A 69,030-nucleotide genomic window follows, 5' to 3' on the forward strand; every position below is an offset into this window, starting at 1 on the left:
TGTGACGAAGCCTTCTGTCGCCACCACAAAGGAGAAGGACGAGAGGGTTGTGACAAAGCCTTCTATCACCGCAAGATTGATTATAACACCCCCGAACCGTCCTATGACCACGCAGGCCAACAGACAGCCACGGAACGCTTCTGTGGGAACTGCACTGGGGTGGTCCAGCCGAGGGACAGAAGCTGCAGCTTCTCGACCGGTCCTCCCTAGATGCAATTCCGCCCGCGACCGAGATTGCTTAGGCTTTGCAACCCTCGCAGCCTGGTGCGTTGTGTTGGCCCGGACAAGACTAGTACCACTCGAACCCACACAAACATAAATAAAAAAACCAACTTCCATACTTTAATTACTTAACGAAATAAGTTCACAAAACATTTACAACATTTTTGGTACCAGGATCTAGAGCCAAAACGCGATTGTTCTACAACAACACAACATCTTGCAAAGGCAATATAACACTACACCGGCAGGCCTAACGTCATGTGCACCCCTCTAAGGCTTTCCCCACTAAGGTTACCTGCAAAACAAATTATGGAGTCTTGAGTGCTAATCACTCAGTGAGTTCGGGAACCTAACAAGAAACCAAACCCAACCCCAACCCCAGCAGGCAACACACAACATGCAAACTAAACAAGCTACCACTACATGCAACACTCAAATGCAACATGAAAGCTACATGCAAGAAAAAAAAAGCAAAAAAATATGCAAGTTAGTCATGCAACAAAGTATACTATCAAAGTATACGCATGCGGAAGCTAACAACTCTTTTTCATCTTCAAGGTCCCTTCACTCCTTCACTCCATCACTTCATCACTTCATCACTTCCCCCATACCCGTGAACACCTATACTCACAGCCACAAAGGCACGCGAGTATAGAACATCACCTGCGAGTCCCTCTCTTCAGGCGCACTCGACTACACCATCGTGTAATACTCGGCCCTAGGCTGCCATCCCGTCTCTCCGAGTCTTATCCACCCTGATTACAGCCTTTGGGAAGTCTTCTACTGCAAAACCTCAACACACAACCAAGCAAACATGCAAGGTACACCAGCTACATGCAACAACAACAACATGAAATGCACACAAAGCAACATGCAACAACAAACAAGCAACATGCAAGCCTAAGAATCTAGAGAAAATCTAGAGACTAAAGCTAGACACAACCTCACACCAACATGCAAACAAGCAATAAACGAGACTTAACTTCCTAGAACTCAATCTAGAAGAAAAGAAACAAATCTACCCAATAATGCCTAGATTTAACACAAAAATCCTTAGCAAACTCAACACTACCCAACAAACCTAAACGCATAAGTCTATCACACAAAACTTAAGGAAAAACACCTAACAACCCAACCTATCATGTACCATATCACATGCTTCGAGACTCACCTGGTCTTGGATCTACTCGGAATCCTAATGCTAACTAGCAAGAACTGGACGCGTACAGATCCTACGGCGACACACGGATACGGACGCGAAATGCGGCCTTGGTTGACGCTAGACAGACGCAGCTAAGGACGCGCGGGACAGAAAAACTCTACCCGGAACTCTCTCTCTTTCTCACTCTTTAACTTCTCTCTAACTCTTTTCTAAGCGTGGATGGCAAACGAAAACGTCTTCCTAAAGGGCTCTATTTTTAGCGGAGAGTGTGAGTTTTGGTCTTGCTCTTCCTTCACTCTTTTTTCTTTCCTTTCTCCCTTTCTCTCCTTTCCCTCTTTTCTCTTCTTTCTTCTTTACTTTGCGAAAATGAGAAGGAGAGGGCTTCTTTATATAGAGAAGTTGGGTGGTGGCACTCGCCAATGCATGTGGAAAAATTGCCTTCTCTCCTTTCTCCTTGGGTGGGCAAATGGCAAGAGAGAAAACTTGCATGCTGAACACTTGGAGAAATCGAGCAAGATTTATTGATGATGAAGAAAAACGTGCGATATTACTGACTTTGCAACCCACTACGTCTCTTGAAAAGTTGAAGGTGATGGTTTCAGAAGACTATGAAATAGAGCAAAGTATGTTTGATGTTGGATGTCACCGATGTTTGAAAGGGGAGAAACAAAAAAAGGATTTTGATGGTTGTTGAAGTCTCTCAATCAATTAGAGGTTTAGGTTTCCTATATTATTATCTTATTTTTGGAAATAAACACACTTTCAAAATATATTTATATTTTTCTTATTTTGATTTTTTAAAAATGAGGGTAAAACTGGGTAAAAAGCATATTAAACCCTATATAATCAAACCTACAAAAATAAAGTGTAGATGGACAAAGATTTGGAAAAAGATCATTTATTTCCAATTTTCCCTTTATTTTATCATCATTTCATATACATTCCTATTGTATACTTTGGTCTTCTGTGTGTAGTGTTTCCTTTGCCGCACCCAAACTCATGAGAAGACGACCAAAGTTTCAAGAATATTGTTGATAACATACAATTCAATTTGGGCTAACCATCACCATTCTTGAATTTACGAAGATTGTTCTCATACTTATTCTTCAAATGCCTAAGCTTTTCCATAAATTGAACTTTACTACATTCAAACCCTCTTCACATCCCTTGACACTCCTTTGTCTGACTCACGACACAAGAGTCTTTAGATTCGTTTACAACTTCTTCTTTTTTTTTAATTGACCTAACTACGAATTCATTAGATTTATTCTCGGAAGAGTTTCACCAAATATATATATTTAATTGCATTTCCAAATTTTGCAAAAAATAACCGAGTACTCTAGAAAAGATTATGTGTTAAATTTTACAATTACATTGCACACATTAACTGTCAGTGGGAGTAAATTGAAACATAGATTTTAGAAGCTAGAAGATTATGTAGAATATAATAAATTTTGGATTTTAGGAGACTAAAGTGAGTTTTTGGATTTTTTTGGTGAAACTGATATTTTATTTTATTTTATTTTATTTTAAAAAAAAGCAGTTTGTGATTTTGTGAGATTTTAAAGAATAATACTATTGATTGTAGAAGATTTTTAAAACAAAATATTACAAGACAAGTCACATTAAAAAAAAGTTCTCCAATAACTCTAATGAAAGATCCTATATATAACAACATTAAATATGAGAAATACCAACAAGTACAATGCACTAGCTAGTACAATGTTACAATGTTTTTTTTAACATCCCTAAACTCAGTTGTGGGCCATTTTGAAAATTGCAGCTCATTAGGGCCCAATAACTTGCAAAATGAAAAGGGTTTATGGTTAGTGGGTTACTTTTGCAAATGCAATTGAAAAATATATATATTTAGTGAAACTTAACCTAATTGAAAAATATATATTTGGTGAAACTAAACCTAAAGAATGTCGTTAGGTCAATTGAATTAAAAAAAAAAAAAAAGTTGTAAAGCCGTAAAGCAAAATCTCAAAAGGCACTTGTGAGTGAGAGAGAGTCGTGTAAACACTTAATCTCACGATGTCAAGGAAACGAGAAGATGAACTACCGACGGTTTTTGTAAGCGGCGAAAAAGTTTCTTCGTCGGAGGAAGAGAATGAAGTGTCTTCTAAAGAACCATCAGCCGTAATGAAGCTTGTTCTGGCCGCCGCAATGGATAAGTATATTAAAACATAAATTTGAGAAGCTAGAAGATTATGTAGAATATAATAAATTTTGGAATTTAGGAGATTAAAGTGAGTTTTTGGATTTTTTTGGGAAACTGATATTTTAGTTTATTTTATTTTTGTAAAAAAAAAAGCAGTTTGTGATTTTGTGAGATTTTAAAGAATAATACTAGTGATTGTAGAAGATTTTTAAAACAAAATATTACGAGACAAGTCACATTACAAAAAAAATCTCCAATAACTCTGATAAAAAATCCTATATATAACAACAATAAAGATGAGAAATACCAACAAGTAGAATGCACTAGCTATGTATAATGTTTTTTTGTAACATTCCTAAACTCAAGTGTGCACCATTTTGAAAATTGCATTAGGACCCAATAACTTGCAAAATTAAAAGGGTTTATGGTTTATGTGTGCAGGACTGGCCCACAGGGAAAGCCAACGATTTGGGCCTCTAATTTTGAAGGCATCTTTAACTAATATATATGTAAAAGTCCTTTTTTTATTGTATATAAGATATGTATAAGGGCTTTTATATTTATATGTAAAAGGCTTTTCTTTGTTGGATATGTAAAAAAAAAAAAGCTTTTAAAATTGTGGCCTCTATATAAAACCTAAAACTTTAAAACACTGGTGCACAAAAAAAAAAATAGGACGACGTTACGGCTTCTGACTTTTTTTTTTTTTTTTTTTTTTTTTTTTACGGCTTCTGACTTTTGTTGCTAGCACATATGTGAGCGAATTTGTAAACGTTTTCTTTTTGTAATATCTGAAAATGGCACATTTTTTAATTTTTGCGTAGGGTACTCGTGCAATGTATAATGTATGTACGCATACATACCGCCGTCTTGTTAACAAAACTACAGGAGAGGAGACTTTGTGAACCCTAAGTCCCTAAGAGAAGTCAACCATGTAGATACTTGAGTCTCTTGTTGTTGATGCCATTCGTTCGTAAAAGAAGCAAAAGAGGTCGTGATGTTGTTGTGGTGATGAGTCTCGTGGAGGAGAAACGTACCGTACGGACCCGTGGTTCTCACTGGTCACCGTCGATCACCGCCATTGGTCAATCAGCCACCGTGTGTCACTGGAGATGTCACCCGCTGACACCGGAGCAGCCGTAACCCATCGTCGAGGCCATTATAGGTAAGGAAACTTAGATTTGTTTTATAACTTGGCTGGAAATTACCGACTGTTGTAGACCTAATCCTTCATCTGTTGCTTGCTTGTGATGTATGTTGCTGCGCCATGGGGAAGTAGCCACCGTGTGACTAAACCGCCACGTTGAGTCGTCGAGTAGACCCGCCGAGAAAAGTTGCAGAGATCTCAGTGTGTGTTTCAGTGTTTGTGTTGTGTTGTTTTGTTGATTATTAAACCGATAGCTTAAACCAAGCTAAACCAAGAGATCTCATGTTTAATTAAACCACAGTAGATTGGTAACGTGATAATACACGTACGGGATTATGGAGTTGTGCGATTAGTATGAATTGGGTTTGTGGAATTGATTAAAATCGGTTATGTAGTTACGGAGATAAATTGGGATTGCAAAACCGGAACGTATTATATCATAGTTGTGGGAATGAAATTGTGGTGTATTAAATTATTGGATTTCGGTCTAATTAATTTAATAGGGAAACATCAATTAACAATTAAACTGGATTTTGGTTATTAGATTAAACCATAGATTATTATTGGAATATAATCTTTGATCGATTAATCTAAACCATGCTGATTAAGAAGTGTTGTTGAACCGTATTTGCGTTGTTGTTATTTCTAAACCGAGGATTTGACCCGTTTGGCTAAGGTGAGAACTAGTTGGATAGTTACTTACTCTAGAGTTAAGTTGAGCATACCTACAAGTTGCATATATTATGAATAACTGTATTTTTTTGTTGAGTATATTAATATTTATTAGTATATAAATATATTTTTATAAAGTATAAGAAAAAGAATTACTATCTTAGAGTTGAATATTGAACTGAAATGGATATTTTATGTGTGTTGATTGATGATGGCGTCATTACGGAAATGCATATTTGTTTGTGGTAAAATAAGTGTTTGTATGTGAGGAGATAGGTGCCAAGGGCACGTAAATGCGGTGAGCCGCAGAGAGTCATGCAAGGAGAGATCCTTGTAGTTGTGTGGTGGTCTACGGGCACAGAATGCGGGTAGATCAGGATTGGCTGACGAGTGTGTTGTGCGTGGAAGAAGTGCAAGAAGCAAGAGGAATCCGGATACGCAAGCGAAAATGTGCAGGAAGAAGTGCGAAAGCATGAAGAATCCAGTAACGCACGGGTTGGCGTGTCATGACACGTGTTATCATGGGATGTAATTCTATTTGTGTGATGTGTGCGTATGTTTGTGTGTCACAGGATTTAGGACACAGTGATTGATGCTTGTCTGTTTAGACTTTGGGGTTGTTTAAACGTACTTGGATGTGGAGACTTCGGGAGCCTTGAGGCTTTCCCTCACTGAGTAATTATCAATTGCTAATCTCTCTCTTTCTTTTGCAGGTTTGTTAAGTCAAGTGTTTGTTTTGTATCATTAGTCGGTGGATTTGCAATTAAAGAGTGTTTTTAGGTCGGGCTATGAAGTCAACCTTTTGACCAGCTCCGGATACTGAGTTCGGGTATTACAATTTTCCTAGAGCTTCATAAGAAACTACCTTTAACGAACGATCCAGAGTTAACATGTAAACAATGAAGAACTTATTCATTTGATGCTTTCAAAAAAAACGTCAAGAAAAGTTATGAACCCACTGAAGTTATGGACATATAAATCCTTAATCCAATTCCAAAAAAAAAAAAAAAAATCTCAATTCTTATTATCTTTTTGCTCATTTTTTTTTTGCAACAAACAATAAAAATGGAGGATTTTGGATAAAAAAAATAAGGAAAATACACAATAAGAATATGAGAGAAGATTATGTGGAATTTTTAGATTATGGGAGATTTAAATGAGTTTTTACAATATTTGGTGGAAATGCTAGATTTTTTATAGTAAAAAAAGAAAAACAATTTGTTATTTTGTGAGATTTTTTAAAGAATAATAATAGTGTTTGTAGAAGATCTTTAAAACAAAATATTACAAGACAAGTCACTCTACAAAAAGTTTCTCCAATAACTCTTATGAAAGATCTCATATATAACAACATTAAGAATGAGACATACCAACAAGTATACTGCACAGGTCTCTCTCTGTACAATGTTTTTCCTGGAGCTTCATAAGAAACTACCATTAACAAAAGCTACAGAGCCAACATGTAAACAATCAAGGACTTATTCATTTGATGCTTTCAAAAAAACGTCAAAAAGTTATGAACTTCATGAACGCATTGAAGTTATGGACATATAAATCCTTAATCCAATTCCAAGAAACAAAAAAAAATCCCAATTGTATTATCTTTTTGATTTTTTCTTTTAGTAAACAAAAACAATGGAGGATTTTTGGATAAAAATATGGAAAATACACAATTGATTGAGAGTCAGGAATCTGGATTCAATATATGAAATGGAAAAGTAGAATCTTCATTTAAACCCAGTAACGTTTTGAAATTGAAGAACAAGAGACATATTAGAATAAGAACAAGAGAGATATGACTATGTAGAAAAGAACGACAATTTTTTTTCTTGTGTGATTTTTAGTTTATTTTTGTTATTAATAACAAATCCTATGAAATAACCGTTTTATTGGTAAAATATGCTCTTTTCAAGTACACAAGTTTTCAAAGTCTCATAACATATGTACTTGAAAGGAGAAAATCTCACCTATCAAAATGTTATTTCATAGGATTTTATTTATTAATAAAAATAGAATAATACTAAAAAATCAAAAAAAAAATTATTATTCTTTTCTACGTAGTATCTCTTCTGTAGGGGAAAATAATTAGAAAACATAAACTAATATCTATATTAGTATCTTATTATATAAAGCTTGATGTCAAAATTACTAATTAACGAGATCATGACACGTGTCAATTGTATCATTCAGATATTGACATGTGTCAACTACAGATTTATTAGCTTGATATCAAAATTACTAATTAATGAGATCGTGACACGTGTCAATTGTATCATTCAGATATTGACATGTCTCAACTACAGATTTATTAAAAATTTAAAATGTAAAAATTCAAAACTTACCATAAAAGATGTTTTATATAAAATTAAAATAGATAAAGAAAATCTAATTTTATTTTAAAAAATTAAAAAGAAAAAAACTTTTGTAAACTTCCAAATATAAAACAAAAGTTTTTTTAACAGTTTTAAAAATATTAACAGATTTAAAATTTAGAATGATCATTATATAAAAATTATATATATATCATAAAATTCGAAATTATAATAATATTTATTTATTTTAGTTTTAAGTTGCTAAATTCACAAAAATTACTTTTTATATAAGATAAGAAAAATGATTGTGAAAATTATAATTACTAATTAACGAGATCGTGACACGTGTCAATTGTATCATTCAGATATTGACATGTGTCAACTACAGATTTATTAGCTTGATGTCAAAATTATTAATTAACGAGATCGTGACACGTGTCAATTGTATTATTCAGATATTGACATGTGTCAACTACAGATTTATTAAAAATTTAAAATGTAAATATTCAAACTTACCATGAAAGATGTTTTATATAAAAGTAAAATAGATAAAGAAAATCTAATTTTATTTAAAAAATTTTAAAGAAAAATACTTTTGTAAACTTCCAAATATAAAATAAAAGTTTTTTTTAACAGTTTTAAAAATATTAACAGATTTAAAATTTAGAATGATCATTATAAAAAAATTATATATATATATATATATCATAAAATTCGAAATTATAATAATATTTATTTATTTTAGTTTTAAGTTGCTAAATTCACAAAATTACTTTTTATATAAGATAAGAAAAATGATTCTGAAAATTATAATTACTAGTTAACGAGATCGTGACATGTGTCAATTGTATCATTCAGATATTGACATGTGTCAACTACAGATTTATTAGCTTGATGTCAAAATTACTAATTAACAAGATCGTGACACATGTCAATTGTATTATTCCGATATTGACATGTGTCAACTACAGATTTATTAAAAATTTAAAATGTAAAAATTCAAAACTTACCATAAAAGATGTTTTATATAAAAGTAAAATAGATAAAGAAAATCTAATTTAATTTAAAAAATTTTAAAGAAAAAAACTTTTGTAAACTTCCAAATATAAAACAAAAGTTTTTTGTAACAGTTTTAAAAATATTAACAGATTTAAAATTTAGAATGATCATTATAAAAAAATTATATATATATATATATCACAAAATTTGAAATTATAATAATATTTATTTGTTTTAGTTTTAAGTTGCTAAATTCACAAAATTACTTTCTATATAAGATAAGAAAAATGATTGTGAAAATTATAAAATTAATTATTGCTTCTAAAATAAATGTAAATACTCACCTTTACATAAAGAAAAAGATTGTTGAAGTAAAAAAAAAAATCGTCTCATATTTTTTCACCAATCAAATAATTTATTTAAAAAAATTGCTATTGTAACATATAAGTTAGAAGTATGTAAGATTAGCATATGCGTTTAACTATAAAAATGTTAAAGTGATGTAGATAGTAGATTTGTAAATGAATATACATTTGTGTATTATAACAAAAAAAAAATAACTATTTTCTATAACTAAAATTTTATCTCTTTACTTTTATATATTGTTTATACTCACAAAAATAATTAAATATATATTCTTTGTTAAATTTAATATGTTCATAAAGACAATTTGTTGGTAGTAGTCACTAAAGAGTATATTTTATCAGTAAAATATATTTGTGTATACAAATACACTTTTAATGGTAATGTAGATAGTGGTGTATTATAGCAAAAAAAACTATTTTCTATAACTAAAAGTTTATATCTTTACTTTTATACATTGTTTATACTTACAAAAAGAATTAAATATATATTCTTTGTTAAATTTTATTTTATTTTGACTTTGAATTCATCTACAACTATTTTCTTTAACTAAATTACTTGGTTAGTTGCCCAAGCTGGAGAGAAGGGTTTACAAAAGAAACTTCAGAGATAAGAGAACACGAAGCACGGGGAAGACAATCTGCCTTCGTATTTGATGCATGCAGATCCAAGAGATGGAGAATAGTAGGAAGGACTCCAGCGAGTTAAACTCATCGAGCAGGTTGGAGAAAGACGACCAATCTTCAGGGGACTGCACCATAGTAAGTAACTCAGCACAATCAGTCTCGAAATATTGACAAGCGATCCCTGCAGCATGTATCCGCTCCATGGCCCACAACAACGCTTCTAACTCCGAATGTAGGGGGAGGGACTCCGTGTTAGACACTTGGCCCCCACCAGCCCAATCTTTAATGCACATTGGTTTCTTTCCAAGAACCATCAATCTGACAACCAGATGAATAAATCTGGACATCTGAAGACGGAGATGGAGCTGACATGACCACCGTAAAAGAGAACGCCTATTCTCAGGCTAACTTATCACCCGAAGCTTGAGCAATTATATCATTCGCCTCGATCTCTAAACCTTAGAAAAACTCTTTAATTGATGGCCTTACAAATTACCCATAAAATCTATGGTAATTGAATAAGGCAGGATCCCCCTATTGAGAGGCACCCCTCCAGAAAACAAAATCCAAATTCGAGTAAACCGAATCATATGGAAAATCTTCTGACGAGAACAGAGTTGGAGATAAATTCCAAACTTCACATGAGCGAGGGCATTCAAAGAAAACATGATTAATAGTCTCAACCGCAGAGTCCTACTTTTTACACCAAATATCACATTGGATACCTCAGTGTGTCTATTTAATTTTATCTATAATTTTTACTTATTAAAAATATTTATTTTATATTATTTGTTAAACTTAATTTTATTTTAAAAACTCTAAACTCGCACATTGGACGGGTCCTAATCTAGTTTTTGAAATAAATTCTCATTTCAAAAAAATTACAAATAATATCATTAACTTTAATATTTTTTAATCAAAACTTCAAAATCAATTATAGGTAAGATTATCAAAACTTAAAATCAATTATTTATTTAACAACATATTACAGGGCAGGATAACAACATAAAATCAATCGTCTGTTATTGAATGTGAATATAACCCCGCTGCGGAGGTCGAAAAAAAAACCATCTATGATCATGAGGAGAGTCTCGTCGGAGCCGAAACTCTGATCGGATCATCTCTACCGTCGCTCTCCATGTCTCACCCACCTCCGCAGCGGCGCCGGTCAAAACCTTCAGTTTACCATATACACAGTCATGTACATATAAGCTTTCTCATCATCATCTTTTGAAATGATCACTTGGAGGAGCTTGTAAAAGGTGATGGCAACTGAAACAAGAGATCTGCTTCTTTCCATAAAACATCCAATACGACATTCGAAGTTGCTCTTTTTAAAAAAATATATATCAAAATCACTTAAAATTCAATAATCAAATCTTAACAAATTCTAAAATTCAAATCTCACCAAATGCTAAAATCACAAATTCAATAACCAAATCTCCTACAATTACACTCAAATCTCTCAATTTTTTAAAATATTAAAATCACATCAAATCTCCTAAAATATTTGTCGACTAATTAAAGAAAACATTATTTAACGAAAGATGAAACCTATGGAAAACTGGAGGAAACACCCTGTGATATCTTAGGGTTTATATAATAAAGATAGTGAGTAATGGTGTTTTGAGCCAAGAAAGTAAAAAAAGAAGATCAAAAGAAATGAATTTGAGATTACATCTTGGAGAGATGAAAGAAACATTTGATATGGAGAAAGCAGTGTGTAACCATGGTTTCTTCATGATGGCTCCAAACGTGTGGAACCCTTCATCAAAGTCACTACATCGACCGTTAACCCTTTCGGATTCTTCTTCCACGGATGTGACCATTTCTCATCCCTCCGGACTCTCAATTCTTGTAATCCAAGTCCACGGCATCAATAATGTTTCGAGAGTGGACGAATCACTCATCTTGCAACAAGTGGGGAGGATGCTGAGGTTGTCAGACAAGGACGAACGTGACATTGTTGAGTTTCAACAAGCCCATGAGGCCGCAAGGAAGAGTGGTTTCGGTAGGATTTTCCGCTCTCCGTCTCTCTTTGAAGATATGGTCAAATCTATTTTGTTGTGTAATTCCGATTGGGGTAAGACACTACTCATGGCTTCTCGTCTCTGCAAATTGCAATCAAAGCTAGCTGACGGCACAGTTAGGCCTCTTAGCGTATCAAAAAAGAGAAAACTAAACCCAAAACCCTGGAAGGCAGCTAATGGAAACTTCCCGAGTGCCAAGGAAATAGCAAGCCTTGATAAAGATGTGATAAATGAGCACTGTAAACTTGGATACAGAGCAAATCAAATAGTAAACTTAGCAAAGAAGGTTGAAAATGGTTCACTGAATCTTGAAAAGATGGAAATGGGAGAGATGGAAGTGGATGAAGTGGTTGGGAAACTGAAAAAGTTAAAGGGCTTTGGTCCTTTTGCTAGTGCTACAGTGCTTATGTGTATGGGTTATTACCATCTTGTTCCATCTGATACCGAAACCTTAAGACTCTTACGTGAGGTATATACTTAACTCCCTTTACATTTATCACTAATCTAATTTTAATTTGTGTCATTTAATGTTTGGAGGTGCATGAAAAGGAGGAGTGTTCGAAAGAAACGCTTGAGAAAGCAGCACAATCATTTTACGACCGATTCTCTCCATTCCAGTGCTTAGCCTACTGGTTAGTTTCTAGTCTTTTATATTTTTATTTCCTAAGCATAGTTTTTGAATCTTTTATATGGCTTCTCTTCTTGCAAATATATATATACATATATATATAGGTTTGACTTGATCCAAAACTATGAAACAAAACTTGGGAAGCTTAGCAAATTGAGTCCCAGTGACTACAACAGTGTTAGCGGATGCTGCCACATGAAGCAGCTTAAGGCAAACTGAATGATTATCTTACTTCTTCTATTGATTACATTATATTAAAGTTTTGTTTTGGGACTTTTTTTAATTATTATTCGTCTCTCTTGCATGGTGTGTTCGTTGAGGTTACCATCTTAATAAATTAAAAATCCATCATCTGTTTTCCAACCCAAGAAAGTTCTTTGGATTTCCTAATTAATCATATTATGCATGTTGGTTAATGTGATTTGATTCAGTCTAAATGACGTCACCGATACAAATTACTTTTGCTTTAAAAATTTGAAAAAAAAAAACAAACAGAGACGCAAAGCTTTGACATGGTCTACTACCCAAATTCTGTATCAAAAGTCTGCTTGTGTTGAATCATGAAGCAGCACTTTAAGCTCCTCTCCTGCATCTGCATACATCCCAAAACACGATCAAAAACAGAAAATCAGATCAGATCAGGTCTTCAAATGTTCATGCACACACAGTTTTTTGTACCTCTAACTCGGTAATCATTCTCATAAGATCATGGCATTGCTCCAGCATCAGTTTCTCCTGTGCAGCCACTTCCGCAAGTTGGGAGGCCAGTGGAACAATACCACCCTCCATCTGCTAATGAAAAGTTTTAGTTTATTACACTGGTTAGATACTATTGAATCTTGTCACACTTCTCCGCAGAGCCGCAAAAACTTACCGTGGGAGCATAACTATTTAAAGTTGAAATAATAGCATCAGTGACTGTTTCTGCGGTCTTAAACATAGTTACAGCTGATTCAATGTTCATCTGAAAACCGCAGGAGTTGTTGGAAAAGAAAAGAGACAATAAACAAACTTGTTTTGAGTTCAAAACATACCAGAGGAACATGATTTTGTATCTTGATTTACCTTTGCACCTTCTTTGAGGGGAAGCCTGGAAAGAACAGAATGCAGGGATTCTCTAGTCATAGACAGAGCTGAAATGTGTTCTCTTTCCATGTCCTCCCAAGCTTCAAGATGCTTAACCTGTTTCATATATATTGTATCAATCCGGTTTAAACTCGCTTACCCCTCATGGCTTGGAATTTAAAGTAAATGGAGTTGGATACGTACTTGAGAAAGCAGCACATAATTCAGCTTCATCTCCAGGTTTTTCTTCTGCAGTTTGATTCTCTCTTGCAGAAACAAATGTTTTAACTTGGTCAGAGCATCCCACGCACAGAGTAGCTGGTTCTGCAATGAAGAAAACCATGGAGTAGAGGTGATGATGACTGTATATTGCTGCATGGAGTAGAAAAACATTACCTTTTCTTGGGAGGCTACGCTATTGTTTGCAGCACAGGCTCTAGCATTGACAAACCTCCACTGAACCAACCGGTTATTCATAAGCTTCAGCTTATGAACAGATTCTGCGTCACATGTCTTTGGTTTTAGTGGTGAAGACTTGTTCTTGCTCCTAAAGAAATCGAAGCCAAGGTTGATTAGTTTACCCACGCCTTTGCCTCTCGGAGGCTTAAGTTTTGAACTTGGAACTGTCACTGCCTGAATGTCCAATGACCTTCCTGGTGAAAGCGCCCACTGAGACATGGAACTTCCGTACCTTGCCACTGAATTATTCCTCTTCATCCTATTCTCAATGCCCCTAAAGCTATTGGCTCTCTGCAAGTCTTCTTGTGACCTTGGTTTGGTCTCATTGTTGTTCCCTTTGCTTGGTCTAGCTGTTAAATCACGCAGATATTTAGAAGAGACCTTGATACCAGGTTTATGGTTCCGGGACGAACGGTTAGTACTAACACTTGAAGAATAGGATACATCGCTCAACTCTGAATCTGATTCATCGTTTAAGGACTCATATAGTAGAGAGCATGAGTTCGTCGTTGATGATGCTCTGTACAATGCACATCCATCAACGGAGAATCTGCCAGGGAGTATGACGCTGCCCTCATCATCGATCCGCGGTGAAGGCCTACGGTTTTCTTTTGTGTCAACTTCTATGCTACTTTGGTTAGGTAACCCGAGACAAACTTGTGTGCCAATTGACATCCTATCATGCTTTTTCATACCGTTGTTGTTCTGATCATCTCTCTTTGTAGATAAATTAGAAGTGGAGTTTCTGCGGTTGGGAGAAGAAGAAGACGCGGACGGAGAGGAGAGAAAACGTGAACTAACCTCGCGGGACTTTCCTCTTCTTGCTTTGAGTTGCTGTTCATGCTCACAGCCCTTCATTGTTACTCTGCTTCCTGAGTGAGAGAGAAGAACGCTTGTCAACTTTTTTGTTTTAAGAAGATACATAGAATCTTTTTGAACTTTCAAAAAAAAAAAAAAAAAAAAAAAAAGCAGGATTTTCGAAGTTGCGGCTCAATAGACGAGTTGGTTGCCAACATTATAGCAGTTGAAGTTTGAAGCAAAATAAAAATAAAATAATAATAATAGGAGTGAATAGCTGATGATGCTTCATTGAATTTGAATATCACATTCACAAGATACAGTAAGTGATGGTGCTAGAGCATACAAAACTCTTTTAGCAAGTGTGTCTCTCTGTAACCAAAAGTGGAAGAGTATATGTAGCTGACTAAGAAGAAGTGGAAGTAAAAAAAAACTAAAGACCCTAAGGAATCAATGAAAATTGCATTGTTGCATAAAAGGGTGACTGTAATCAACGTATTTCTCCCACAGTGGTTTGTACTTTTCTAAGCCGATCTTCAACCACGGCTTTAAGTTGCCATTGAAGTGAAGAACAGCTCCTTTCTCTATGACACGAGCATCGACATTGGTGTATCCTAATCCCAGGATATGCCAGGACGCGTCCAGTGCCTCTGTTAAGCCGTAAAAGGTGAGAAGCCCTGGAGGTAGTGTGCCAAGTTTCCATAGGGTGCGGTCCACATTCTTTTCTTGCCAGTAGTGGTATATGCCGGTCACATTTCTCTTCCTCCATTCAACTAAATCAAAGACGTTCATCCCAAACGCCCAGCCACACGCATCTGGATCAAAGTGAGAGCGGATGAGGGGATGGGAATAGTTCAAGTACTTGTGGTAGCGGTGGAAGGTCTCCATGCATGTCTCAACAGCCCCGTTGACATTTTTGTTTAAATCGATGGAAAAGAGAGCGGAAAGATCCTTCTGAACAACAACATCATCATCAAGAAAGACCACCTTCTTGAGCGCAGGGAACACTTGCGGGATGTAGAACCTAAGATGGTTGAGCATGGAAAGATACTTGGGGTTTCTGAACTTGATTGGCGTGCGGCCATCGTCGTTGTGCCCAGAGAAGTAGTAGCTCTGCGTATCAGAATCTTGGAGCTGCTTGAGGACAGGGACATAGGAAGCATTGAGCCAAGAGAAATCCTCGAATTTCTGAACCTCCACGGTGACTCCTCTGAGGTTGTCCATGCTCATGGCGAACCAAGCCTTCATTGCAGCGTAGTTGATCTCGTTGGTGACAAGATGAAACACGACTTTCTCAGGGGACTTGGAATTGAGAGCAGTGGAGTTAACCACAACAGAGGTAGCAATGATGTTGTCAGAGAAGACACAGAAATGGTAGAGCGAGTTATCGGTGAGCTTGTTGGAATCATCAGCCTTGAGGCTTCTCTCCTTAGTCTGTAGGTTCTGAAACCATTCGGTAGTGAGACGAACACCAAGACAGTAGAGACTCTTGGGGACTTCCTCGGCAGCAATCTGTCCGTACTTGGAACTCTTGTCAGCAAGGGAACTCATCTGCTCTTCAAGAGACTGGATGGAGGCCTTGAGCCTCATAATCATGGTGGCACTATCGTAGTGAAGCAGCTGCTGGGCTTGGTATAAGAGAAGAGCCATGTCACGAATAGTAGGCTCGGACTCCAAGACAGTCAAGGGCCTTCTACTAGTGGCAGCAGAGGACAAGAGCAGCTGAGAGTTACGGATCTGAGCACTCAAGTCCCAAGCAAACTGAAGATTCTTACTTTCTTTAGCAATGACAACGAAGGCTTTAGCAAGAGCGATCTGGTCATTAACTTGACGAGCAACGGAAGTAGGACTCAACATTTCCTCAGTCATGTTCATACCCTCTACAAATTTGTCATTACGGTAGCGTCGCTGCCCCAGATTTTTTAACAAAAATCAAACAAAAGGAGAAATCCAAATTTGAGTCCGAATTGAATGAAATCCACAGAAACAAACAAACAAAAAAAAAAAAGAAAGAAGAGGGTGGTGGTACCTTGGGAATGGAGGGTCTGGGTTCAATATGACGAGCTTTGGAGACAAGGAGGAAGAAGAGCAAGAGGACAAAAGCAGAGAGTACCCACCAGACTACATTCGAGATCTTCCGACGGCCAGCTCTCCTGAAACTATCTCCTCGCCTCCTCATACTATTACACTACTACGCTCTATGTAAAACCCAGATAGATCTTATAAATCGAATGAAGAACTCCTATTCGGGATCTGGGGATTTTTTTCTTTTTTTCTTGGTCGAGAGAAGCTAACCAAAAAAAAAAATTAATTCCACCGACCGACCGACCGACCGACCGACCGACGACCATCTTCTTTCGCTTCGCTGCATAAAGACATATTTACCCTCCTTTTATTTTTGTTTAGTTTTTGGTGGTGAAAGAGAGAAAAGAAAGAGAAAGACCGTTCTTAAGAATTTTTGTGAGTTTTTTTGTGTCTTTTCTTGAAAGATCTCGTCTGTAGGGTGGAGATCTGTGGTTGGAATCATGGTAGGAGTTTGCTACGAGACTTTTTCGTGAGTTTAAATCCAGTTTTTATCATTCTCAAAGGTAAGTGCGGGACTTCTAAGCGAATTGATGGTTGATTTGTGTGGATTTTCGTTGTTAATTTCTTGTTTAATTTCGAAGAACCTAGACGGCGGCGAAGGCTTGTTCACCAGCGAAGCCAGAAGAAGGTGGAGACTGGCGACCTCCACCCTCTGGGGCACTATCCCAGCCTTTTTGCCGGCAGATTCAGAGTCCTCCTGCTCTTCTATGTTTCAATATGGACTGCGTTTTGCCTCTGGAGAACCCTCTCCTTCCTCGTCAACTAAGTTCTGCGTGGCGGAGACGAAGACGATGGCTAGTGATGAACCCTTCAGAGACGCGATTATCCTCCGTTATTGGACTCTCGCTTCAACGTCGTGTCACCTTTTGAGCTTGGCAGAACCAAAGCTGCTTCCATCAGAGAGGCTGAAGCTTCATGCTTTCTCTCCGGTTAGCCACTGCACAATTCATCTTCCCGAGCCATTCACAGCAGCCTCTGGATCTTTGTGGATGAATCTCATACCTGTTTTCAGCTTGCTAGCACCTCATGGTTTCCTGCCCAATTTCCAAACGCCCAGGTCCTTTCTATCTACCCTATTGTTGCCTATTAGACATTGCCTAGGTTCATTGGTTAATCTAGATGTTCGAAGACTGCATCTAAGACTCCGGTTACCTAGAATGTTTGGGATTTACATAGGCTATGCTAGAATCCTGGTTAATGCTCCCTTTGTGTCATTGTTTGCGACTTCTTACAACTGGAAAAAACAAGGTTTTCTCAACTATTTACCACTAGCATTTCCAGTTCTCAACCAAAACCCCTCAACCGAATCTTGATAGTAGTATCCCCAACCGATCTGACCAACCCTGAAGTTTATCGACTATTAGCAAACTGGCTACATGCTTTGTGTGGATTTCTTAATCTCTTTGGTAAAGGGCGCCATATGAGAGAGAACCCACCTATACTGTTACGGTTTGTCTTACATTTGTGGCTTGGTCCACCTCCTTTTTCCCTGGTATGGTGTGTTGATAAAGGTTTGCAGCTCTATGGTCTTGTGCCCTGGACCTCAATGTTCTCATCTGACGAAGCTAAGCAACCTGCTTTCAGCAAGTCATCCACCAACCGAACCCTATCTATGTCATCACCAACCCGATTTGTAACCCACCAAATCAGTCCAAAGGCTTTGTCTTTACACCTTAATCCGGTGAGACTCTTGGCTCTGTTTCTTTCTTCAACGTCGAAGTGTCCTATGACCAAGACTATTATGCCATTCGTTGACTCTCTTGAGGATGAGCAATCAAGTAACCGTGACCTCACATGTTTCAAGCTGCCTTTGTGTGCTTGTATCACAGCTCTCATGGATCTTTACTTGATGTTGTATGTTTTCATATCTTTGTTTAAGGCTTTGGGGAAAGCCATCCTTTGTACTCTTTTAAAACTTTGGGATTCTGCTCCCTATCTTGTATTAGTTTGATTTGAATGAATGAAGCCATGGTTTGACAAAAAAAAAAAAAAAAAAAAACTGTAGAAACATAGCCGAAATGAGAGTATAATGTACTATTTTGTAATTATCATCACAAATTTTTTCAAAAATATAACCAAAGAGTCAAAATAATAAAGAAAGAACAAAATTACTTACAATTTACATTTGGAATGGTGGCGACTATGACTTGCAGCTGAATATAGAACGATGTAAACGATGGTGAGAGGACACATTAGTCTTGAGCATTCGATTTAATCAGGTTATTCGGTTCGATATTGGTTTTTTTTAATTTCGGTTATCTAAAAATCTTGCTGAAATAACCCAAATTAAATTTCGATTCGGATTATTTGGTAGTCGGGTTAGTCGGGTCGGTTTTTGAGTTTTAAATCAATTCTGAATTGAACCGATATTTTTTCTATTTCGGTTAATATTAACCGAATTACAGCAAAATAATGTTAATGAGCTCAAAAAAAACAAATCTAATTACAAACTAATTAAAAACCCGATTAACAAAAATTTACAAAAAAACAAAATAACAGGCCCAACCCATTAACAATTAGGGTTTTCGATACATTGCTCATGGTGAGCAAGCGGCAGGAACGGCGATGCCAACCACGACGGCGGCGATTAACTTCCCTCTCTCTCTCTTCGAGATGAGAGATCCACTTGTTGGACTGGAAGGACTAGGTCATGCTTAGAGATGTTGTGGTGGGTAAAAAAACCCAGTCCGGCCCAAACTTGAAAAAAACCCGCCCAAAAAAAACCCGAATTCATAAAACCCGAATGGGTTTTAAGTCTTCTGGGTAAACCCGAACGGGCTTTTAGTTTTGTGGGTAAACTCATGGGTACCCGAATGTTTTTAGTGTTATGAGATGTAATTTGTATTTTGCATTATGTATTTTTGTGTGTTTTAGCTTTTTGGTACCAAATATGATTTATATTATGTATTTTATTTATTTTATGACAATTTTCAAAAATTTATAATCTTATATCATATAGATAAAGTATACCAAATACATTTAAGAGTTTTGTTAAGAGAGATAATATTTGTTTGTGTATTTGTTTGTATTGTTCTTTCACCAAATATGACTAAAGTCAAATTAAATCTTAAAGTCGTATGATACAATCATATTTTGCCACTTTGGGATTTTAGTTTTAGGGTTAACTAAAACTAAGTGTCGGCCAAAAAATAAAAACGACATCGTTTTGTCACATGTGATTTTTTATTTTTAAAATCTCGTGGGTACCCATAACCCAATAAGATAAACCCGAATGAGACTTTCCAATTTGGGTACCCAAACCATTTAAAGCCCACAAAAATTTAACACAAAAAGGCAGATTTTTGGGTTTCTTATTTTTTATGGGTCCCGGGTACCTATTGGGTTAAAACCCACTATTAACATCCCTAGTCATGCTATAGTCCAAAGGCGCAAACTATAGATCTACGAAAGAAAAAGAGAAGTACATCACAAACTGAATCAATAAATCACGAACTGAATCAATAAATGGCACAATAAGAGAGGGACAAGAAGAGATGCATACCTTGGGTTGGATGTGAGTCTTCTCGATATCCATTTGCGGTACAAGAAGAACAAAGAAGAAGGACTGAAACGATGGCTTCAAGTGGTAAGAAGAACGAAGACGAAGAAAGTAAAAGGAGGAAGAAGAAGAGGGTTTCTTTGTGAGGAGAAGCGGAAGACGGAAGAGATTAGAAAACATAGTTGCATTAAGAAAATAGGGTTTTGTCTTTTATATGGTGTTCCCTTTAACCGAGAAAACCAATCGGTTATCGTCTACCGAACCGATAACCGAACTCTAATTATAAATCCGCCGATTGGTTTATAACAGTAAATCGGTTCGGTACCAAAAACCGAAATCGTCGGTTTATTCGGTTCAGTTTAAACGGTTTTGGCCGATTGCCCAGGACTAGAACACATAATATGAACTTTGACCATCTTTTCCTTTGTACTTGACGATTTTTTATTATATATTTCTTCAACCAAAGACACATTGTTCCACGCTTTAAACACTAAACTTAAGTATCAAAAACTTAAATTAGATTTTTTTAACAATTAGTAAAAAGAAACAAAAAGATGGCCAAGTGCTATAAAAATAACTTCTATGAGTTCAGAATGTGTATTTGATTCTTATATTTATAGGAAAAGCATGTCACTTTCAGAATATGCTTCGAAAATCCTAATATATGCTTGATTGTTATAAATGTAAATGATACCAATATATTTTCCGAATAAAAATTTTCCATAAAGATTTGGTTAAGTAGCTATATTTTTGATGCTTTGAGTAATTAGTTAGTAAAAACAGAAAAAAAATTTAAATTTTCAAAGTAGGTAATTAGGTAAATATGAGGTTAACGTAATAGAAGAAGCAATCTAGGTAATATTGAAAGATATTTGTGATTTTAACTTAATGATTAGCATTTAATCGATTTTAAATATGGTTACTTTCAAAATCATATTATTCTCACAAAGATTTAGTGATTAAATATTTTTTAGGTGTTATCACAATTATAGTCAGTACTAAATATGCAGAAATTAGTCGGCTGGAAAAATTCTTATGTTGTTATTAAAATATATATATATATATATATATATTCAAAACTCATGAAATTAAGGGGGTGTATTCAACTTCACATTTTAAGTGATTTGTGTCGAATTTACAAATTTTATGTTATTCAATCATGAATTAAAAAAGTCTATTTAATCCACTGTTATTGAAGTGATGATTTAAAATTTTATTTTAAAATCTACTGTTATTCAAAACAGTTTGTGGAATGAAATTTTAATAAGTTTTAAAGATTCTGGAGGATTTGAGAGGATTTGTTTAGTTAAAAAATACAGAAATCAAAATCTCATGGTTTTAGGTGGGATTTGAAACAATTTTACCATAAATCATATCAACTTCCCACAAATCTATCAAAATTCCAAATTTACTAAATCCCATAAAATCCTCCAAAATCATGATTTAATACACCCCCATAAATTTAAAATAATCCTGAACTTGAGATAATTGCGGGATCAATATCTCAAATATTTGGTTATCAAGACAAACATTAATGTAGACGATTAAATCAATTAAATTACATATTCAAAATTTATGAAAACTGCAATATTTGTAATTTTAACAAACTTTGACACCAAATTTTTAAAAATTTATCTTATTATCACAATTGATGTTTTTATTAAAATTTATGGAAACTATTATATATAGTAGTTATTTTGATTTATCTTGTATTTAATTAATTTATTTACTTTAAAAAAAACAAAGAAAGTAAAAAGAATAAATAGGCCAACGAAAGGGGTAAAGAGATAAAACAAAAAAAAATTATGCGGAGGTTCTTAATTTAGAAAGACTAAACAAATGGGGAAGCAAATAAAACAAAAAAAATAATCTATAAACTTGACATCAACAAGAATCAAACTTGGTACCTTTGACATATGTACCCACTATACTTAACCACCAGACCATTTGTACTTTTCGCAACAGATGACAAAACTAATTTATCTTAAAGGGTTTGAGAGATAAGGAAAAAATTAGGAAAATGTAAGATCCGACACGGTAATCTGCGCGTTTACCCAGCTGCCAGAAAAACCTACCTCCATCTCCCAAGTATTCTGACTTCCAATCAGGTTCCTCCTCCAAACAGTAGCCACATGAGTTTTAAACCCAACACGGTGTTCCATGGCATCATTCTCTTCAACCCCATGCCTCCACTCTCTTTATTGGTGCATACTTTCTCCCAGCTGAATTTGGCTCCTCTGGCCGAATTTGGAGCTCCTTGCCAAAGACAAAACATTCTCTCAATCTCCTCAATGCAATTTCTAGGGAGCAAAAAGATGGATGTCCAGAAGGTAATAGTAGAGTAAATGACCGACTGTATGAGTTGTAACCTCCCTGCAAAGGATAAATGTCTGACCGGCCAGGCTGAGAATATGTTCCTAGTCCTATTTAGAGGAGGATGGTAGTTTTGTCTCCTTATTTTTCTAGAGGATAGAGGCACCCATACGTATTTCATAGGGAGTGAACCTTGAGTGAGTCCTAGTCAAAATGCTGATTATTCTGAAAATTTCCTCTATCCAAAAAAAATTGGTTTTCTCTCTATTAATCCACAAACCTGATTGAGCTTTAAATTCCTCAAGAATATCCAAAATTTCTTGGAGAGATTGCTCTGTCCCATCAAAGAAAATCAGTATAAATTAAGTTACTTATATCTAGTATCTTTGCTTCTAAAGGTGCATAAACATTAATTACTTCTTCTTTACAAAATCAAATTACAATCCTTTTCCCTTTTGTAGCATGTATGATGAGATATAAATTATGATTCTCAAAAAGTAAGTGAAAGATGAAACGGTATTTTAACATTGTATACGTCCACGATTCTTTCAAAAGCAAATTTTAAAGTATCATTTTTGTCAAAAGCTAGATAGTAGATATATTCAGGTCCGTTAACACGAGTACTTCGAAAATTTAGACTAACGCAGGTTGAACTACATACGTACATGTCCACATTATCATTAAATCGAAAAATTTCGTTAACTCATAAACTTTGAAATATTTATACATGTCTTACGTTCAAAATGCAGATTTATCACTACTTTTTTTTGTTATAATTGATCAGGTATTCAGGTTAATCATTCCTCGACACCAAAACAAGTGTTCACCCACGTTATAGGTTTTGATTGGTTGCATATCTTAACTCTGCAGTAATTTATCTGGGGGTTGGGATAGCCGGATAGGTAAAACGCGTGTCATCGACAAACCTTATACATGATTCAAAAGGCTAGCCATAATAACCTACATCCATCTCAACCGCCCAAAATTCACCTGCATCTATCTCGCAAAAGATCAACGGTGATTAATTCTTTGGTACGACACTTAAGAGTAGCAGTTCATTAATAACAAATCTCAAAGCATTCTTTTTGTTTTCTCTCCTTGAAGAAAGTACATGCAAAATCAATGGCTCCGAGTCCGAGGATCACAACAATCACCGGCCAAGACTACTCTATCGATTTCTAAAGGTGCATAAACATTACATATTCTCTATATTTAAATCAGATCCTTTTCTGGTCCTGTCCCTGTGATGGTATATGCCTATTTAGTGAGATATATCATATATATTGTCTTAAATTTCTATGAATCAACTAAGTTAAAAATAATGGCTCACGAGCCCGGCCCTTTCGTTATTTTGTTTTTTGGTAATTATATATATATAGGCCTTAAAACCCCTAATTATCGGCCCTTTCATGTTCTTCCGATAATTACTGTTTTAAGGCTTAAAAATCCACTTAAATGCTATACTGCCAATCAAGACTCAAGACTCAAGAGGCTCGGTTAAATAAAACGAAACCCAAAGGAGTTAAGACCTCTTCACTTCCACCAAAAAGCAAAACCACCGAAAACTCTTCATCTCCCTCAAAACTTGAAATGGAGAAGACGACTCAAGCGACTTCCCCCAAGGTATCGCCAATGGTTTATTTTATCATTTCATGAACATTCGTTTTGCAGACAGAATCTTATAATTTGGTCTTGTTTGTGTAGCGAAAACCATTGACGACGTTAATTGACTCATACGCTGTACAATGTGGAAAGTGTAAGAAACTGAGATATATAGAGACACAAGAAAAGTATGAGGAGACTCGAAGTAAATCACCAGAGACATGTTTTGAATGCAAGAGTTGTGAAGAACCTGGATTTGTGGTTGTGGACTGTGATTCCCCTGGTGTGCGTTGGTTTGTGGATCAGCATGGTATACCCAAAACCCCTCAAGGGTTGAAGAGGCTGTTGGTTGTCAGAGAAAACGGCGAGAGAGTGGATGTGTATTACGAATCTCTCCAACAAAAAAGACTAAGGAGTCTCACGGAAGTCGCTAAGTATATTAAAAGCAACGAACAATTCAAAGACGTAAAGATTCAAGACGTTTCCTTTGCCGCACCCAAACTCATGAGAAGACCAAAGTTTTAAGGATGCTGTTGATAACACAAGATCTCAATATGGGTTAAGGTTTATCATGTCTCTTTAGCTTTTTCTTCTTCTGCATATGATGAACAAACTTAAGCACTAGCCTTTTCTTTTTAATGTTTGTTATGAGTCTTAAGTTTTTTTTTTTGTTATCTATTTGCTCTTAAGGGATGGTTTATAGAGAATCAACTGTATCATTTTCTAAGGATGTGTTGATGCTAATGAAAGACTCAAAGATGGTAGTAGAAATCAAAATATACACCTAAACATCATTTTTTTGGTATAGAGTTGAGAAACAGAGATCAAAAATGCCATGAGGAAAAAAAAAATCAGGGAAATACTATTCACCCCAATTCGTTCATTTCATTTTTTCAACCAATCAAATTATGCCAACTAATAAAAAAATTAGTATTTTTAGAAAACTAGAAATATTATTAAGTTTTGATTCATGAGGTTATATGTTGGTTTAGATTTATAAATATGGTTTAGATTTTACAATATAAAAGAGAATAAATATTAGTTTACGTTAACAAATGAGAATTAAAATTTAGATTTTATAAATAAAAAAGATTACACATCCAGTTTGAGTTGACAAATGAGAATTAAAGTTTATATTTTATAATAGAAAATAGATTACATATCGGTTTGAGTTGACACATGAGATTAGGGTTTAGATTTTACTGTTAAAAGAAATTACATGTCGGTTTAGATTTTTAATGATATTTTAAAATATACTCCCTCCGTTTCATAATATAAGATGTTTTAGAGAAGTTTTTTGTTTCATAATATAGGATGTTTTCATTTTTCTATGCAACTTTTAGATTAGTTTAGTATTTTATATTATGCAGTATTGTTTCTGATTAGTTGAACTTGTTAAAAGTAAAGACTTCTTATTCTGCGTGCTTTAGTTAAAACATCATATATTTTGAAACGGAGAGAGTATATTTTATATATCATATTTTAATGATATTTTAGAGATTAAACATCATATATTATGTATTGTTCGAAAGTTTTCGCTTAGGACCCTCTTTCTAAACTAGTGTCTTCCATTAGGGGTAGAAGAGAGATTTGACCGGAGTAAAGCACTCTCCATTACGACCTTTCAACCTGTTTACGCGTGTTTAATCGATTTTCACCAAGATTATCTCAAAGGAAACTAGGGTTCTTATGCTGATTTGGGTGTAGATTACTTTTCAAAGGAAATTTTAGGACGAAGGAAGTAGATTCGACGGGCTTAAGGTGTGGGCGTTGAATCGCAGGTCTAAACAGCTAAAGTTTAGTGATTGGATTTTAGATCTCAGATCTAGAAGTAATCGGGTTTGAAGTAAGTCATGTCTTCTGCTATGGATAGAGCGCTCATGGCTATGTCCTTGGAAGAAGAAGATATCCCGTTTGAGATGCCAAATTTACCAGAGTACTCGTCGTGTGAACAAAATGCTCTAAGCTTGGTTGGCAGAACTCTAAATCCAGAGTGTCAACCGATGGATCAACTGATCCGGAATATGCCTCGCAAATGGCAATAACTTGGAAGGACTAGAGGGGTTGCCCTGTCAAAGGAAAGATTCCAGTTTTTTTTTCACATCGGAGCATGATCTAGAAGAGGTGCTGGAGAAAGGTGTCCATACCTTCAATGAGTGGATGATAGTAGTCGACCGGTGGTACGAGAATCCTCCAGATAACTATCTACAGTTCACGCCCATGTGGGTTCAGATGTGGAATCTTCCAATTAACTACTATACAAGGGAGGCGCTTACAACCTTAGGAGAAATAGTTGGGCAGGTCACAGAGGTGGCTTTTGATCCTAAGAAGCCTCAGATCCAAGACTATATCAGGGTTAAGGTTTTATTTGATGTTTTGAAGCCTCTGAGAGGATCAAAGATAGTTAACTTGCCTAAAGGGGGTTCGACTTCTGTTAACTTTGAGTATGAAAGGGTGCAAAAAAGGTTTTTTGAGTGCCAACGGATGACACACGATAGAGAGTCTTGTCCTCTTATCCTCAGAAAGAAACATGATGCAGAAGATGCTAGGAAAGCAGGGATACCTGAAACACATATTTATGTATGGTTGGTTGAATGATGTATGGAATGATGACTTATGAATGAATGGATGGCAGGGTGTTTCAATTCCCCTTATGCAATTGTAGTATAAGAGGTGTCAATCCAATCTAAGTGTTTGTGAACAATCAAGATGTGCATATGAGTCTAAGTCAAGCCAGATGTAAAGGTTGTTTGTCACTAACAATCCTATGATAAAATGGAAAGTGCAGAAAGTAAAACTACAAGAACTAGGAGCTAAATGCAAATGGAACAGAATGATTATGACAAACAGAAATAGAAACTATGGAAATGCAAGTATTGAACTAATGCAAGGTAAGTAATGAACAAGATACTAAATGAATGTAACAGAAATGCAACTAGAATGAAACAGGACAAACATAAATCATAAACACAAGTTCTGGGTTGGAACTCGAGCAAGCACTCGATCGAGTGTAGATCGAGTGCAGGGTCGAGCTGGACTAATACGCAAAACAGAGCAACACAAAAAAAACAGAGCAATACCAAAACGAATCAAACAACAGGATTTAAGCTAAGAAATCAATAAACAAGAAAGGTCTTGAGGAGGGATTCATGGGTTGGACTATGATTGAGGTCATCTAACTTGGTCAACAAATCTCAAACAACTTGAGCTAATCTCTAGACATATATTTCTAAGACATGTTTAATCCACTCTCATGGCAAGAAACAATCAAACTCATGCATCTCTAGACTTGTTCTCACAAAGTAAAGAATCTACACAAGCAGGCATTAAGCAATATGTCAAAAATCAAACAATACTTCTAATTTCTTAGCAAGCCTAATGATAGTCTCTAGATCTAGCTTTATCTATGCTCCTTAGACATTGATGTGATGCTAAGAGGCTTGAAATCAGATCCTACCCTCTCAGATATAGGATCAGCATTAAGAACATCTAGCCTAGAAGAGATCTAAAACAATCAAGCTTGACCAAATCCAACAAACCTCAAACACAACCCAGCCTAACCCATCCTCAAGATCCTAAGCAACTACTCACAAGCATACATGATGAACAATAAAGTCATAAACCCAGAAAATACTGAAACTTGCATCATTAGAAAGATAAATCAAAGATCTACAATATTGAAGAAAGAACCAAACTCAAATTCTCAATATTAAGAAAGTTATGAAACCAACAATATTAAAAAATTTAGTCTTTTTCTCCTTTAAAAGAAGTACAAGATCTAAGAAAATTAAAATGCAAAAGGAATAATCCCAAAAAGGTAAAGACTAGGTTTTTGACTCTCTAAAAAGCTGGACTTTTTTTGGTGGCTGCAGGTACAAGCCCTTATATAGAAAAAATAGTGGAAACCCTAAAAACGCTAAAAGACAAAATAGCCAGGCGGCTCGACCAATTCGACCTGGTGCTCGGTCGAGTTGGCTCCTCTTGTGCTCCTCCCACTCGATCGAGTCCCTCTCAGCACACGGTCGAGTGTCTGGTCGAGTGGGCAGTCGAGTTGGACTCCGGACCTTGGTTCTTCAGCCTTAGCTCCTTTGTTTTCTCCTCATGATTGCTTCACTTCTCCTCAGCATTGCTTCCATGCTCCTTAAGCTCCAAAATCACCTGTTTATGCATGAAAAGATGCAAATGCAATGCAACTAAACTCTAATGCAAGAACAGTCCTAAAGTTATGCAATAATGGTCAAAATGGATAGCAAAAGATGCAAAAGATGTGAATATATTAAGGGAAAACAGGGTAAAATATATGAACATCAACACCACCAAACTTAGTCTTTGCTTGCCCTCAAGCAAATAATCAAGACATAAGTAGGTAGGTGAGGGTTGAAAGTGGGATCTCAGCTCCTAAAGCTTGCAAATAGACCATCTAGAATCAATGTCCAAGTTACTAGTACTATGATGCAAGTTGAATGAGCTGTACTTAGAGATTTTAGACAAGCATATCACAACCTTTACTGATTTGAGCCTTAGATGTCCACATGCATTCAAATCAACCATTTCCTTTAACATTCATTAATCAAGAACATGAATCAATTCTATGCAATGCTTAAACTCATTTGGCTTGGTAGTAAAAGGTTTAGAGACAATGATGGTCTCTCTTTAGAGTGGGGCTTATCAATACCAAGGTTCTCTCACAAAAATAGATTGAGTTTTAGAAGAATGCTAAAGGTAAGAACACTTAGACACATACAAGAACAAAACCTTGTCTACCCAAAGGCACCCAAAGTGTTTATCCTATCAATCTAAACCCAATTGATCCTAGTGCTACCCTTTAACTTCTTCTCTTCTCTTTCACCCTTTTCTCTTTTGATTTTAAAGTTTTAGGAGAGGTTTCTTATTTGATCTTTCTAGTGGAATGAGAGATTCTTACTTATTTGCTATGGTTTTATTTTCTTCTTATTCTTAAGACATAAAAGCATTTTGCTAAACTCTTCTTTTTCTTTCTTTATTATCTTTGACTGAAACCATCTTTAAATAATATCATACTTCCTATTCTTTCACTAGACTTTGATTTTACTTAAAAATATTCCCCTCCTAAAGACTCTAACCTTTTCTTTCTCTTTTCCTCTTTTCTTTTCTTTCTTTTTCAAACAACCAAATCCCAAACCCAACAATGAAATCACCTAGTCTTATCTAGTTTGGAAAATACAAACTAGAACTACACAAGGCATTATTTTTGTCAGTTCAAACCTAACACTTTCTACCAAGCTCAATCCCAAAAAGGCCTCACACACTCAAGAATAAACATGGCTTGAAAGAAGGGTTGGTTAAGGGTATTGGAAACTGATTTTAATGATTCAATCAGCTACTTGGATCAACAAGAGTGGTAAAAAGGAGAAAGATGATCCAAATATGTATATGGTATCCATGAGTTTAAAGCAATGCACACATTGATATTTAACAGTCAATATTAAGTTCTTATAAGTAGGAAATGGTGTCAAATCACAACATGCTTCAATTTAGACCAAATGCAATGCAGGAATTCAAGGCTTGGTTCAATATTATGCTTCTAACCACTCAACTAGCATCAAAGTACTATTAACTTGGGCATTGATCCTAGTCTAGTGAATCAAGCAAACTAACAAGGCAAAGCTCATCATAGATCCCTAATGCAAATAATATACAATCCTACATGAAACATGCTAAACAAGATCCTAATATGCAATGGAAACTACATGAACACTCTTTTTTTTATAAAGATTTTTGCAAAAAATTTCAAATTTTTAGAGTTTTTCTATGTCTTAGATGCTATGCAAATACTAACATGATGATGCTAAAAATTTGAAATAAGAACACAAAACACAATATCAAATGCTATCTCAAACCCTCCCCCAAACTTAAATCACACAGTCCTCTGTGTGAAAGAAATTTGTAAGAGGATTTAAAATCAAAAACAAAACACAACATCAAATGCAATGGTATTTACAAGGGGAGGTGATAGTGGTACCTCAAGGATTGGAGAAGAAACTGTCCACATCCTCTTGCATGCTGTCAAAGGTGTAGTTGGGGTCTTGCTGATGACTTGGAGGTGGAGATTGGGGCAGCTCGACGATGGGAATCGACTGGGACTCGGTCGAGTACGTGCTCGAGTGGGGGGGGGGGGGTCGAGCTGGACCGCGAGTGTCAAAATTCTGACTTTTTGCTGGTAGAACTGTTGGTAGAGTGCTGGATCCATGAAGTAATGGGGTGGGATGGGAGGGTAACCTGGATATCCTGGATAAGAAGCTGGAGGTGGGAAGCCATAAGGTGATCTGGGCTGGAACTCGGCCGAGTGCATCTGGGGTGCTCGGTCGAGTGGGTGCTCGAGTGACCCGGTCGAGTGCCTCGAAAATTGTTGGTCTCGGCTACTTGAACTCCTCTTCTATGATTTGGCTCGTACATTGAAGCTCTAGCTGGTTCCACAGGGTTTACAACTCTTGAGAGTGCTCTAGTTGAGCTACTCCTCCTCAAAGGGCTTGAATGGCTTGGAGATGAGTTTGCACTCTTCAGCTCAGCAATCTCCTTTTTTAGGCCCTTGATGGACTTAGCCATATTGGTCACCTTCTTCTTAAGCTTATCAAACCTCTTCCCATGCCACTTGCTCCACTTTTGTAGGAGAGTCAACCTCTTGCTAGTCTCTCTCACTCCTCTACTATCCCTTGGGTTGGACTCATAATCTTCAAAGTAAAATTGCTCCTCCCCATCAGCCATTTGTACATCTCCAGCTTCATCAACTCTAGGTTGAACTATCCCATCAAACAAGAACTCATCAGCTGGCCAAAAGTCAATGTTAGCTCCTTTTTGAATGGTGGTGAGCTCTTGGTTAGGTAAGATCAACTGTTTTTTCCCAACTGTTGGAAGCTCAAAGTTGAAGATGTGATTTCCTTGATGCATTTCCTTGCCCAATATGAGAGTAGAGGTGAGGTAGCTTGAGTCAATCCATCTTGGCAAAACCTTCTCTCCTCTAAGTGGGACCTTGGCAGCCTGTAGTATTGGAGTGATGATGCCTCCAATGGCTAAGGCTCCTCTTGACCCTTTGTTTTGTAGCTTGCCTACCCAACTTCTCAAATATATCATGTGGTCAATGAGCACCATTGCAAGTTCAGTCTCCACAGTGGTCCCAAGAATGATGGTTCCATTTCTTGCCTCAAGGATGATTCCATTGAGAGCCATGTCAATTATCTTGAGCTCACCCTCATTGAGATTTCCAGTCTCCTTCATAGCAAAGAATGTATTTGCTAAGGCCTTGTGGAAGTACCTTAGGACTGGGCTTCTTATCTTTGAACTCTTGGTCTTGGAGGATGAATAGGTGATGTTGTCTCCAATGGTTTCCCAAATGGCATAGAGCTCCTCTCTTGGTATCATCAAGCTCCTATTACTACCAACTTCAAAACCAAACACATTTGCTATCTTCTTCAATGAAAGCTCATAGTTCTTTCCCTTGATTGTGAAAGCAATATGACCAGCTCCAAACTCATCATTCTTCCTTGCATATGTGTGCAGCTTGACTGTGGCTAGAAACTCACAACTTTCTTCTTTATACCCCTCCATGCAAAGCCCCATGAACTTGATTAGGTTTCTCTTCTCAAACAGATATTCCACATCTTTATCAATGGCTAGGATCTCCATGGTTTCCTTGTGTGGATACCTAGTTCCTAGGAACTCCATTCTCATGAAGGCTTCATAAAGTTGTCTCTTTGTGAATCCACAAGATTATGCTTCTCCATCATCCTCTAACTCTTCTTCTTCACTTTCTTCCTCACTTTCACTTTCAATCTCCTCTTGTTCAATCTCAACTGCTGGCCTCTTCCCCTTGGCCTTGTTTCTCCTCATGAACTCACTAAGAGTTGGCTCCCTTTCTTCTTCACTTTCAGTTCTCTCAGGATCTTCCTCAACTGACTGATTTCTTGAACACGGCATCTGACTCGATCGACCACTCGGACCACCACTCGGTCGAGTGCATGCTCGAGTAGGGCATCGAGTGGTTCTTCCAGCTTCTCTCCTTGATTGTAGGCGATCATCACAACGTTCCATGGAGCTTGCAACCGCTTGTTGAGACTTCCTAGTAATTCTTGAAGACATTTTCGAATAGAACTGAAGGGAATAGACTCAAAGCTTAAGGTTAATAGGTTAGTGACCCAAAAACTTAAAAGAGCTAAGCTTGAGCAAATGATGAACTTTGAGAGAGATTTTAAAACTTGATTTTAGTTGTTTTGAGCAAATGAGAGAGTGTGAGAGATATAGGATCGTGTGAGGCTCTATTTAAAGAAGCTAAGGGGACAAGGAGACAAGGGTGGAGCGTCCATACCATTCAAATTTGAAATAGGAATCTTTGACCTGCTTTTTGATGCCACTCGACCCTACACTCAACCAGCACGTGGTCGAGCTCCTTGACCAAAGTTTGAAATTTCCAAAATTTTCTTCTTTTTCTTCCCTCCACTCGATCATTCTAGAGAAATGAGAATCGAGTGGGCCTTACTTCTTTGCCAACTCGGTCGAGTACCTCTCATGGGCTGGTCGAGTGGGCTTGCGAATCTCCTTCCCCAAGTCCAAATCTCTCCATACTCATCTACACTTTCATTGAAAGGCCTGTCCAACACAAACATAAAAGAAAACACATCAAAACTACTAAGAAAATAAAGCATATTTACAAAGGATACCTTAGGGACTTCCTCCCTAGTGAGCTTGTTTAGAGTCACTAAGCTTGAATTTGGTTGCCTTCTTAGGCTTTGTTTAGATACCAAGGAGGTGATGAAATCCTCCCTGGTACTTCTTGATCACTGTGAGTCTGATCCTTGATCACCTCACCCTTAACACACAAACTATATTTCTTCTTGATTTTGAGCCTTGGTCTTGCTTTCCTCAAAGACCTCTTGTTTAGCTTGACTTGGAGATCTTTAACCATACCAGTCAACTCTTGAACTGACCTCCTAAGCTTTTCCATAGAATCTTCTTGAAGAGAGAGATTGTCCTTTGGAGTTGCCTCTTCACTTAAACCTTCATGACCACGTTTGTCCTTCATAGTAAAAGGTTGATCATCAATGGTAGGAAGGTTGGTTGGGTTATAGATGTTAAACTTCATAGCTATACCCTCAGAAATGTTCAAGGTCACAAGACCTTCCTTAACATCAATAACAACTCCAACTGTGGCTAAGAATGGCCTCCCAAGGATGATAGGATCTTCAGGTTCCTTTTCCATCTCCAATACCACAAAATCTGTATGAACCCTTGCTTTTCCTATCTTGACTAGAATATTCTCCAACTTGCCAACCACATCTCTGTTTGAACCATCAGCTAGGCATATATGAAGGTTGGTGGACTTGAAGTCAGTGCGCCCAAGCTTTTGTGCTATAGAATAGGGCATCACACTGATAGATGCTCCCAAGTCACATAAGCACTGGTTGTAGTGAAGATAACTAAGTGTGCAAGGCAGATAGAATGGACCTGGATCCTTAAGATTAATTGGGATGATTACTCCTCCAAGGTCTTCAAGATCCTTCTCATCTTGAGCTTGAGCCTTCTTCTTTGATAATTCAAGCAAAAAATCCTTATAGAGAGGATATGGATCATACTGTTCCAAGGCAGGTCCTCTCTCTTCTTCTTGGTAAGCAATGATGATCTCTTGTATGGCCATCACTTCTTCTTGTTTCTCAATCACAACCTCTTCTTTCAAAGCTTTCTCTTCCTCTTGTTGCAAAGCCAACATTTCTTTTTTCTCAATGATTTGCCTTAGTTCCTTAAGCTTTTGTGCCTTGAAACGCCCTGGGAATGCTAGTGGAGGCTTGTAAGCAGGAGGGATGTACTTAGCAGGCTTGACAGCTTCTGACTCTTCAGCTCGATCGACCACTCGAACACTCACTCGGTCGAGTGCTTGCTCGAGCACCTGGTCGAGTGCAATACCGGATTCAGACTACTTTGCATAGACTTCACTCTGAGCTTCAAAAAATGACCAATCCTCCCCAACTTGAACTTCACTGTCCCCAGTGACTTTTTCTTCAAAGATATGAATGGCTTTGGCAGTAAACTCCCTTGTGTTTTGAACTGCTTTTCCAGGGAGTTGGGTGGGTTTTGGAGCTGAAGTAGATGCTATATTGATCTCCATATACTTCACTCTTGAGTTCAGACCTTCAAACTTCATATTGAGATCATTATACTGTGATGTTAACCTTTGATTCAACTCAGCAAACTGTTTGGCTTCCTCAATCTTTCCATTGGTTTGCCCAATCAACAGCTGTTGTATCATTGCTCTTAGGTCTTGTTCCTGGCCTTGGTTAGTCTGAAACCCTGGTGGGGGACACAATTGGGGCTGGAACACTTGTTGGTGCTGCTTGGGTGCATAGTTGTTCTGTTGTTGAGGCTGAGGAGGTGGATAGACTTGGTCTTGAGGGTTGGCTACATTAGTGCTCCTATAAGAGAGGTTGTTCTGCTTGAATCCTCCACCTTGGTTGTAGCCTTTGTATCCTCCTCCTTGGTTCTGCATATAACACAACTCAGCAAACTCCCTATCTCCTTCTTGGACTGGAGCTTCTTCTTCACCAATGAAGTGAATGGTTTTTGACTGGCTTAGGAGAATCTTGTCAAGCTTCTCATTGACCATCTTTAAATCATGCTTGTGTTTGTCCTCTTGATCAGTGGAGGGGATCCTTATGGTTCTATCATAATCTTCATTATAATTACCATCTGACTGAGCAAGGTTCTCAACCAATTCCCATCCTTCTTCCACATTCTTGTTGAGGAAGTTGCCATTTGAAGCTGTATCAAGAAGCATTCTTATTTTGGGAAGCACTCCTCTATACAAAGTGCTTAGAAGGGACTCATTGCTGAAGCCATGGTGAGGACACTGAGTCTGGAATCCTTTAAACCTTTCCCAAGCTTCACAATAGCTCTCATTATTCCTTTGAGCAAACCCAGAAATTTCATTCCTCAACCTAGCAGTTCTTGCATTGGAGAAGAACTTGGCCAGAAAAGCTTTCTTGCATGCATCCCATGTGGTTATAGCTCCAGTAGGAAGAGTCTTCTCCCATAGATGAGCTTTGTCTCCAAGGGAAAATGGGAATAACCTTAACTTGAAGCCATCTTCACTTACTCCATTGATTTTTGTGAGTCCACATATTCTGTCAAACTCATCAAGGTGATCTAGAGGATCCTCCATTGGCAACCCATGAAATTTGTTGGCTTGTATCATGGAGATCAATCCACTCTTGATTTCATAATTATTATTGGCCACAGCAGGAGGCACAATACCAGCTCTTTGGTTGTGTGTGTTAGGTGCATCCCCAACACCAATGTGTCTAGGTCTATGATCATGGTTATCTTGCTGCTCCATGACTACTTGTTCTTCTTGTTCTTGAACTACTCTTCTTTGCTTATGTCTCAAACCGTTTTGTAGCCTATGGATGTTGTCAATAGGCCTTTGAAGACTGTCTTTGCCTTTTGACCTTGTGTGCATCAACAAACTCGAGTACAGACTCGAACAGGTACACGGTCGAGCGCAGGCTCGTGTGGGTGGTCGAGTCGACTAGGAAGTGATGGCTATTTGGATCCGGCTTCTGACTCGATCAAGTGCTCGACCACTACTCGGTCGAGTGGTGGTCGAGTGGTTGGTCGAGTGGGTACCTGAAACTCAAGACAGCCAAGCAAAGGAAGATTCGAGTTCAGTAACTTCACAAGTGTATAAACGAACTTAATCTTAGACTAATAATGATCCTAAATGTCACAAAACAAACTCAAATGGGCAACGGCGCCAAATTGAAACACATATTTTTGTATGGTTGGTTGAATGATGTATGGAATGATGACTTATGAATGAATGGATGGCAGGGTGTTTCAATTCCCCTTATGCAGTTGTAGTATAAGAGGTGTCAATCCATTCTGAGTGTTTGTGAACAATCAAGATGTGCATATGAGTCTAAGTCAAGCCAAATGTAAAGGTTGTTTGTCACTAACAATCCTATGATGAAATGGAAAGTGCAGAAAGTAAAACTACAAGAACTAGGAGCTAAATACAAATGGAACAGAATGATTATGACAAACAGAAATAGAAACTATGAAAATGCAAGTATTGAACTAATGCAAGGTAAGTAATGAACAAGATACTAAATGAATGCAACAGAAATGCAACTAGAACGAAACAGGACAAACATAAATCATAAACACAAGTTATGGGTTGGAACTCGAGCAAGCACTTGATCGAGTGTAGATCGAGTGCAGGGTCGAGCTGGACGAATACGCAAAACAGAGCAACACAAGAAAAACAGAGCAATACCAAAACGAATCAAACAACGATCAAACAACATGATTTAAGCTAAGAAATCAATAAACAAGAAAGGTCTTGAGGAGGGATTCATGGGCTGGACTATGATTGAGGTCATCTAACTTGGTCAACAAATCTCAAACAACTTGAGTTAATCTCTAGACATATATTTCTAAGACATGTTTAATCCACTCTCATGGCAAGAAACAATCAAACTCATGCATCTCTAGACTTGTTCTCACAAAGTAAAGAATCTACACAAGCATGCATTAAGCAATATGTCAAAAATCAAACAAGACTTCTAATCTCTTAGCAAGCCTAATGATAGTCTCTAGATCTAGCCTTATCTATGCTCCTTCGACAATGGTGTGATGCTAAGAGGCTTGAAATCAGATCCTACCCTCTCAGATATAGGATCATCATTAAGAACATCTAGCCTAGAAGAGATCTACAACAATCAAGCTTGACCAAATCAAACCAACCTCAAACACAACCCAGCCTAACCCATCCTTAAGATCCTAAGCAACTACTCACAAGCATACATGATGAACAATAAAGTCATAAACCCAGAAAATACTGAAACTTGCATCATTAGAAAGATAAATCAAAGATCTACAATATTGAAGAAAGAACCAAACTCAAATTCTCAATATTAAGAAAGTTATGAAACCAACAATATTGAAGAATTTAGTCTTTTTCTCCTTTAAAAGAAGTACAAGATCTAAGAAAATTAAAATGCAAAAGGAATAATCCCAAAAAGGTAAAGACTAGGTTTTTGACTCTCTAAAAAGCTGGGCTTTTTTTGGTGGCTGCAGGTACAAGCCCTTATATAGAAAAAGTAGTGGAAGCCCTAAAAACGCTAAAAGACAAAATAGCCAGGCGGCTCGACCAACTCGACATGGTGCTCGGTCGAGTTGGCTCCTCTTGTGCTCCTCCCACTCGATTGAGTCCCTCTCAGCACACGGTCGAGTGTCTGGTCGAGTGGGCAGTCGAGTTGGACTCCGGACCTTGGTTCTTCAGCCTTATCTCCTTTGTTTTCTCCTCATGATTGCTTCACTTCTCCTCAGCATTGCTTCCATGCTCCTTCAGCTCCAAAATCACCTGTTTATGCATGAAAAGATGCAAATGCAATGCAACTAAACTCTAATGCAAGAACAGTCCTAAATCTATGCAATAATGGTCAAAATGGATAGCAAAAGATGCAAAAGATGTGAATATATTAAGGGAAAACAGAGTAAAATATATGAACATCAATACCAGTTGTAAAATTGGTAAAGGCTCCGGTGCTGAAAATGACTGACCCTTTATTTGGAGTGCTGAAAGAAGATCAAGTGGGAATTGATCCTGTTTCAGGGAGACCTGGGATCTCAGCCACTGTCTTGGAAGGAATGATACAATACCTAAGAGTCTCTTCTGAAGAAGAAAAGTTGCTCCGGATTGATAAAGTGAAGACGTCAGTAAGGGAGGTGGAGAGAGATCTGTTTGCTCAGAAATCAATACTGCGATTAGAGCCCCTACCTTTCTTCCATCAGGATGTCAATAAAGGAAAAGGTAGAGTTTTCAACTATGATCTTACTGGGAATGCAGAAAAGGAAAGGATGGGAATTACTAAAATGAACGATAAGAGCCAAGCGGTAGGAGAGGATAGAATGTGGCTAGTGAAGAAGGATCAAGGGGAAACACAGGAAGTTCCTCAAACTGCCTTAGCTTTATCTCAACCTTTGCAGAATAATCCAACAGTTTATGGAGCCTACCTTAATGAAGCTGGTTCCTCTAGGATTGTAAATCATAATTCAACGGTTTATGGAAGTACCTCATTTGTGGCTGGTTCCTCCGGGATTGAGAGTGGCAAAGGGAAGAAAAAGGACAGGAAGAGACCGATGAAAAATGCCAGGAAGCCTAAAATATCTAAAACAGATTCAGAGAGGAATGAGGAGGATATGAGGGAAGGGATACAGATGGGCTTATTGGTGAAAAGAAAAGCAGATGATGAGGATACAAGCACTGTAAAACAATTAAAGCTTAATCCTCAAGAGGTGGTCCCAAAGGGGGGACTGCCTACTTTCTACTGAGCGTTTTAAGCTGGAATTGTCAAGGATTGGGACGGTCTCATGACTTGACAATTCCTCGTCTAAAGGAGATGCATAAAAAGCATTTCCCGGAGATGTTGTTCTTGATGGAAACGATGCATAAATGAGACGTGCTAGTGGATCTATAGGAGTGGATGGGGTATGATCGTGTATATACGGTGGATCCGGTAGGGAAGTGTGGAGTCTTGGCTTTGTTTTGGAAGAGCAGTGTAAAGATGGACCTTTTGTTTGTGGATAAGAATCTGTTGGATGCTCAAGTACAGTTTAGAGCTTTCAACTTTTTTGTGTCGTGTGTATATGGTGATCCCGATAGAAAGAAACGAGCTCATCTATGGGAAAGGTTATCCAAGATTGGGATCGGAAGAAGGGATAGGTGGTGTATGTTTGGGGACTTCAATGATCTGATGCATAATGGAGAAAAGAATGGAGGGCCTAGAAGAGGGGATAAAGAATTTGTACCCTTTAATGATATGCTGAGAGTGTGTGATATGACAGAGCTTCCTATTACTGGAAATCGGTTAACATGGGCAGGTAGAAAAGGAGATCATTGGGTACAATGTCGACTAGATAGGGTTTTTGGCAATAAAGAATTCTTAAAACATTTCCCAGTGGCCAATCAAGCCTTTCTAGATATGAGGGGATCAGATCACAGACCTGTTCTGTTAAAGCTCATGGCTTCTCAAGATTCTTATAGAGGACAGTTTCGATTCGACAAGAGGTTCCTTTTTAAAGAAGATGTTAAGAGAACAATTCTTGGTACATGGAATAAGAGGAGAGGTGGTCTTTGTGTTTCAGATACTGAAAGAATGCGAGACTGCAGGAAAGCGTTAAGTATCTGGAAGAAGAAAAACAATTTGAACTCGCAAGACAAGATACTTCTGCTAGAAGCTGAGCTGGGGAAAGAGCAATCAACGGTATGGCCTATAGCACAAAAGATTCATAGGCTCAAAAGGGATTTAGCAAAAGCATATCGTGAGGAGGAGGCTTATTGGAAACAAAAGAGTAGGCAGAAGTGGATGAGATGTGGAAATAGAAACACAAAAATTTTCCATGCTTCAGTTAAAGAGAATAGACAAAGGAAGAGGATTGAAAAACTGAAAGATTTGAATGGGAACTTCCAAGTGTCTGAAGCTGCAAAGGGGGAAGTGGCGATAGCTTACTTCCAGAATCTCTTTACATCGTCAAATCCTGCTAGCTTCCAACAGTGGTTTGTTGGCATGGAACCAAGGGTCTCAGACGGAATGAATGCATGCTTAATTGCAAAAGTTGAGGCGTTGTTTTCTATAAATCCGGTCAAGGCTCCCGGAGCTGATGGTATGTCTGCCCTTTTCTTCCAGCAGTATTGGCAAACGGTAGGACCGCAGGTCATTGGAGAAGTTCAGAAGTTTTTTGAAGAAGGTGTTATGCCCCCGGAGTGGAATTACAGACATCTCTGTCTGATCCCTAAGACGAATCATCCCGCAGAAATGGCTAACCTCAGGCCGATAAGCTTGTGTTCAATGCTGTATAAGATCATTGCCAAGATTATGGTGAAACGGATGCAGACATTTCTTGCAGACATAGTTTCAGAGACCCAGTCAGCATTTGTACCTGAAAGACTCATAACAGACAATATATTGGTGGCTCATGAGTTGATTCACAGTCTAAAGGTGCACCCTCAGATGTCTGGTGAATTTATGGCGGTAAAATCGTATATGTCCAAAGCGTACGATAGAGTGGAGTGGAGTTATTTAAGAAGCTTGTTGAGTGCTTTGGGATTTCATGGGTGGATTGGATTATGGTATGCGTATCCTCTGTTACGTATTCGGTTCTGATAAATGACCAGCCGTTTGGGATGATTACTCTACAGAGAGGTTTGAGACAGGGGGACCCGTTATCTCCATTCCTGTTTGTTTTGTGTACGGAAGGACTGACATATCTACTCAATAAAGCTCATAGTGAAGGGATGTTGGAAGGGATGCATTTTTCAGAGGAAGGTCCGGTTATTCATCATCTCTTCGCGGATGATAGCTTGTTTCTGTGCAAAGCGACTCAGGAGCAAAGTTGGGTGTTACAAAATATTTTGAAGGTCTATGGAGACGCCACAAGGCAGAAGATTAATCTGAATAAATCCTCCATCACTTTTGGTAGCAGAGTTCCAGAACCCATAAAAACATCTATACAAGCGACCTTAAGCATTGAGGCAGAGGGAGGAGCGGGATCGTATTTGGGGCTACCAGAATGTTTCAGTGGTTCAAAAATAGAGATGATGAGCTACCTAAAGGAGAGGCTGAAAGGCAATTTATCGAGATGGCACTCTCGGTGCTTATCTCAAGGAGGCAAGGAGGTCCTTCTAAAGTCAGTTGCCCTATCTATGCCAGTATTCGCTATGTCCTGTTTCAAACTCCCAAAAAAAACATGTGAAAATTTACATAGTGCCATGGCGGCTTTCTGGTGGAGTTCAGGAGAGCATGCAAGAAAAATCCATTGGCAGAGTTGGGAAAGATTATGTCTAAATAAAAATCATGGAGGATTGATTTAGGAATATCTAGATATTTAATCAAGCTTTGCTAGCAAAACAAGCATGGCGGTTGCTACAGGACCAAGATTGTCTTCTGTCTAAGCTAATGAAGAGCAGGTATTATGAAGAGACATCTTTCTTAGAAGCTACCATGAGCAAACGACCTTCCTTTGCTTGGAGGAGTATCTTGTCAGGAAGAGAGTTGCTCAGTAAAGGTTTGATTAAGCGGGTTGGGAATGGTGCCTCTATGTCTGTATGGACCGACCCATGGATAGAGGATAATGGACTCAGAGCTCCGTGGAGAAAGAATCGATTCTTTAATGTCTTTTTAAAGATAAGTGATATCCTGGATCCATTGACTGGCTTTTGGGATGGAGAGATACTTGAGGATCTCTTTTTCCTGAAGATATTACTAGAATAAAGGCCATCAAACCCTTAGTAGCTCAGGAAGATTTCTACATTTGGAAGCACAATAAAAGTGGAGACTTCTCAGTGAAGTCGGCGTATTGGTTGGCTTACCAGATCAAGAACAAGGAGTTAATACTAGAGGTAACAGAGCAACCCTCGACCCTGGACTTAAAAAAGCTGGTGTGGAAAATACAAACCGATCCAAAGATAAAGGTGTTCTTATGGAAAGTCCTTAGCGGTGCAATCCCAGTAGCGGAGGCACTGAATGGGAAAGGATTGAAAGTGGATGAAACGTGTCAAGTGTGTGGACAAAATGGAGAATCGATCAATCACACGCTTTTCTTATGTCCAATGGCGCGAAAAGTATGGGCTTTATCGGATTTCCCGTCTCATATTGATGGATTCCAAAATTGTTCAGTTTTCTCCAATATGTATCATTTGCTGGAAAATAAAGATAATAGAGGATGGCCTACACAACTAAGAAAAAGTTTCCCGTGGATCTTATGGAGAATATGAACCAATAGGAACTCTCTTAATTTTGAAGGGAAACTCTACAATGCAACAGAGACAGTGGAGAAGATTAGAGAGGATGTGTTGGAGTGGTTTGAGGCTCAGAGCAGGGAAGATCAAGAGGAGTCTTTAAGTAGACAAAATCGATTGGTCACTCATAGGAGTGATGAGCAAGTAGCTGACACTTGGAAAAAGCCACCTCAAAATTGGTTCAAGTGTAATATTGGTGCATCGTGGTCAAAGAGGAATCAGTTTGCAGGAGGAGCATGGGTTTTAAGAGCTGACAGAGGGTTAGTCTTGCTGCATAGTAGAAGAAATTTTGCTAATATCAGCTCTAAGGAAGATGTTATGTTACGTTGCATTTTGTGGGCTATGGAGAGTATGGCTAGTCATAAAGTTGACAATGTTATTTTTGCGTGCTCGGATAAAGTTCTTGTGAGGTGGCTGCTGGACCTCCGATATGGTTACAAGGGCTCTTCATTGAAGAAAAGGGTTTGTCTCCTGTTTGAAAAGGCAGAAGGGTAAGGGTTCTATGGTTTCAAAGGGTTGGGTGGGGTAGAGAAGTAGAGAAGGTTTTTTGTATATGTATGGGGTTTTTTGTGTTCTATGGATTCTCTCTTCCTTTAATGTTAGTAACCAATTTTTTGTGAAAAACCCACACAATGTTTGATGTGGGAGCTTTTCTTGTATAGATAAATAGGAATGGTACGGATGGATACTCTTCAGCATATGTAAACCCTTGGTTTCACAGTTGAAGTAATATTATTTATATATATATATATATATATTAAAGATATTTTAGAATATATATTTTATTTAATTAATTTAATATGACCTGTAGATTGACTTACGTATGAGAGGTGAATGCCCAATCGTCCAAAAATCAGTAAAACAAGTGAAAAAGTCCACAAAAGAAAGCCTCTGACGGAGAAGGAGGTCTTCAGGTGTTTCCAAGAGACAAATACGACGACGTTTAAGATGAAGAAACAACATTTCTTAAAGTTCCGGGGGTGTGACAAGCTTGCTTCCTTCCTTCATCATCCCAAATCGATCTCTCTCTCTCTCCTCGAAACTCTCGGAAAACCCTAAAAATCAGAAGTTGAGATCGATGGCCTCCTTCGCTCGCCGAGCCATGAGCTTAGCTCAGATCCAATCTTCCCGTGTTCACGCTTCTATTGGTCAGCGTCGTGGTCTCGCCGGCGCCGCTGGTAACTCCCCTTCTCTTTTTCGACATTTGCATTTGAATCTACGATTGTTCCGGTATCAATTTTGGGGGACGCATAGCTAATTTCGCACATTGTATGTCTAATTCGCAAATGTTACAGCTTTGCCAAGGTTTTTGTAATCTCTTGTTTGTTATCATCCTTCCTCCTAGGTTCTAAGTTGAATCACTGTATAGTATATATTATGTTTAAAAATAAGAATGTGGTTTTGAGCAATTTTTTGGTGGCAGATCACCATGGATCTACCAAGGTTGACTTCTGGAAACAGCCCACGAACCCAGGAAACTGGAAAGAGGAGCATGTATGTGTATCATCATCATCTTGTTTTTGTTATATGAAGCTGCCTGTGATCTTTTGGTGATATTGATCCCTTCTTCCCTGACCAATGTGTGCAGTTTGTGCTTATTTCTCTTTCTGGCTGGGGCTTGCTCTTCTACAGTGGATACAAGCTCGCCACCGGGGGTAACAAAGAGGTACTTGCTTTTGCTCTTGCTCTTCTTCCGTTGCAATGCGGCTTCATGTTCCTTCCTTCCCTAAAAACTTGTTTTTTTTCCTTTTTCCTTTTCCTTTTTTAATCTTTGCAGAAGCCTGTGGAGAGTACACAATGAGTTTCGCTGTCACAAGGAACCTCTTTTATGTCTCATTCTCATGCACTTTGTTTTCCCTTTCAGCATACAATTGTGAGACTGGTCTTGTGTTTTCATTTCAAAATAATGTGCATCTCATGATGTCTGCAATGAATTATGATTCTTTATAGTTTTGTGTTTCATAATATCCTATGTTTGAAACAGTCAGGATTTAAGCAAAACCATTGTCTCACTTTATGTACCTTGATATATGCTTTACATTCTATTTGTGTGTCCTTCGGATGCCAATTTTTTGTTGGAGGTGATTCTGCCCATTTGAAAGTACATGTTGACTGATCTCTGGCCTTATGTGTATCTTTGGTGAGGTTAGAAAGTTGAAATTAGATGAGCTGCATGTTCTCGTAGTGCGAGCTAAATTAGCTTTTCAAGCCCGACTTGTTTGTGTTTCCTACTTTGTTTTCCCAGTCACATAACAGGTGCAACAAGCTAATGATTAAAGAAAATACAGAGCATCCACCATACAATACAAGTGTTTTGCAGAAGAATTTAAGTTAGAAGTCAAATGAGTTGGGTGTGTTGGTGGTGAAGTCGAGGCAAGTCTGGCAGTTACAATCAGAGAAACGACAGAGCTTGCAGCAAGAAGTGCAGCCTTTGCAGGATGGAGAGCGAGTGCATCCTCTGTATACTTTCCTGCTTCCTCTTTCTTCCCCCTCCTCGCATGTTATCTTGTCATATGGATAATCACAACACTTCCAATTGGGCTCTGCCATTGCATCATGGTGCACCCGACATTCCCCTCTGCTCCGCAACCTGAACCTTCTTTCCTTCCCGCATCTGCTGCACCCAACAAACTCATCCCGATGAATGATTTTTGATCCGTTGGATTTCTTTAATGATTGGTTATAGTATCTGAGTAACACTGTCTTTGAAAGCGGAACCTTGTCTCCCTCGATGCACACCCACACATTGTTCCTCCAGTTTCTAGAAGCCTCTCTCTCAGAATGCTTTTGGAAGGCAGCAGGCGTTAACTTGTCTACCATCATAGAATCGAAGATGTCAAGATCACTCTAAAAGAAAGTTTAAAATGGAGATACATGAACATGTAAGATTTTAAAAGACTGCACGAAGCATATTGCATCTAGCAAATAACAGCAGCCCTGGTTCACTGAGGCAGAGACAACTGCATTGCATTTTCTGACACTATCATGATCTCCGTAAACGCTATACAAAAGAAAGTTGCATAGATAATGTCACGCGATGAAACATGCACAAATACAATACGAAAACCCATTTAGATAAAAACACAAGAAAAATATCTATGCGAGAGAGAAGAGAGACCTTCGGGGCAAGCGGGAGTGCATTGGCAGGTGATTTGAAGTTCTCCATCTGAGAAAACCCTAAGCCTCGCAATTGCGTCTCCGTAACGGTGGCTGGTGCAGCCACACATCACCTCGACGTAATCGTCTCCCACATGGACTTGACTTATTTCTTGCAGCTCCTCTTTGCTGAACAACTCCTTCGACCCACATTCTCTCTCCATCACCGATCGGGACTAGTAAAGAACGAAGAAGGGATTCCTCCTAGTTAGTATCGTAATATCAAGGATCTTAGTTACATATATTATATGTCTATAATCTATAGGATTAGATTAGAGCCCTAAACACCAAGGGGCAAAAAGGTAATTTAATATGAGTGAAAGGAGAAAAAAGCCCTAGCATCAGTAGCAAGGATCTGATAATTATATCAAAATCTCAAAGGCTAAAATGCTTTTGGAGTAAGAGAGACTTTGGTGTCCTTCTAGGTTTTTTAAGGATTTGAAAGACAGAAAGAAACTCTCTATACTATACAGACAGAGAGATGATGGATGCGAATTAGGTGGGTGGCCAAAGAAAAACACCAAGTCGTGGGGCATGGCCGCATGGGAATTGTGAATCTTTTTTCTAAAAAAATATATATATTTATCAACTTATTTTTTAATAACATATGTATACGTTAAGTAAATAAAAATATATATCACTTATTTTTTAATAACATATGCATACGTTACGTAACGTACATACATAGATGATAGGTTGATGTGTACTTGTAATTGTGGTGATTGTCCATATTTGATGTTTGGTTGGTTGATAGATATATAGAAGAGAAGAGATTAAGTAGGCTGGTTCTATATATGCCCATAGAAATTAAATTACCGCTTCTCTCATTTTCTTTCTGACTTTAGAGCTCCGAATAATTAAGGTTTCTTGGGTTTACCATTTATGTACAGGAGAAATGTTTTTCTTTGAGTTAGGTATATGACAGTCACATCTCTGACCTTACTCTCCACTGCGGCTCAACCCCTAGCTATGTGCCCATGCATATGTACATTATACACATATATACCAGTACTAGACTACTAGTACACACCTAAACTTTAATTGTCTCTTTCAATGTGTGTAGGCATGTCATAAGTTACATGTATTAATGTATAACGTATACAACAACATTATCTCCTCCATCTTATTGCAAACCCCAAAAAAGTAACCAAGACGATAGAACTCAAGTCAATAATGTGCTGCACCAAACTCCACCTCATCCACGTTGTGTTTCAGGACTTTGACCCTCAAATTTTACCTACGACCAAATTAATATTAAAGCAGTTGTCTTTTCCATTTTAACAAATCATTTCATATATATAAATTTCAAGGACATAGATGTTAATTACTACTACACGGAACATGGTCACAATGCTACCAATAACATTAATTACACATTAGTTGATATGACTTGCATAAATTCCCTCTTTTTTTTTTTTTTAACAGCACATCAGTTCCCATTTAGATATGCAAAATAAGGCAAAAATGCTAATGCAAAAGACAAGGCTACACAAAAGAATTCTCTCACAGTTGTCGCTGAGAGAAAAACACCAATGATGAGATTTTATGTTTTGGCCTCAACGAACGTATCATCTGTCGATCATTTCACCTTTTTAGTTCATCTTTTGCTAATTTCAATATATACTCATGGCAATATATAGCATATCTAAACACAAAATGAAGACAAATGATCGATGTCCGTAATAATTCGTTCCACAAATGACAACATCATAATGTTTTTTTTGTTTACTTTGAAAGTTTTGAATTGTTGAGCAAGTCAATATATCGTTGAGCAATCTGGTCGGGTGTATAGTCCGTATAATACCCTTTTCCCACAAGCAGACCTTCCTCTCTGCCAAGCCTCTCAATCAGTCCCTGTACTTCATCTCCTCCCACTTGACTTGGATTCAACAAGTTACAGGCGACCTCTATAACTCCTTCCCCATGCACAAGCGCCATTGTCTGCACTGAAGCCAAGCCCCCTCCTCTCTCGCTCGTCTTCCTTGATATTCTCCTCACTGCCTTGAGATTGTTTGACATGACTGGTACGTTATAGTTACTCACCCACCCGCACGCCCCAACCGCTACAACCCCTTTGGCTTTGCTCACCTCTTGTGGCCCTGCGTCTGGCTTCACTGGCACCATCTCCAGCTCCAACCCACCTGCCCATTCATGTCCCTCCCTGTTTGCCTTGAAGTATCCCAGCTTCCTTCTGATCGAATCCAGCGTGCACTGCTCCTTATCTGCTGCTCCATATAGATATGTAGGAACTGCACCAGGGAGGGTCGGGTATCTCATTCCACATACCAATATAGAGAATGCTACAAAGACTTTCATGTTCTATGGCCTAGAAGATGGTGAAGCCATAAACAAGACAGGACATAACTCTGGCTATCACAAAGTACACATCAACTACAGCCGACAAAACTACAAACAATGCTCTGCTAAGGCCTAAGAACAACAGAGTATTACTACAAAGACTTCCACGTTCTATGGCCTAGAGTTGATGAGATAACAAAGACAGGACACCACTCTGCCTATCACAAACATCAACTACAACATACAAACAATGATCTGCTAAGAGCAGAGTGTTGCTACAAAGACTTCCACGTTCTATGGCCTATAGAGATAATAAAGGCAGGACATCACTCTGCCTATCTCAAACATTAACTACAGCATACAAACAACGCTCTGCTTAGAGCAGAGTGTTAATACAAAGACTTCCATGTTCTATGGCCTAATAAAGACGATGAGATAATAAAGACAGAACAACACTCAGCCTATCACAAACATCAACTACAGCATACAAACAATGCTCTGCTAAGAGCAGAGTATTATTACTTCAAAGACTTCCATGTTCTATGGCCTAATAAAGATGATAAGATAATGAAAGACAGGACATCACACAACCTATCACCAAGTATACATCAACTGCAGCATACAAACAATGTTCTGTTCTTAGCTTAATAAGTGTCTTTTAAAATGGAGGAATTCACAGGTTAGTTGCTAGTGAGGTGTTCTATTAAGTTACTAACCTCGAAGAGTGGAGCCGATGTCCATTGCTAGGGAATTGGCAACGGAAGAAACTTGTTCAATAGAGGTTTGAGACAAGGGGTGAAAGCATATGTGGTCGACCACTCCAAGGCGGGGATGGGATCCAGAGTGCAACTCAAGATTGATGGTGTCGAGAGCAGTCTTAACCATTGCAAACGCTGCACTCTTCAGGGATGAAGATGACCCAGTAGCAAGCGAGGATACAACAGTATAACCGACCCTGCCATAAGCCGCATCTTCAAACTTGTTGACGATTGCAGCTGGTGGAAAAGGCTTTACAGCTCTCTCAATGGCTTCGAGGGCCGTCTTGTTCCGCGCTTCAGATATGTATACCTTGCAGCAACCAAGCATCTCTCTCAACATCTCCTCGGACCACCCCCTATAGATATATTTTACAGATGTGAGAACGTTTGTTCGTTGTAAGGCCAAAGAAAAAAAACAAATAAAAGAAGCTCTGACAGTATCCATCCACCACAATTAGATATGTGGTCAGAAGTCACATGTCGCAGAAAAAAGGAAAAGCCAATAAAAAAAAACAAAAAAAAACAGAGATTGACGTCGACACACACGCCTCTTGAAAGCCATACATACAAATACAATAATAATACAAGAGAGTGCTCGTATGGAGGAGGGATGTCCTAGAAGTCGAGATTGGAGGAAGGATTTGGGTATCCTTTGAACTCCAACTGTTTCTTGGAAACGCCGAGAGATGCGCAAATGATGTTGAATTTGACTCGGAGATGATCCTTGATCCGGTCTTTGGCTTCGTCCTCGGGATCCAAAAGAGGGAACTTAACGAGCAAGACATGGAAATCATTGAGATGCTTGTGGAGCTGAGGGGAGAAGCGAGTGGGATAAACACGGAGAGCTGAATTCCAAAGAAAAGAGCAGCCTTTGTAGAACCCGATGAGCTCGCCTGTCTCGAACCCGAGTTTCAAACCCAGATGACGAGCGTCTTCCCGACCCGACACAAGACCCTTTCCGTAACCCTCGTCGAAGCCTTGTTGAATGTGCGTCTCCTCTAAACGCACGATACAATCGAGGAAATCTTCCTTCAGACCGGAACTCATAGAAACGATTGAACACCCAAACCACACCACACCACACCAAATAGGAGATGATGATCGAATTGCAGCTGCGGCAGATTCAATCCAATGGAGAGAGAGACGTAAAAAATGTTTTTCTTTTTATTATATTCAATTTTAGGGTATTTTTGCTTTTTGGACCATGATGAATACTTGGGCCTTCTTGGGTCATCAAGTTAGCGCCCGATATAGCTTGGTTTCTTTTCTTTTTTTTGTCAAGCTTGGTTTCGTCTTTAGCTTCTTTTTTTTTCTTTTCTCTTTTTTTTTTTTTTTTAGTTCGTGTGATATTTACATACCTAATAAAGATTATTTCCACAATCATTGGAATATAACAAACAGAAACTAATAACCTTTAGACAATATAGCCAATGGAAACTAATTAATAAACAACCGAAATCAAATATACATTTCCTATTCTTATTATACATTAACTCGATATAGTATAGAAAATGTAAATTAATTACATATAGAACAACTTAGTGAAATATTGGTTGTCTTAATCATAAACCTTTTGCATTAATTCAAAATTGCCATATATATATTTTTAGATTTTTTGCTTGCTCACCAATATTTTATCGATCTCGTATCACATCTAATTTTACCATCTTCAAAGAACTATATAAATAACGTCTCAATAGCAATACAAAAATGCATCAATTCATACACAACTTCTAAACTCCAAATACTAAACCCTAACCCTCCAAAACTATATCCTAAATATAAAATGATAACCCAAACCTAAAAAAAAATTCTAAAAATGAATTTAACACATTAAAATTATCTAAAAGAGGGTAAAAATGAAAATGTTAAAAAATAGGGTATTTTTGAAAAGCGGTATCCCAAAAAGGGTATTTTTAACAATTTTTAACAAATTCTCTTAATTTTAATAAAATTACTTCTGATTATTCGGTTCAAATATTTCAGATTTTTGGATTTAGAGATATGGAACCCGTTCGGATTTAGATATCGAGTTCAGATCAGGTATTTCGGGTTTGGATTCAAATTATTTAAAATTCTCAAAACTTAAAGTCTTGGTATTCAAATTTGTCTAAAATACTAAAAAAATATCCAAAATATCCTAAATTCCAAATATTTTGGACACTTACAAATATAAATATTACTTATGTATTATTACTATATTGCAGATATATTCGGGTTCGAATTTTTGGATAGTAAGATATAAAATCTGTTCAGGTATTTATAAATTTTGTATTCGGGTTCAGATATGATCGTTGGATTCGGATAATTTGCCGAGACCTACTTCTGAATAAATATTTTATTTTATAATACGTAAATAAACATTTTCAACTCATTATTGGAATACTAAATTAGTAAATTTATGTACTTATATGTAGAAACTGAGTTTCACACAATGAAGTTATATGAAAGGGGAAACAAATTTACTTAATAACTCTCTCAAGAAACTCGATTAAACCTAGGAATAAAAAGGGAATTTAAATCTCTTGGGAAATAAGTTAGGGTTTTCGCTTAAGAAAAATGAAAAACTATGATTTTTTGTAATAATTGTTGGATGCCTTACAAGAAGGGGATTCCCCTCTATTTATATTATTTTCTTAGATTACATATTATGTACACTTTGCTAATGCTTCGAATTGAAATGAGGAAAATTTCTTCTTCCTATTCAGGTTGATCATGAGGCGACCTAGAAGGTCGACTTGTTGTTTTTGGACTGGGCCTTTCAATCTTGTTGGATCTTTGTCCAAAAGCCAGATTTGATGTTGGGCCAAATTTCCGGGTTGGATAACTGGTTTGCTTTTTGGTTTAGACCGGTATGTTGGGGGTGCCAATTCCCCCATCAACATTATAGTTTCCAATTTTTCAAAAAAACTGAGAACTGAAACTTAAACTTATAAAAATATTAGATAATGATCCGCCCGACGTGCGGGTTTAAAATTTTGTAAATAAAATTTAATTTAATAAAAATGTAATAAAATTTATTGTACATTATTTATAATTTTTTTGCTATATACAAATCTTTTATGTATGTTACCATTAAAAGTATTTTTACACCTAGATATACTATATGTTACAAATATATTATTTACCATTAATAATCTCTGTTGTTATCTTGTATTTGTGTATTTATCTTTTTTTTTTATGCTACTTGCCCTGCAAATTAATAGAAATAATAATAACACCGTGAGAAATTTATTAATCCCAAAAACCTTAATTATTATGCATAAGAAACATAGTTAACACTTCAAAGTCAAATATTGCGTAGTATGCATTATGAAATTGAGAAACAAAACAAAATTCAAAGAAACAACGACGAAAACACGTGGGTTTATCTAGGAATTTTTTTCTATAGTTCTTTCGATTAGACACCAAACAAAATGCCTTCGAGACTTGTTCAAGAACAATGATGTGTCAAACAAAAGGCTAATAAAAACAAAGAAGAAAATTTTACCAAGAAAAACAAAGCTAGTCGAAATTATTTTGTTTGGTGAAAAATATGTAATCATCTATTTGCTTATATAGAGTGATGTTTTTACAATCCTTTTCCTTTTAGGATTAACAAAGTTTTTTTTTAATATAATAAGGTTACAATTATCTTATGCATCGTTTTACCAAGCTTGAAACTGTGATTTCTGATCGTTAAAATTGACACATGTCACGATCTAATAAGTTAATAATTTGGATATTTAATTGTTAAAACTGACACGTGTCACGATCTGATGAGTCTTTAACTTTGATCGCTGATCGTTAAAACTAACACGTGTCACGATCTGATGAGTCTTTAACTTTGATCGTTGATCGTTAAAACTAACACGTGTCACGATCTGGTGAGTTACTAACTTTGAGAACCAAGCTTTATATAATAAGATATAATACCATGTGCAATGGCGTCTATTTGAGCCGTCCCCCAGCATTTCTTGTTTAAAAATAAATAAAAAAAGGTCCAATAATGAAGAAACGTATCTTTAAACGGGACGTTTTACGTCCGTCTACTTGGACACGTGAAAGCTGGTGATTGGGAGAAGATTTTGTGTAGGGTTAACACAAAACACTTTGTCGAGAGAAAGTTCTCAAATTCTCTCTTCTATCTCGACGGCGACCCATTCCCGTCGTGTCGTTCTTCCTCTTTTCCGCCGGTTTCAAGCCGAAAACGATCTGCTGTGTCTCCCGAAGCTTGTCCGGCGGTTCAATCGTGCAAAATAAGGTTTGTCTTCTTCCTCCAATTTGAGATTTCGCTGATTTGCTTCAGGGTTATCGATTAGTCTCTGTGTGTATAGGGTTATCGAAATAAGGTTTGTCTCTGTGTATATGGTCTATGTGTCTGTGTGTATGGTCGATTAGTCTCTGTGTATAAGGTCGATTAGTCTCTGTGTATAGGGTTATCGAAATAAAGGTTTGTCTTATTTCGCTGATTTGCTTAAGGGTTATCGATTTGTTTTCTTCCTCCAATTTGAGATTTTGCTGATTTCGCTGATTTGCTTCAGGGTTAGTCTCTGTGTATAGATTGTCTCAATCGTTGTGTGTAGGATTATCGATTTAGCTATAGTTTATTCTCCGGTAGTAACTCAACAAAAGTAGTTGTAACTCATAAAAGCTCAGATTCAGATTTGGTAGTAACTCATACGAACTAGGTCATACGAACTAGGGAAAGAGACTAGTAATATCTTGTTAAATAGCCCGATTAATTGATATGCTTGATGTGTAATGTATACGAACTAGCTGTGTAATGTATACAAACTAGCTGGTCCTGGTTGGTGACATTTTGGTCTGGTTTGTTCATAGTTTCTTGTTTAGTCACATAAATTGAATGCTTTTGTGAAGTGTACTTGTCATAAATTGTGATTAGACTTTGGTTGTTAGGTCATTATGTTTTGTTACTTATTGCAAGTTATCTTTTAACCTATTAAACCCCAACCATCTTCTTTCTATTTCCATCATAAATCTCTTTCATTTTGTAATCCCTTCTCAGTTCTACTCGCGTCTCTTATCTAATCCCTTCTCTTCTCTACTCATTCTCTAAGATTCTTCATATAGATTCTACGAATCCCTTTTATCAGTCTTCTTCTTACTTAAACCTGCTTAACAGTCAAGAAGAAGGTGGTATAAATGAAAACTTTCGTTGGGAAAGTAATCCACCTTCTGGACAGAACAGCTCACAAATGCCTTCTCACAGCTCCCAACCTTCTGAGGCGCCAACTCTTTCTCAAAGGATGCCATTGTTTCAAATCAACAAAAGGGAGGAAGCTTCTGGCAAAGGATTAGCCGGTACTATGCTAACACTCCTCATGCTAGAAATGGTGGTGAACAGATGCTGGTGACACATTGCAAGCAGCGTTGGCACAAGATAAATGACCAAACTAACAAGTTCTGTGCGGCAATCGCAGCTGCAGAGAGACTGAACAGCTCTGGTCATGCTGAAAATGATATCTTAAAGAATGCACATGATATCTACTTCGCTGACCATAAGAAGAGGTTTAACCTTGAACATTGTTGGTGTTTGTTAAGGTTTGAGCAGAAATGGCTCAGCCTTAACACTATTAACACGCCTCCATCTCAGCCTGCGACAAAGAGGAAACCAACTGTTGAAGGTTCACAATCATCGAGCTGCAATGTTGAGGACTATGAGAAAAGGCCAGAAGGGATCAAGGCTGCGAAGGAAAAGAGGAACAATGCTCAGTCCACAAACATGAAGACTCTTGCTGAGTATAAGAGCATGTGGGATGTCAAGAAAGATGAATTGGCTGAAAAGGAGAAACTACAAAAGCTGGCCATCCTAGACACTCTCTTAGCCAAAAAGGAACCCTTGAATGCGAGTGAAGAAGTTATCATGAACAAGATAGTGTCCCAGTATTTCTGATATTAACTATGTGTTTGTTGTTTGTATTTCTTGCTTAATTTCTATGCATTGTATTTCCTGTTTGATTTGTATTTCATGTTCTAGTAACTCGGCTTTTGTATTCCATGTTTTAAACTGAATCTATAAAAGTCTATTTCATGTTCTAGTAACTCGACTTTTGTATTAACTCACATAATCAGATTGTGATTTCTTTTTAACATTTGTTCTATTAAGTCTAATCTGCTTCTTCTTGTTTATCTTCAGGTTAACTCAGAAATGGGCCAAGACTATAGCTACTCTCAGCCTGAGTCATCCGATCAGTATGATAGGTACTCAGAGGACACTGCGGAGAGAGAAATAGAAGCTTTGATTCTTATGGATGAAGCAGAGAGTATATTCATCAATGCTGAGTCGAGGCAATACCCACCTCAACCTGAGGTTGAGCATGGATTCCCCAAGGTATGCTATTGTGGTGCGCAGCCTATTCTATCCAACTGCTACAACAGAAGGTATGTGATTTTAGCTGTTCTGTTTTTAATGTTATTGAAGTAAAAGTTTCGCTATATATGATAACTCTGTTACTTATTGCAGGTTCTTCACATGTCCAAATGTCGATGATGGAGAAATGCATATTCACAAGTGGTGGGATGTGGCTGTAATGGAGGAGCTGAGAGACAGTGATAGACGATATGAAGTGATGGCTGAGAAGGTAGATTACTTAACCTTCTTCAATGACTTTGAATCAGACATCAATCAGGTTAGAGATCAGAGTTACGCAACTGAACAAAAGATGGTTATGTTAGATTATGTAGTTTCTGAGCTACTTAAGGAAAATAGGTTTAGAAATGTTACTGATTTGCTGGTTGTTGTTGTAATGGCTATTTTCATAGGTCTTCTAGGTATCTTGTTCATGTCTACTTAAATCAGATTGGAGACATTTAGTTAGGGTGTTCATGTAATGTAATTACTCGGATGTTCATGCTATGTCTTTTTAATGACTCTGCTTTTGTAATGGACTTTGTGTTTGTTTGGATAATCTAATTTTCTGTTTTGTAATGACTTTCTTTTTGCATTATGTACTTGTTGTTACACTCTCTCCTCACGGGTTGAGGCTCACGGGTTGTTACACTCTGTTTTGTAATGACTTTCTTTTTGCATTATGTACTATGTTTCTTGGCAGTATTTAATATCACGGGTTACACCATAATGCAACACCAATTTTTAATATCACGGGTTACACAATGAAGCTCACTAGTCTTCCATTATATATATGCAAACATATCAAAGCAACAAAACATTCACACCAAACAATATTAAAGCAACAAAACATTCACAAGTTATTTCTTCCTTTCTCTTTAATACAAGATATCTCTTTCTCCTCAATACAAGATCTCTCTTCCTTTCTCTTTTTTTTTTTTATTTGAAATGGGATCATCTTCAAACCATTATCACTACCAAGGAGATGATGGTGATAATTTTGATGCTTATTTACAAAATATTTATGATGTTTCGCATATTATTCCGGAACCAAAGGAGCCAAACGAAAGGATTTTTATCGAGAGAAACCGGGAAGAAGGCCACAATAATCTTTGCAATGATTATTTCAGTGACACTCCAACATTTCCAGAAAATTTATTTCGGCGACGGTTTCGCATGCACAAGCCATTGTTCATGCGTATTGTGCAACGTCTCTCTACCAAAATCAAATATTTCCGCCAAACCCAGGATGCAACCGGACGGGCTGGTCTATCACTTATACAAAAATGTACTGCAGCAATTCGTCAATTGGCATATGGTAGTTCGTCTGACAGTGTTGACGAGTATGTACGAATTGGTGCTTCAACAGCTCGAAAATGTTTGCACGAGTTTACCGCCGGCATCATCCAAGTGTTTGGAGATGAATACCTAAGACGTCCTACACCGGAGGACCTAGAAAGGCTACTCTATCAGAATGAACAGCGTGGATTTCTCGGGATGATTGGGAGCATTGACTGTATGCATTGGCGGTGGAAGAATTGTCCCACGGCCTGGAAAGGCATGTATTCACGATCAACCGGAAAACCGACAATCGTGTTGGAAGCGGTAGCTTCGTATGGCCTCTGGATATGGCATGCCTTTTTTGGAGCTCCAGGTACTATGAACGATCTTAATATTCTTGATCGATCTAATGTTTTTGATGACATAATAACCGGTCAAGCTCCGGAAGTCAACTTTGTTGTCAACGGAAGGGAGGACAATTTGGCGTACTATCTCACTGATGGTATTTATCTAAATTGGGCCACTTTTATTCAATCTATCCGACTTCCACAAGGTATGAAAAAATCTCCCTTTTCTAAAAAACAAGAAGCTGTTCGGAAAGATGTTGAGCGTACCTTTGGAGTCTTGCAAGCTAGATTCGCCGTTATTAAAAATCCATCTCGTTTATGGGATAAATACAAAATGACAAATGTTATAAGATCATGCATAATACTCCATAATATGATTGTCGAAGATGAACGACATACATACAGTTACCGAAACATTATTTCTGAATTTCAACACGGAGAACATTTGGATCAAACATATACCGTTGGTGCCGCCGGTGTGGGTTCAAATATCAGCACTACGATTACTCGTCAAACAAGACTTCGGGATAAACTAGCCCATGACCAACTAAAACATGATTTGATTGAGCATATTTGGACTAACTTTGGACATTTTCCGGATAATGAAGATTAAATTTAAAATTTCTATGAGTTGAATAAAATGTTTGTTTTTTACTTTTGATGTTTCTATGTTTTATGTTTTTTTGTTTTTAATGTCTTAATTGTATGTTTTTGTTTTTCAACTTTTTGTAACTTTGAAATTTTTAAATGTTTTCAATATTAATGTTATATGTTTTATTTTTATTAAATCTTTACTGTGAATTTACTTTTTAATTTAAATAATTAATGTTTAAACTTTCAAAGTATTATTATTTTATTCGGGGGACCAAATACAAATAGACACCAATGATCATACTAAAAATAAGAACCTTTCAAAATAATACTATTAAATTTGGGGGACCAAAAACCAGGGGACACCAATGTCCATGCTCTAAGATCTTTTACAAATAGACTTAGGGGGGGTGTATTGAACTTGATATTTCAGGAGATTTTGGAGTATTATTAAATATCCTGTTATTTAATTGGCGATTTTTAAAATCAACTAAAATCTCCTTTACAATAAAACGGAAGTACACAACATTGTTTTGTAAACTATATAATTTTAATAAGTTGGTTACAAATAGGTTATACATTAATGATAGATTAATTGGTTACAAATAGGTTATACCAAAAATTTTCAAGAGAATATTCTAAAGAATCATATCATCTAACTTACCATATTAATTTCCTTTGTTAAATTATTCATCAAATAAAATCTTTTGATATCTAACTTAACATATTAATTTGTTAATTATCATTATACTTCACCTCTCATTTTTATATATGAGTCTATTTTGTGAAACAAATAAATTATCATATTATTTATTATAATTAAAATATAGTTTTATTTCTGGATATACCATAAGTTGAATTTTTAAAAACAAATATAAATTGTTAAATCTATAAAATATTCAAGCTTCAATAATATTATTCTTTAGAAATAATACCTATTGAATTAAAAAATTTACTGAGTAACGGGTCAAAATTTGAATATTTCAATTCAAATTTACAAAATTATGTCTTATAATGACATTCAAGTCATAATGTAGAATATACATTGTTAAAATAACTTCACATATATAACCTAATACAACATATAGGTTATAATAAAACGGAAGTACACAACATTGTTTTGTAAACTATATAATTTTAATAAGTTGGTTACAAATAGGTTATACATTAATGATAGATTAATTGGTTACAAATAGGTTATACCAAAAAATTTCAAGAGAATATTCTAAAGAATCATATCATCTAACTTACCATATTAATTTCCTTTGTTAAATTATTCATCAAATAAAATCTTTTGATATCTAACTTAACATATTAATTTGTTAATTATCATTATACTTCACCTCTCATTTTTATATATGAGTCTATTTTGTGAAACAAATAAATTATCATATTATTTATTATAATTAAAATATAGTTTTATTTCTGGATATACCATAAGTTGAATTTTTAAAAACAAATATAAATTGTTCAATCTATAAAATATTCAAGCTTTAATAATATTATTCTTTAGAAATAATATCTATAGAATTAAAAAAATTACTGAGTAACATGTCAAAATTTGAATATTTCAATTCAAATTTACAAAATTATGTCTTATAATGACATTCAAGTCATAATGTAGAATATACATTGTTGAAATAACTTCACATATATAACCTAATACAACATATTAAAATTTTATTTTAAAATATAAAATATACAAAATTTTGTATTAAATAAAATTTAACCAGTGTTATAGCACGAGTACTTTTCTAGAATCAGTAACAATATAAAACTTACAAAATAGGTATATTTTTTCAAGTCATCATATTTAGCATATGATTTTATTGCATAATATTTTATCCAAATTTTTGTTTAAAAAACAATCACATAAATTATATTTTATATAAAAATTAAAATATAAATAAAATGAATTTCAATCCGTGCTATAGCACGGGTGTTAATCTAGTCCTATGTTATTGAATTTGAAATTTATAAAAATCATTTACAATCTCTTGTTATTCAATCAATAATTTATAATTCTCACCTCACCTCAAATCTACTACTGTTATTCAAAAAATCACATTTTTTTAAAAAGCTACAGAATGTGATTCTAGGAGATTTTTGTATCATTTTAGTTAAAACATATGACTTACAAAATCACACCTTTGAAGGTGAAACTTTGGAAAAAAAAATCTTTTAAAAGAGATCGACACCTACTTGAATTATTTTTATAAGAGCAACTCTCTTTCTCAGTCTTCTCTCTTTGATCCTAAACTGATTCGCTGGAAAACACAAAAAAAAAACATAATAAAAAGAAAAGCAAGAAGCGAAGAAGAAGCAAAGAAGCACTGATAAATCTTTGCAACTCAACAAATTCGTAGATTAGCTATGGCATCTTCGTCTTCGTTAGTCTCCAAATCGGACAATGAATTGGATGAAATGCTCGATCAGATGCTGACGAGACTCGCTCTTTGCGACGAATCCAAGCTCGAATCCCTAGTCTCTAACCTCCTTCCTCTTACCATATCTTCTTTGTCTTCTCAATCTCCCCTTGTTCATAACAGTGGGTTTTGATTTCAATTGTCAGGTTCTTGAGATATTGAGTCATGTTAACAAGAGAGTGAAGCATCAGCTTGAAATTGGTTTGCCTTTGTTGGCTTTATGGAAATTGTATACCGATCCTGCTGCTGCTCCTATGGTTAGGAACTTTGCTATCGTCTATGTTGAGATGGCTTTTGAAAGAGCTCCAGCAAAGGTTTGGTTCATCTTATTTGTTTTGTTTTTGGGTTTTACTTTTGGTTTTTGATATTGTGGAAATGAGAGGACTGATTTTACTGTTTTGTTTTAGTAGGAACGGGAGGAAATTGCACCTAATAGAGGATGTTTCGAGTGTAAGAATTACGAACAGGAGTATGAGAAGAATAGAGAATGAGATAGAATGATCAAGAGAGAATGAAAGAGAGAAAGAGAGAGCGGCTAGGTTAGAATAGGGGAGAAGGACAGATTCTCATTCCTTGAATAATAATGACCTAATTACAAACTATTTATAGGGATACAATGGAGTCTATATAAGGAAACTACTAGAATGTACATTTATAATCGTAAAAAGAACGGGTTTTTATATCCTATTAAGAACACGTTCTTATATCATAAGGAGAACACTTTCTTATAACACAAGGAGAACGCGTTCTTAGTGTGTTCATGTTCACACTCCCCCTCAAGCTTAACCATTTGGAACAGAGGTTAACCTTGAAACTATGAACACCCACCTCATTAAAAACCTTAGTATGGAAAACCCATTTGGGACAAAAACATACTAAGGGAAAAAGAGTATGGAGTCAATAGCTTAGGGTCTTCATCGGTGGCCTGGTTAGGTCCATAAGTCCAAGTTTAGAGTGTATATACTCGCAAACCTTGGGACTCGCGGCTTTGGTGAAGATGTCCGCCAGTTGTTCAGAACTCTTGGTGTGACATGGCAAGATAACTCCTAACTGAACTTGTTCTCTGACTTTGTGGCAGTCCACTTCTATGTGTTTCGTCCTTTCATGAAATACTGAGTTTGATGCAATGTGAATAGCGGCTTCATTGTCACAATGCATTGTGATCGGCTTTGGAGTCTCAATGCCTAGATCCTTCAAAAGAGCTTTGAGCCACATGAGTTCGGTTGTGAGCTTCCTCATTGCCCTGTATTCAGACTCTGCACTTGAGAGATACCACCTTTTGTTTCTTACTCTTCCAAGTGAAAAGATTTCCTCCAACAAACGTGCAATAACCAGATGTTGAGCGTCTATCTTCATGATCTCCAGCATAATCTGCATCACAGTATCCAACCAGCTCTGCATTTCCATTACATCCCATCCATATGCCTTGTCCTGGTGATCCTTTGAGATACTTGAGTATTCGGCTCACAATTTTCCAATGATGTACTGTTGGCTTATGCATATGTTGACTCACCTAGTTCACAGCAAAGCATATCTCAGGTCGAGTTATGGTGAGATAAATAAGCTTACCTACCAACCGTCAATACTGTTTTACATCTTCGAAAGGAGCATCATTTAGCTCCCCCTTACGACCAGCCTTGTAGTCTTCTTCAAGTGGAGTTTCAACTGGTTTTGATCCAAGTTTACCTGCCTCATTCAAAAGATCAAGTGTGTACTTTCTTTGTGACAAGAAGAGTCCTTCTTCAGAATGGCAAACTTCTATCCCAAGAAAGTACTTTAGTTCTCCAAGATCTTTGATATCAAAAACTGATTTAAGATAGAGTTTGGTATCTTGAATACCTACCTTGTCATTCCCGGAGATGATAATATCATCAACATATATAAGAATGACTATAATACCTCTTTGGCTTGGATAAGTGAAAAGAGTGTGATCAGCTTCTGATCTTCTAAATCCTTTTTCCATCAATGTTGAGCTGAGTTTATGATACCAAGCTCTTGGTGATTGTTTCAACCCATATATTGCTTTCTTTAATTTAAACACCTTTCCCGGACCAATAGTGTCTCCAAGTCCTGGTGGTGGTCTCATATAGACTTCATATTCTAGTTCTCCTTGTAAGAACGCGTTCTTCACATCCATCTGCCACAATTCCCAAGATAGATTAGTAGCTAATGAGAGCACTACTCTTACCGTGTGAAGCTTGGCCACTGGAATGAATGTGTCACAATAGTCTTCTCCATAATTTTGAGTGAACCCTCTTGCTACAAGCCTAGCTTTATATCGTTCTATCTCCCTATTACTCTTATACTTTATAGTGAATATCCATCGAGATGTCACAGCTTTCTTCCGTTTTGGTAAATCAGCTTCATACCATGTGTGATTCTTCACCATTGCATTAGTCTCATCTCCGACCGCATCACGCCAAACTCTATGTTCTTTAGCTTTCTCATAACTTTGTGAAATCCAATGCTGATCAATTTGAGTGAGAAACACTTGATGCTCAACAGGAAAATGTGCCAGAGTGCATACAACTTGTATAGGGTGAGCACCGCCTGACTATTGTAGAAGATGAGAGGATTTTTCCAGTTCTTAGGAGCAGACTTGAGTCTTTCACTTCGTCGGAGGGGAATAACTTCAGTAGCCTCATCCTCTGTAACCTCAACCTCTGTAATAACTTCAGTAGCCTCATCCTCTGTAGCCTCAACCTGAGTCGGGTGTTCTTCCACATGATCTTCTTCCTCTAATGTAGGTTCTTCTCCCCCGGAAGCAAGATCATCCTCCTCGGATACACGTTCTTCACCTAGAGAGTTCAGTTCATCTTCAGCTTTATCATAATCATCTGCTTCTTGACTAGAGAAGAACAAGGTTGATGTTGATTATTCGCAACTCCAAGCTTTTCAAGAAGAATGCGGAGATTGTCTGCTCTATCTGATGAAGAGTAGGGAAGATCTTTCAAATCCTCCCAATTACTTGTATCATAGAATCCCTTAGATTCTAAGAACTTGACATCTCTTGAGACCAGAACCCTCCTAGCTTCAGGTTCATAACACTTATATCCCTTTTGAGTAGTCGAGTAGCCAATAAACATGCTCTTGACACTCTTAGCGTCAAGCTTGTCACGCTGCTCACCTGGTTTTAAGACATAACACACACACATCCAAATACACGTACGTGATTGATAGATGGTTTAATTTTGTTAAGTACTTCAAATGGAGAGATGTCACTCAGTATTTTTGTTGGAGTTCGATTGATCAAGTAGCATGCTGTTACAACAGCATCTCCCCAGAACTTCTTTGGTACATTTGTGTGGAACATCATAGATCGAGCAACCTCCATAAGATGTCTATTCTTCCTTTCATCTATGCCATTTTGTTGGGGTGTATAAAGACAACTTGTTTGGTGAACAATCCCATGTTTGGCCAAATGATGTTTGAACGCATGACTTGTATACTCCCCACCATTATCTGATCTCAAAATTTTAATCTTGGCATTATAATGGTTAGTCACATAGTTTTGAAAGTTTGTAAAAGCATCAAGAACTCTATCCTTAGAAGGAAGCAAGGTTAGCCAAGTATGTTTTGATTTTTCATCAATAAAAGTAACAAAATATTTCTGATTTTCACGAGATAAGCAAGGTGAAGTCCAAACATCAGAATGAATTAAGTCAAAACAATGCTCATATATAGTTGAGGACTTAGGAAAAACAGTTTTTCAATGTTTACCAAGGATGCAAGCTTCACAATAATTATTCTTAAACGAAATACTAGGCAACAAAAGTTCCAAAGCACGAAAATGGGGATGACCAAGTCTAGCATGTCACACTGAACTATTAGCCTTATCAATTATTGATTTAAAACACGAAGAAAGGGAAGTAGATAGGTTTGAATCCTCAAGCACATAAAGATCATCTTTAGTGGTTCCTTTGCCAAGCACTATACTTGTTTTAATATCCTGAAAATAAACATCATTAGGGCCAAATATTGCATAACAATTAAGATCATTAGTCGCTCTTTTAACTGATAACAAATTAGAGGTGAAGCTAGGCATATAAAAAGCTTTAGAGGTTTTCTCATACAAGTTTAAGTTCCCTATTCCTTCAATAGGTATTTTATCTCCATTGGCTATGATCACATTTCCTAAAGCCGGTTTTATATCTCTAATTAGCTTAGAATCACTAATCATATGGTGAGAGGCTCCAGAATCAACAATAAGAGGTTTCATAGCATTGAGAGTAAGGTAGGCGTTACCAGAAGACTCTTTCAGAGCCTTGATGAGTGCATCGAGATCAGATTTTCTCACCAACTCCGAGGAGGCTGCTAACGCTGATCCGTTTCCTTCAGTGATTAGAGGAACCGTCAGAGCTTGTCCTTCACCATATCCACTCGCTTGATTCGCTCTTGGATTCGTTCCTCTCGGGCGAAGATGTGGATGAAGAGCCCAACATTTCTCCTTAAGATGTCCAGGCTTCTTGCAATGATCACATATGAACCGGTTCTTTCCATCATTTCTATAGTAGCCCTTGTTTGCAACAGCTACCTCTCCTTTGTTGGATGTGATAAGATCACCTTTTGCTCCAAACAAACCAATGGAACCATGCTCCTTTTGAATTTGATTGCACACATCATCAAGACTTGGAACCATGCTCTGATACCACTTGTCAGAACGAAGAATATGCTTGATGAGATCATTGTATGACGAATTCAATGTCAAGAGCAAGCCAAACACCTTGTCTTGTTCACGACATTCATTTAGAACCACTGGCTCCACCGAGTTAGGCCTTAACATTTCCAACTCTGCCCAAAGAGATCTGAACTTCCCAAAGTGTTTAGTAAACTCCATGTCTTCCTGGTTGAGATTGTTAATTGCTCTATTTACCTCAAACACACGACTCAGATTGGAGACATTACCAAACACATTTTGTAGGGTATCCCAAAGATCCTTAGCTGTCTCACAATATGAGTAAGACTCAAGAATTGGAGCATCCAAGGAATTTTGGATGAAGGCTAAAACACTTTGGTTCTCTTGGAACCATTTGTCGTTGTCACACACAACGGTCTCCTTTCCTTCTTGTTTGGTCGTCGTCTCCTTCACAGCTTCATTGCTCTCAATGTGCTTCCAGAGCCCGCGACCGCACAGTGCTGTCTTTGTGGTTCTTGCCCATAGCAAGTAGTTTCCACCTTTGAGTGTAACAGGGATGATTAGGGTTTTGCTGAGATCCATGATGATATTCTGGTGCGGAAGATGATAATTTGAGAATAAACACAATAGGAGCGTTGCTGCTCTGATACCATGTAAGAATTACGAACAGGAGTATGAGAAGAATAGAAAATAAGATAGAATGATCAAGAGAGAATGAAAGAGAGAAAGAGAGAGAGCGGCTAGGTTAGAATCAGGGAAAAGGAGAGATTCTCATTCCTTGAATAATAATGACCTAATTACAAACTATTTATAGAGATACAATGGAGTCTATATAAGGAAACTACTAGAATGTACATTTACAATCGTAAGAAGAACGGGTTCTTATATTCTAAGAATAACACATTCTTATATCATAAGGAGAACACGTTCTTATAACACAAGGAAAACACGTTCTTAGTGTGTTAATGTTCACACCGAGTAGGGAGAAGGATCCGAAGCATCATGAGGGTTTGTCTACTCGTCTTGGTATTTGTGACCCTTATAAGGAACCAAAGCTAGATTTTAGTTTTCAGAATGTGGAATAGAGGTTCTGTTCTTTTTGGCCACTATACAAGAAATTGTTACATTATTAGTAGTTTCAACCCCTGTTTCAAAAATCGGCCGATTTGACCGATTCCACGCCGTGTAATCGCTAGGCAGCAAGAAGCCGCCATGATTATACTCAAATCGGAATGAAAATCGGATCAAAAAAAGAAATCTCATTTTTGAGTTGATTTTCCACTTAAATATGATGTTAAGTATGTAGATCTACTATTTCTACGTCATAACCAGATAAAAAGATAATGAAATCTGTAAAAATTGAGTTTAAAAAAATCAGCTGCCTTAGATTAGGGTTTTACAGTCTGTAAATCGTATGTGGAGAAGATGACTGACAAATTATCATTTTGCCTCTTATTATTAAAAGAGGTAAAATGGACAAAAATGCATTATCAGAGAATTGAACTCGTCATCTAAAGGGTTCTTAGCAAGCCTTGAACCAATTGAGCTGTCAAATACTTCAATAATATTTTGGTACAACCGATATATAAGTATAACTATTAGATATTTTATTATTTATCACATATAATAATAAAAACTCCTAAAACTCGTTCTGATTAATCCCCGACTTATATCCGATTTTCTGATTAATTGCTAGGCACTCGCTCACCGCCCGACTAACGCCTAGCGATTTTTAAAACAGGGGTTTCAACTAATCATTTTATTCTGTTAAGACAGGGTGATGGGTATTATTGATGAAGTGGAATCCTCGTTTGACTTTGATGAGTTCGTTAAGTCTCGCCGGCCAAACCATATAAAATCTTATCACTCAGGACATGATATCAGTAAGAACATCACAACAGGATTGGTTAAGACTCATGTCAATGTATGTCACTGCGATTGTGTTTAAATCATAGATATAATTTGACTAGCAGCGTTGTCTCCCTGAATTTTAACAACTGTTCTGCATGCCGCCCGGGCTGCCTCAAGAGATCATTCTAAAAATTGCTATTAAGGTGGTCTCTCAGCTCCTCCTTTAGTGTGAAATTGGATATCTATTCTATGACCACTTTTTACATCTTTTTTTTTCTTTAGTTGTTCGAATTGTTATGCATTGACAAAGACAATATGTTTGCTTTAGTTTGTCTTCATGCCCTTTTTTGTGTGATCCTTTTGAATTTTTTTCTCTATTTGATGGGGTTCTTCCGTTTATGTGGTTAGTGCTGCATATAGTGCTAGTCTTAAATGTTCTATGTAGGGAACCATATCTGGTGATCTACACTATTATAAAACGTAAGAGAAGACCATTGGCAGCTTTATTAGTGGTTTCACTTGGATAGATGACAATTTTCAAAATCTATAAGCTTGTTCCTATTAGTCCTCCTTGGGATGTTCAGTTACAATATTGCTCCAATCTCAAAGGTAAGACAAATTTGTTTATATTCATTCTCTAGTCTTTTTGTGATATATGTTTTGCAGGTGGATCTCTACTTGCTTTCTCAGGCAGCTTTCCCAACAGGGAGGATTGTATTTCAAAAACTTGATATGGGTTACAGAGACAAAGAGAAAACATGTCTTCTTAATCAAAGTATGAAAGAACATGGCCAATGTTTATTTTAAGTGTGCAAAAAGCTTACTGGATTTATAATTAACCAACCGCATTTGATTATGTTAGTTGCTCCTTTTTTTTTTTTTTTGAAAATATCAAAATCACCTAAAATTCAATAATCAAAGCTTAACAAATCTTGCTAAATCCAAAATACCAAATTTTAATAATCAAATCTTCTAAAATTACACTCAAATCTCTCAAAATATCAAAATATTAAAATCCCAGTAATCTTCTAAAATATCAAGTTCAATGCACCCTTAATTAACTTTTTATACACTGAACTGCTTCCGAGTTCCCAGATACAGTAAGTTTATTGATTCTTATTACTTTTTCTTATATTTAAGACATGCACATTGGAAGTTGAGGACTTCACTTAATGGTGAAATTAGACCAAACTTAATACTCGAGGCATTTCTGGAGAATCAAGGAAAGTCCACATAAACTGAGAACATAAAAAAAAAAAAAAAAAAAAAAAAGTAGCTAATATGTTATAATTCCCAAATGCACCACCCACCACCTGTTTAAAGATGACTCCACCAACTTTCAGTTTTTGTCATTTAAAGTTTTAAATGAAAGACACAGATGCCTATAATAATATCTAATACTAAAAATGACATCACGACAGCAGATATGAAAATAGAACAGATCTTCTCCAAGAATCAAGATCATCATTCCTTGCGTATCTTCTTTATTCTTCTTTTCGTCTTTAACTTGGAATCCGAAAACTTAAGTGGAGTCGGTAAGGTCGCAACTAAAGTTGACTTCTCCCACGACAATTTGCAGCCAAGACTGACAAGGTGTTTCCTCAGGTCGATAGCGCTCATCCTCAGATCTTGAGCTATGTCCTCTGGATCGGTCTTGAAATTATCGACATGTAGAGAGAGCACAAGAACATAGCTTATCAGAAGGTTGGTCTTGTCAACAGTTATCTCATTTGTCCTCGGAAAAGGATCCTTGAACAAGCTGAAACATTTCTGACGGATGATTCCTGGGAACTCATGGCCGTTAGCAGAATCGAGACCAACCGTTGAGTTCATGTCCTTGAATTTAACCAGATAGGTGAGGAGCGATAAGGCAGCAGAAAGCATCTTCTTCTCGGAATCAACCTGCAAACAGAACAAAATGAAACCAAGGCGTAAAGAATCTGAGCTATGGATGCAACTAGGATGATCAAATTAACGAGCTAGATACTAGCACAAAGTCTCTCTTTGAATAGAGCAAACAAAGACGAAAAGGCGAAAGTGGTGCAAGTCAACAAGATGACCAATGTATATTGTAAAAAGTAATCAAGTGTTACCTCGATATTTCGCAACTTGTGCAATCTGTTGCGGACAAATACAGGGTAAGCACTGATGATTGCTGCTGCTACGGATTCCTGTTGGAGAAGGAGGTAAATATCTTGAAGGGCTTCCCGTTCATCCTCATCGATGATTTTATCTAAAGGATAAGCTTTAGGAGGAGTAGTTGCAGAGGCATCATAAGGAGGAATGTTGCGGGCAACAATAGAACTGGTGCTTGTGTCCTGCATAGAGAGACACATTATCATTTACAAAGTATACATTACAATCCTTTTACGAGTCTCAATAAAACAAATACCAATACGCAACATTGCATACCATATAGCCGTTCATGAGATGCAAGCAAAGGACTAAAGTAGTGCTATGGATATCTCAGCAATAATACCAGTACGAATGACTGATACGATAGAGTAGGAAACAAGCTAGACAAAGAAAAGATGTAAAGATAGAGTGGCATAGCGATAATAGTAGTAGTAAGATGCGAGCTTTAAGAAATTAAACTAAAGCTTTAAGAAATATACAAATGATAACAGTAAGACTGACTGATACATTTGGAAACAAGCCAAGCATAGAAACGATGTAAAGAAACAGTAGGAAACAAGCCAGGCATAGAAAATATGTCAAGATAAAGTGGCACACCTGAGGCCCACTTCCTGAAGCTTCTGCTTCTTCTTCTGTTTCTTGACCTATTACATATGGCTCCAATCGGATACACTGCAAGTAAAAAACCCAGAACACTCAGAACTTACAAAAAAAAAAATCTAACACAAACCAAATCCAAAACATTTGTTTTTTCTCCAATTCACAACCCATACAGGACACTGGGAAAACATTGAAAATCTAGCCAACCCTAAACACTGAAACATTCTTACTAGCCACAAAAGAAAGCAATTAATCAACAAAACACAAATCAGCAAGAGAGAAGAGACCAGAGAGTGTCAACCTTGTTGGCAGCAACCGGAAAGATTCGGATTGTCTTGGCCTCTCGATTTACCACGCCAAGTGCGTACGCAGTATTCGTTTCCACCGCAGTCTCGCCGGAGTAGCTAGTGCCCTTGAAGTACACGTTTGCACCTGGCGGGCGTACCACAACCTGAAACTTCTCCTTGGGCTCATCCCTATGCGTGTAAACGGTAACCTCCGGGGTCTCATGTACTCGCTCGCCTGTTTCAGGATCGACCTCAAGAGGATCGTAGCTGGTGCTGAAATATGCCACGATAGGAGACATCCTATCGGGTCTCTCGCGGATCTGCTTGACTCTGAGCCTTAT

The 69,030-nt window shown here is 37.1% G+C and overlaps 10 protein-coding genes, 1 non-coding gene and 1 pseudogene across 14 annotated transcripts in view; 7 read left to right on the forward strand and 5 right to left on the reverse strand.

The window, feature by feature from the left end:
• The first annotated feature begins 11,329 nt into the window (after nt 1–11,329).
• Nucleotides 11,330–12,544, forward strand: LOC104768014 (uncharacterized). Its single transcript, XM_087500896.1, has 3 exons — nt 11,330–12,166; nt 12,235–12,329; nt 12,430–12,544. The coding sequence occupies exons 1-3, from the start codon at nt 11,330–11,332 to the stop codon at nt 12,542–12,544; spliced, it is 1,047 nt and encodes a 348-aa protein (XP_087357022.1).
• A 136-nt stretch (nt 12,545–12,680) lies between these two features.
• On the reverse strand, nt 12,681–14,811 carry LOC147921109 (QWRF motif-containing protein 3-like). Of its 2 annotated transcripts, XM_087502510.1 has the most exons (6): nt 13,787–14,811; nt 13,595–13,714; nt 13,391–13,507; nt 13,200–13,289; nt 13,004–13,114; nt 12,681–12,917 (listed from the first exon to the last, which is right to left on the reverse strand). In XM_087502510.1, the coding sequence occupies exons 1-6, from the start codon at nt 14,771–14,773 to the stop codon at nt 12,846–12,848; spliced, it is 1,497 nt and encodes a 498-aa protein (XP_087358636.1). In that variant the 5' UTR covers nt 14,774–14,811; the 3' UTR covers nt 12,681–12,845. The 2 variants fall into 2 exon arrangements, with proteins under 2 accessions (XP_087358636.1, XP_087358637.1); XM_087502511.1 differs by having other exon boundaries at nt 13,595–14,805.
• Nucleotides 14,812–14,911: 100 nt separating this feature from the next.
• Nucleotides 14,912–17,141, reverse strand: LOC147921110 (putative galacturonosyltransferase 10). Its single transcript, XM_087502509.1, has 2 exons — nt 16,677–17,141; nt 14,912–16,555 (listed from the first exon to the last, which is right to left on the reverse strand). Exons 1-2 carry the CDS (start codon nt 16,824–16,826, stop codon nt 15,098–15,100), a joined length of 1,608 nt encoding a protein of 535 aa, XP_087358635.1. The 5' UTR covers nt 16,827–17,141; the 3' UTR covers nt 14,912–15,097.
• A 6,858-nt stretch (nt 17,142–23,999) lies between these two features.
• Nucleotides 24,000–24,671, forward strand: LOC147921111 (methyl-CpG-binding domain-containing protein 3-like). Its single transcript, XM_087501366.1, has 2 exons — nt 24,000–24,167; nt 24,249–24,671. The coding sequence occupies exons 1-2, from the start codon at nt 24,000–24,002 to the stop codon at nt 24,669–24,671; spliced, it is 591 nt and encodes a 196-aa protein (XP_087357492.1).
• Nucleotides 24,672–25,999: 1,328 nt separating this feature from the next.
• LOC147921112 (uncharacterized) lies at nt 26,000–38,504 on the forward strand (annotated as a pseudogene).
• On the forward strand, nt 35,003–35,109 carry LOC147921113 (small nucleolar RNA R71). The gene has a single exon (XR_015591870.1). It is a non-coding gene; the product is annotated as a small nucleolar RNA R71 (small nucleolar RNA).
• Nucleotides 38,505–42,886: 4,382 nt separating the features above from the next.
• On the forward strand, nt 42,887–43,982 carry LOC104766745 (uncharacterized). Its single transcript, XM_010490689.3, has 4 exons — nt 42,887–43,148; nt 43,394–43,464; nt 43,559–43,636; nt 43,748–43,982. The coding sequence occupies exons 1-4, from the start codon at nt 43,049–43,051 to the stop codon at nt 43,769–43,771; spliced, it is 273 nt and encodes a 90-aa protein (XP_010488991.1). The 5' UTR covers nt 42,887–43,048; the 3' UTR covers nt 43,772–43,982.
• Nucleotides 43,983–44,111: 129 nt separating this feature from the next.
• Nucleotides 44,112–45,846, reverse strand: LOC147921114 (protein ULTRAPETALA 2). The gene is made up of 2 exons (XM_087502584.1): nt 45,089–45,846; nt 44,112–44,783 (listed from the first exon to the last, which is right to left on the reverse strand). The coding sequence occupies exons 1-2, from the start codon at nt 45,288–45,290 to the stop codon at nt 44,302–44,304; spliced, it is 684 nt and encodes a 227-aa protein (XP_087358710.1). The 5' UTR covers nt 45,291–45,846; the 3' UTR covers nt 44,112–44,301.
• Nucleotides 45,847–46,728: 882 nt separating this feature from the next.
• On the reverse strand, nt 46,729–49,634 carry LOC104766743 (formiminotransferase cyclodeaminase-like protein). 2 transcript variants are annotated; one of them, XM_087502582.1, is made up of 3 exons: nt 48,747–49,634; nt 48,141–48,538; nt 46,729–47,375 (listed from the first exon to the last, which is right to left on the reverse strand). In XM_087502582.1, the coding sequence occupies exons 1-3, from the start codon at nt 48,974–48,976 to the stop codon at nt 46,852–46,854; spliced, it is 1,152 nt and encodes a 383-aa protein (XP_087358708.1). In that variant the 5' UTR covers nt 48,977–49,634; the 3' UTR covers nt 46,729–46,851. The 2 variants fall into 2 exon arrangements, with proteins under 2 accessions (XP_087358708.1, XP_010488986.1); XM_010490684.2 differs by having other exon boundaries at nt 48,751–49,450.
• A 3,895-nt stretch (nt 49,635–53,529) lies between these two features.
• LOC147921115 (glutathione S-transferase T2-like) lies at nt 53,530–54,078 on the forward strand. Its single transcript, XM_087501367.1, has one exon. The coding sequence runs from the start codon at nt 53,530–53,532 to the stop codon at nt 54,076–54,078; it is 549 nt and encodes a 182-aa protein (XP_087357493.1).
• Nucleotides 54,079–54,333: 255 nt separating this feature from the next.
• LOC147921116 (uncharacterized) lies at nt 54,334–54,979 on the forward strand. The gene is made up of 2 exons (XM_087501368.1): nt 54,334–54,566; nt 54,649–54,979. The coding sequence occupies exons 1-2, from the start codon at nt 54,334–54,336 to the stop codon at nt 54,977–54,979; spliced, it is 564 nt and encodes a 187-aa protein (XP_087357494.1).
• Nucleotides 54,980–66,939: 11,960 nt separating this feature from the next.
• LOC104766741 (uncharacterized) overlaps nt 66,940–69,030 on the reverse strand; it is a 2,481-nt gene continuing 390 nt past the window's right edge. For both annotated transcript variants that reach the window (XM_010490682.3, XM_010490683.2), the window contains exons 2-5: nt 68,704–69,030; nt 68,400–68,474; nt 67,760–67,984; nt 66,940–67,568 (exon numbers count right to left, since the gene is read on the reverse strand). The exon at nt 68,704–69,030 is cut by the window's right edge. In XM_010490682.3, the coding sequence (XP_010488984.1) occupies nt 67,131–67,568; nt 67,760–67,984; nt 68,400–68,474; nt 68,704–69,030 (1,065 nt within the window). In that variant the 3' untranslated portion in view covers nt 66,940–67,130. The remainder of the gene's footprint in view (nt 67,569–67,759; nt 67,985–68,399; nt 68,475–68,703) is intronic.

This window comes from Camelina sativa, chromosome 19, assembly GCF_030686135.1.
Source record: "Camelina sativa cultivar CO46 ecotype springtype chromosome 19, ASM3068613v1".
Lineage (NCBI taxonomy): Eukaryota > Viridiplantae > Streptophyta > Magnoliopsida > Brassicales > Brassicaceae > Camelina > Camelina sativa.

What these genes read in the sequence shown, in the direction of transcription:
- LOC147921111 (XM_087501366.1), top strand. Translation starts at nt 24,000, where the DNA reads ATGCTATACTGCCAATCAAGACTCAAGACTCAAGAGGCTCGGTTAAAT. An exon ending in CTCAAGCGACTTCCCCCAAG is followed by an intron (nt 24,168 to 24,248) that starts GTATCGCCAATG and finishes TTGTTTGTGTAG; the next exon opens with CGAAAACCATTGACGACGTT.
- LOC147921116 (XM_087501368.1), top strand. Translation starts at nt 54,334, where the DNA reads ATGGGCCAAGACTATAGCTACTCTCAGCCTGAGTCATCCGATCAGTAT. An exon ending in TCCAACTGCTACAACAGAAG is followed by an intron (nt 54,567 to 54,648) that starts GTATGTGATTTT and finishes TACTTATTGCAG; the next exon opens with GTTCTTCACATGTCCAAATG.
- LOC147921115 (XM_087501367.1), top strand. Translation starts at nt 53,530, where the DNA reads ATGCTGGTGACACATTGCAAGCAGCGTTGGCACAAGATAAATGACCAA.
- LOC104766743 (XM_087502582.1), bottom strand. Translation starts at nt 48,976, where the DNA reads ATGATTTCCATGTCTTGCTCGTTAAGTTCCCTCTTTTGGATCCCGAGG. An exon ending in TATTATTATTGTATTTGTAT is followed by an intron (nt 48,539 to 48,746) that starts GTATGGCTTTCA and finishes ATATATCTATAG; the next exon opens with GGGGTGGTCCGAGGAGATGT. An exon ending in CATCGGCTCCACTCTTCGAG is followed by an intron (nt 47,376 to 48,140) that starts GTTAGTAACTTA and finishes TCCCTGGTGCAG; the next exon opens with TTCCTACATATCTATATGGA.
- LOC147921110 (XM_087502509.1), bottom strand. Translation starts at nt 16,826, where the DNA reads ATGAGGAGGCGAGGAGATAGTTTCAGGAGAGCTGGCCGTCGGAAGATC. An exon ending in CCAGACCCTCCATTCCCAAG is followed by an intron (nt 16,556 to 16,676) that starts GTACCACCACCC and finishes AATCTGGGGCAG; the next exon opens with CGACGCTACCGTAATGACAA.
- LOC147921114 (XM_087502584.1), bottom strand. Translation starts at nt 45,290, where the DNA reads ATGGAGAGAGAATGTGGGTCGAAGGAGTTGTTCAGCAAAGAGGAGCTG. An exon ending in CACTCCCGCTTGCCCCGAAG is followed by an intron (nt 44,784 to 45,088) that starts GTCTCTCTTCTC and finishes CTATGATGGTAG; the next exon opens with ACAAGTTAACGCCTGCTGCC.
- LOC104766745 (XM_010490689.3), top strand. Translation starts at nt 43,049, where the DNA reads ATGGCCTCCTTCGCTCGCCGAGCCATGAGCTTAGCTCAGATCCAATCT. An exon ending in TGGTCTCGCCGGCGCCGCTG is followed by an intron (nt 43,149 to 43,393) that starts GTAACTCCCCTT and finishes TTTTGGTGGCAG; the next exon opens with ATCACCATGGATCTACCAAG. An exon ending in GAAACTGGAAAGAGGAGCAT is followed by an intron (nt 43,465 to 43,558) that starts GTATGTGTATCA and finishes CAATGTGTGCAG; the next exon opens with TTTGTGCTTATTTCTCTTTC.
- LOC147921109 (XM_087502511.1), bottom strand. Translation starts at nt 14,773, where the DNA reads ATGTATCTTCTTAAAACAAAAAAGTTGACAAGCGTTCTTCTCTCTCAC. An exon ending in ATTATGTGCTGCTTTCTCAA is followed by an intron (nt 13,508 to 13,594) that starts GTACGTATCCAA and finishes TATATGAAACAG; the next exon opens with GTTAAGCATCTTGAAGCTTG. An exon ending in CCCTCAAAGAAGGTGCAAAG is followed by an intron (nt 13,290 to 13,390) that starts GTAAATCAAGAT and finishes TGCGGTTTTCAG; the next exon opens with ATGAACATTGAATCAGCTGT.
- LOC104768014 (XM_087500896.1), top strand. Translation starts at nt 11,330, where the DNA reads ATGAATTTGAGATTACATCTTGGAGAGATGAAAGAAACATTTGATATG. An exon ending in CCTTAAGACTCTTACGTGAG is followed by an intron (nt 12,167 to 12,234) that starts GTATATACTTAA and finishes TAATGTTTGGAG; the next exon opens with GTGCATGAAAAGGAGGAGTG. An exon ending in TTCCAGTGCTTAGCCTACTG is followed by an intron (nt 12,330 to 12,429) that starts GTTAGTTTCTAG and finishes ATATATATATAG; the next exon opens with GTTTGACTTGATCCAAAACT.